Genomic DNA, 72,089 nt, shown 5'->3' with positions numbered 1-72,089 from the left:
AAGCTTTTAATCAGGAAAAAAATTCAATAGGTTGGTGACAGATTTTCCCTTATAGCTCCACTACATGGGCAAAAGTTCATTTCAGTCCTGGCACAATGGCACAAACTAATTTATGCTGGAGTACTGCAATCTTTCAGATGCTTCAATGTCAAATCTTGAATTTTCATGTTGGATTTGAATGAGGAACTTAGGGATCATTCAAGTTCATTATCATTTGACTACATATACATCTGATGAAATGTGCATGCACACACACACACACACACACACACACACACACACACACACACACACACACACACACACACACACACACACACACACACACACACACACACACACACACACACACACAAAATAATGACCTATATACATATAGTTTAAAATAAACTAATAAAAATATATTTTGGGATGATTTTTCTCAGTTACCAGATACTGTTTATCAATTTCTCGGCTTGCGGGAAGAAGTTATTTCCCAGCCTGGCAGTTTTGATTTTGATGTTCCTGTACCACCTTCTTCATGGTAATGGGTCAAAAATACTGTGTGCTGGATGGTAAAATGTCTTCCTTGAGGCCTATTTAAGGAACACTCTCCTGATAAATGTCATCAATAGGAGAAAGAGAAAACACCAGTGATCTTCTTGACTATTTTCATGATGTTCTGTTTTGACTTCCGGTCCAAGGCTTTGCAGCTTGTTGCAGCTAGTCAGGACCCTCAATTTGTGCTCCTGTAAAAAATTGTCAATATGGGGCCGGTAGCCTTGCCCTCCTCAACCTCCATAGGAAGTGTAGGCACTGCTGCCCCTTCCTGACTAATGAGCAGGTGTTTGTGGGACCAGGATAGATTGTCCTTTAAATGCACTCCAGGGAACTTGGTGGTCATCTCCCTCTCCATGACAGAGCCATCGATGTGATGGAGAATGGGGAATGGTATGCCTTCATCTCCTTTGTCTTGTCTACATTGAGACTCAGGTTGTTGTTCTCTGGCCACTTTGCGATCTTTCCAACTTCTTCTCTGTAAGCCGACTCATTATAGTTGACGACGAAGCCAATTTCTATTGTATCCTCTGTGAACCTGATGATTCTGTTAGAACTGAATCTGGACTACAGTCGTGGGCTGAGCACAGAGTACTGAGCTGCGCCAGAGCTCAGTGTGATGGGACTTGGGGTGTTGCTACCATCCTGGGCTGGCCGTGGACTTTCGGTCAAGAATTCCAGAATCCAGTTGCAAACAGTTCCCTCTATTGTTTGTGCTTTTACCATTGGCTGCCCGGGAGCTAGGCTAATGCTTCATGAGTCATGGCAGGTTTGATTCATTTGAAGTGTCATAGCCAGTCTCTAGCCAAAAGGAATTTAGGTTGAGCATGAAACAGACTTTCTCTTCTCCATCCCAAGGCCAAATTCACAACCAACATTTCTGTCAGAGGCAGTGCTCTTAGTTCATAAGTTCACCATAATTCTCTGGGATTCAATGCAATACAAAGATGGAGCTGAAATAGTAATGGTCTATGAATTTTAATAGAACCATAATTCATATGCAGAAACAATGAACAAAACAAGACAGTTAAGATATAACGATATAATTATAGTCACAGAAAGTTGTAAGCAAACTATACCACGTTCAGCTCTTCTTGTTCATCAAGAATAAGGGAGACTCCTATCAGAGTTATCTGTATACAACTTGTTCCATTAGGAAGACAGCAAGGATTCAGGAAGGGCAAGTCATGTTGAGATCGTTTACTCGTGTTATTTGACAATATGATAAGCACCATGGATAGACAGGTGAATGTGTTACTTCCAGAAGGTTCAAAGTTCAGATTTTTTGTCAGAGTACATATATGACATCACATACAGCCCTGAGATTTTTTTCCCATGGGTGAGCAAAATTACCACTTATTGGTAGTGAAAAAGCTATACCTAAGAAGATATGTACACATATAAACAAAAAAAGAAATGTAAACACACTGGCTGTGCAATACAGAGAGGAAAAAATCAATAGAGTGTCAAAGTAAGAATCCTTACATGAGTCCCTGATTATTGTTGAAGATTCTGATGGTGGAGGGGTGGCAGCTATTCTTGAACCTGGTGGTGTGAGTCTTGTGGCATCGATACCTCTCCTGATGGTAGCAGCAAGAACAGAGCATGTTCTGGGTGGTGTGGATCCTTGATGATTGTTGCTGCTCTCTGACGGCAACATTCCCTGTAGATGTTCTTGATGGTGGGGAGGGTTTTGCCTGTGATGTGTCCGCTTCTTTTTGCAGGGCTTTCTGTGTCTCCAGACCATATGCAGTCAGTCAGCCCTCTTTCCACCACACATCTGTAGAAATTTGCCAGGGTTTCCAATGTCACACCAAACCTCTGCAAACCCCTGAGAAAGTTGTTCAATAAGGTGTACAAAAGGCCTGCATAAAATAACAAGGTGTAGCAACCCACGCCCCACGCCTTGGGCCGGCACAGGAGATGGCTGTCGAATGCGGAGACTGGCAAAATATCGTGTGGGCTAAAATGCCCGTTTCCATAGGCTGTCAGCAGACCGGTGAAACTGACCAATAACCGCCGGTGGATCGCAAGGTGCCCAATCGGGGCCCGGGCATCTGAGGTAACCAATCGGCAGCCAGCCCGCTCAAGCCATGCCCCGGTGGAGATGTGGCCGAGATGACTATAAAACGCAGAGCAGCCACTGAATAAGCTCAGTGCCAAATACACTCAACTGCTGTGTATGTGTGTCTTGTGGATTCGAGCTATGGCCTTAGGGCTGTAACCGAGAGTTATAACCAAGTTGTAGCCCCAACTGGTCCAAGTGGTGTTTTGGACCCAAAGATGGAAGAGCAACCTGTGATCAACACCATAGAGTTGAAGCTGCCCAGTTTCTGGACATCGCAACCAGGGGTGCGGTTCCAGCAAGCCGAGACGCAGTTCGCCATTCGACAGATCTCCGCTGAAGACATGCACTACTACCATGTGGTCAGCACTCTCGATCAGGCCACCGCAGCCTGCATCATCGACTTCCTCCAGCAGCCCCTGGAGCAAGGTAGGTATGTGGTCATCTAAGAGCTGTTAACCCGCACTTTCGGGCTCTCAAAGCATGAGCGCGCTGCCGAACTGTTGCATATCGATGGTTTGGAGGACAGTGCCCCTTCCGAACCCATGGGTGACATGCTCGCTCTCAACAATAGCCACACCTCCTGCCCACTGTTCCAGCAGATCTTCCTGGAGAGGCTGCCCAAGGACCTCCGGCTGCTCATCGCAGAGGAAGACTTTGATGACCCCAGGAAGGTGGCTGTCTGAACAGACCTGTTATAGGCGGCGAAGAGGGATGCCTGCACTTTGCTTGAGCATGTGACAACACCGTGTCAACAGTGCCCAGCGCGGAAGCCCGACCGACTGATCACCCGACCAATCGATGCCCAACCAACCATCCAACTGACCGACCACCCAAATGCACGCCCCACCGGTGAGCAGTACTGTTTCTATCACCGATGGTGGGATTCCAAGACATGTCGGTACCTCTCCCACTGCGCGTTCCAGGGAAAAGCACAGGCCAACCGTCATTAATGGCTGTGATGAATGGCCAAGTGCATAACCTGCTACACATTCTACAACTGCTCACTATAGGCTGACATTTCTTGGTGGACACTGGGACACAATACAGCATTATTCCCCTGACCAGCCTGGAGGCCCACTGAGGCAAAATGGGCTGGGATCTCTGAGCAGCAAACAGCTCCAATATCCAAACATTTGGCACCTGCACCATTCCCCTACACTTCAGGGACAGACAATTCACTTGGAAGTTTATGGTGGCGGCCATGCAACAACCATTATTGGGTGCAGATTTCCTGCAGGCCAACTCGCTCCTGGTGGATATCAAGAGGCACCGGCTGGTTCATAAACTCTACAGTGCTATAATAGTTGCTGGTGATTTCAATCACGCCCCCCTGAAGATGGTCTTACCACTGTTTCAACAGCATGTCAACTTTGCCACCAGAGGAGAGAACACCCTGGATTGGGTGTACACCATCGTCCTTGGCTCTACTTTTCCTCCAACCTTGGTTACTCAGATCACATATCCATCCTGCTAACCCCAGCATAAAGACTGCTGGCAAAGCAAACAAGGACTGTTTGCATGGTGATCAGGACGTAGCCAAGAGGGCGGGGAGGGGGTGGTGGCGGTGGGGTGAGGAGGGCCACAGCAGTGCTGCAAGACTGCTTTGAGACCATGGATTGGAGCTGTTTCAGGGAGGCGGCCACCTACAATGGTCATGTACACATAGAGGAGTACATGATCACAGCGACTGACATCAGCAAATGCATTGAGGATGTCACTGAGATCAAATTCTTCACCACCAGGGCTAACCAGAAACCATAGTTGGATGCAGATGTCCAGGATCTTCTCAGAGCATATGATGCTGTCTTCAGGACAGGGGATAGAATAGCACTAAGATCTGCCAGAGTTGAACTCTCCCACATAATCCAGAAGGGAAAGCAGTATGCACCAAAGATCCACAGATAGCTGTGTGACACTGGTGACATGAGGCACATATGGCAAAGGATAAAGACTCAATGGATCACAAGTTAACCTTGTGAATCAAGGTCAATGACACCTCTCGTCTGGACAGACTGAACACCTTCTATGCACAGTTTGATGAGAAGAACAGGATGATGCCAAAGACAGCTCTATGTCCCCTGATGAAAGAGTCCCCTGCATGGCTGCAGCTATGGTGAGGAGAACTTTATCCAAGGTGAACCCACACAAGGTGGTGGGACCAGACAACAGACCTGGTCAGGTACTGAAGGACTGCATAGACCAATAGATGGAGGTCTTCATGGACATCTTCAAAACCTCACTGCAGCAGTTCATTGTTCCCCAGGGATCAAGACAGCCACCATCATCCTAGTACTCATGAGGCCAACAATAACAGGCCTCACTGACTACTGCCCTGTGGCACTGACCTCCACCATTATGAAATGCTTCAGCGTCTGGTGATAGAAAGCATCAAAGCGCACCTCCCAGGGACACTGGACCCATTTGTCTATGGAAGAAACAGTTCCACAAATGATGCTGTAGCCTTGTCCCTTCATTTCATCCTGACTCACTTGGAGAATGACACCTCATACACCAGGCTGCTGTTCAACTTACTATCAGAAAGACAACAGTGTGTCCGGGACAGAAGCAGAACGATGAGCGCCATCACACTGAGCAGAGGGCTGTTGTGCTCAGCCCACTCCTGTTCATGCCTCTGACCCACGAGTGCACCGCCAGATCCAACTTCAACAGTGTCATCAAGTTTGTAGATGACACAACCATAGTTGGCCTCATCAGCAACAACGATGAGTCGCACTAGAGAGGAGGTGGAAAATATCGTGAGATGATCCAAGAGGAACAACCTGAGTCTCAAAGTGGACAAGACAAAAGAGATGATCGTGGACTTCAGGAGGACCAGGAATGACCACCCTCCACTACACATCAACAACTCTGCAGTAGAGTGGAGAGCATCGAGTTCCTTGGTGTTCACTTATCCAGCGACCTATCCTGGATGCTAAACATCTCACTTGTCAGGAAACCACAACAGCGACTGCACTTCCTGAGAATACAGGAGCCGGCAAGGCTACTGACCACCATTATGTCAACCTATAGGAGCTCTATCGAGAGTGTCCTGGCCAGCTGCATCACAGTGTGATACTGTTACTGGAGAGAAATGGATCAAAGGTCAATCCACGTCCATAAGAGTGGCAGAGAGGATCACTGGAGTCTCCCCCCCCAACCCCCTCCCCATTGATGTGATCTACCAGGATCGTTGTCTGAAGAGTGTGTGCAAGTCATCGAGGATCCCTTCCACCCCTCACACAACATCCTTCAGCTGCTCCTATTGGGGAAGAGATACAGAAGTATCAGAGCCAGCACCACCAGGCCAAGGAACAACTTCTTCCCACGGACAGTGAGAATGCTGAACGACCAAAGGAACAGCTCACACTAATCATCCGAGATTCTCAAATTCATGAAACAATGTTTATTTATTTATTTGTATTTATGAATATATGACCCGTGTATGTATTGTTTGTCCATATGTCTGTTATATCTAGTTGTGTTTTTGCACCAAGGTCTGGTGTTTTGTCGGGTTGTATTTGTACAATCAGATGACAATATACTTGACCTGACCTGATGACCTGCTTTGAAGGAAGAATGTGGAATTAAACACGGGTGTTCTGATCATAACTTGTAAAATGCCTGTGCACACATTGCTTAGGCATTTTCCTGGTAATTCTGTGACTTAATCCCAAACTGAAGAAGAGAAGCCATGTTAGAATGTTAGAATTTCAGTCTTATCCAGGCTGAAAAATCTCTGGCCATTTCATGTAACCCTGACAGGCATTTCACATGTCCCTTTGTTTGTTTTTCTCTCTGATCTTCCTCATTAATCTATCAATTAGATTGTTTCCATCACTTCAAAGATCCTGGCCCTAAACCAATTGGAGTAATTGAGTTTGTCTCGTCCATCCTACTCTACGCAACTGAAATTAACTTTCTCTCTACTGAAGGATCTTTGGCATGAAACTCTCTTTCTCTTTCCACAGAGGCTGTTTAATCTGGTGTTTCCAAAATCTATTTGTCTCTCTGGAGAACTTGATATCTGGAATCTGTTTATCCTGCTCCTGGCAACAGGTGATGGAGGTAAATCCAGGCAGGTATTGAATGTTTAATTATACACATCAAACAGAAGTGATTGTCATTCTGAAGGCTTGATATTAGATGGAGAAGGTAGCTTTCTTTGGCTTTAAGTGTTCTGTGAAGAGGTATATTAATCTGTTGTCCATCTTATTCTTATATTGGGAAAATGAGGATAGTTGGCAACTATTTAAAATGTCCAATTTGCTACTAATTAATGTGATGCAGGAGCTTGGCTTCAGTTACTGTTTGTCTGTCTGAAATTAAATGATTTAGAGAGAGAGAGAGAGTTAGTGTTAGTTTTTAAACTTTGTCAGTCAAGGGACTTAGAGCACAGATTACTCCCAGTGTGAAGTCCCCCCACCACCACATCTCTGGGTCATGCACTTATTAGATCAATTGTATCAGTTGAGTGCTGCTCTTACCCAGTCTGTATTAAGTTTATTCACATATTTTAATATGTTAACCATACAACAGAATAGCAAGCCCTTTTTTTCCAATGCTGCCAAATTACACCTTATTAACCTACCAACTCTCTGTGTTTTAGAGGGTGGGAGGAAAGCAGAACACCAGGAAGAAACCAACACAGATCATGGAAAGAACATGCAAACTCCATTGACAGCACTGTTTCAAACCTGGGTCACTGGCGCCGTAATGGTGTTCCGCTAACTGTAGCATTATTAGAATGCACAATAGTTAGGGGTAGGTTGGGATTTTATAGAATTAATGTCATGCTGGGCGTAACTAATTCATCCACTGTAAAGTGCATTAGGTAACCTATTAATGTTGCTGTTTATACCTGAGCAGATGTTGTTTGCAATTTTGTGAAATAACAAGATACTTTCAATAATGTAATTGTGAATACAAGAACTCAAACGAGAAACATTGTGATAAAATTTAGACAAGGGTAGTGAGCTGCACACGGCAACTACGTTTCCTGAATTTCTGGTGCAGTTTTATATTCATGTCTCTCGTTGGATGCTTTTCTCCAAATTTAAGTCTTTCAGGACAGGTAGTGTGCTATCTGCAGTTAATTAATCCTTGGTGTGCACTGTTAATTAATTAATCCTTGGCATGCACTGTTAATTAGTCCCAGCTGATTGAGAATGAACTCTGAGTTTTAGGAAGGTCTTGTCTACCTCATTGGTGAGTGGTTTGGACATGGGCCACAGTGTGAGCTGATGGATTTTCTTTTCATCTTCCTGCATTCAGCAAGTTTCTATTTCACAATCGAGTTCTAATGCATCAGACTTGCCATAATAAATGATTAAACTGTACAATGGAGACACAAGATGCTGGAACGTGGAGCCATAAAAATACACGAGCTGCTGGAGAAATTCAGCGAGTCAGGCAGCAAACTGTGGAGGGAAATCGACAAGGTGCCCTTCCCAAATCATCCCACTTCCCTCCACAAATGTGGCCTGTCCAGCTCAGTTCCTGCAACAGCTTGCTACCCTACCCCACCCCACCACCCAAATCATCCCACTTCCCTCCACAAATGTGGCCTGTCCAGCTCAGTTCCTGCAACAGCTTGCTACCCTACCCCAGCCCACCCCCCCAAATCATCCCACTTCCCTCCACAAATGTGGCCTGTCCAGCTCAGTTCCTGCAACAGCTTGCTACCCTACCCCACCCCACCCCCCCAAATCATCCCAATTCCCTCCACAAATGTGGCCTGTCCAGCTCAGTTCCTGCAACAGCTTGCTACCCTACCCCACCCCACCCCCCAAATCATCCCACTTCCCTCCACAAATGCGGCCTGTCCAGCTCAGTTCCTGCAACAGCTTGCTTCCCTACCCCACCCCACCCCCCCAAATCATCCCACTTCCCTCCACAAATGTGGCCTGTCCAGATCAGTTCCTGCAACAGCTTGCTACCCTACCCCACCCCACCCCCCCGCCAAATCATCCCACTTCCCTCCACAAATGTGGCCTGTCCAGCTCAGTTCCTGCAACAGCTTGCTACCCTACCCCACCCCACCCCCTCAAATCATCCCACTTCCCTCCACAAATGTGGCCTGTCCAGCTCAGTTCCTGCAACAGCTTGCTTCCCTACCCCACCCCACCCCCCCAAATCATCCCACTTCCCTCCACAAATGTGGCCTGTCCAGATCAGTTCCTGCAACAGCTTGCTACCCTACCCCACCCCACCCCCCCGCCAAATCATCCCACTTCCCTCCACAAATGTGGCCTGTCCAGCTCAGTTCCTGCAACAGCTTGCTACCCCACCCGACCCCACCCCCCCAAATCATCCCACTTCCCTCCACAAATGTGGCCTGTCCAGCTCAGTTCCTGCAACAGCTTGCTTCCCTACCCCACCCCACCCCCCCAAATCATCCCACTTCCCTCCACAAATGTGGCTTGTCCAGCTCAGTTACTGCAACAGCTTGCTTCCCTACCCCACCCCACCCCCCCAAATCATCCCACTTCCCTCCACAAATGTGGCCTGTCCAGCTCAGTTCCTGCAACAGCTTGCTACCCTACCCCACCCCACCCACCCACCCACCCACCCACCCAAATCATCCCACTTCCCTCCACAAATGTGGCCTGTCCAGCTCAGTTCCTGCAACAGCTTGCTTCCCTACCCCACCCCACCCCCCCAAATCATCCCACTTCCCTCCACAAATGTGGCCTGTCCAGCTCAGTTCCTGCAACAGCTTGCTACCCCACCCCACCCCACCCCCCCAAATCATCCCACTTCCCTCCACAAATGTGGCCTGTCCAGCTCAGTTCCTGCAACAGCTTGCTACCCTACCCCACCCCACCCCCCCAAATCATCCCACTTCCCTCCACAAATGTGGCCTGTCCAGCTCAGTTCCTGCAACAGCTTGCTACCCTACCCCACCCCACCCCACCCAAATCATCCCACTTCCCTCCACAAATTTGGCCTGTCCAGCTCAGTTCGTGCAACAGCTTGCTACCCTACCCCACCCCACCCCCCCAAATCATCCCACTTCCCTCCACAAATGTGGCCTGTCCAGCTCAGTTCCTGCAACAGCTTGCTACCCTACCCCACCCCACCCCACCCCCCCAAATCATCCCACTTCCCTCCACAAATGTGGCCTGTCCAGCTCAGTTCCTGCAACAGCTTGCTACCCTACCCCACCCCACCCCCCCAAATCATCCCACTTCCCTCCACAAATGTGGCCTGTCCAGCTCAGTTCCTGCAACAGCTTGCTACCCCACCCCACCCCACCCCCCCAAATCATCCCACTTCCCTCCACAAATGTGGCCTGTCCAGCTCAGTTCCTGCAACAGCTTGCTACCCCACCCCACCCCACCCCCCCAAATCATCCCACTTCCCTCCACAAATGTGGCCTGTCCAGCTCAGTTCCTGCAACAGCTTGCTACCCTACCCCACCCCACCCCCCCAAATCATCCCACTTCCCTCCACAAATGTGGCCTGTCCAGCTCAGTTCCTGCAACAGCTTGCTACCCTACCCCACCCCACCCCCCCAAATCATCCCACTTCCCTCCACAAATGTGGCCTGTCCAGCTCAGTTCCTGCAACAGCTTGCTACCCTACCCCACCCCACCCCCCCAAATCATCCCACTTCCCTCCACAAATGTGGCCTGTCCAGCTCAGTTCCTGCAACAGCTTGCTACCCCACCCCACCCCACCCCCCCAAATCATCCCACTTCCCTCCACAAATGTGGCCTGTCCAGCTCAGTTCCTGCAACAGCTTGCTACCCCACCCCACCCCACCCCCCCCAAATCATCCCACTTCCCTCCACAAATGTGGCCTGTCCAGCTCAGTTCCTGCAACAGCTTGCTACCCTACCCCATCCCACCCCACCCCCCCAAATCATCCCACTTCCCTCCACAAATGTGGCCTGTCCAGCTCAGTTCCTGCAACAGCTTGCTACCCTACCCCACCCCACCCCCCCAAATCATCCCACTTCCCTCCACAAATGTGGCCTGTCCAGCTCAGTTCCTGCAACAGCTTGCTACCCTACCCCACCCCACCCCCCCAAATCATCCCACTTCCCTCCACAAATGTGGCCTGTCCAGCTCAGTTCCTGCAACAGCTTGCTACCCCACCCCACCCCACCCCCCCAAATCATCCCACTTCCCTCCACAAATGTGGCCTGTCCAGCTCAGTTCCTGCAACAGCTTGCTACCCTACCCCACCCCACCCCCCCAAATCATCCCACTTCCCTCCACAAATGTGGCCTGTCCAGCTCAGTTCCTGCAACAGCTTGCTACCCTACCCCACCCCACCCCCCCCAAATCATCCCACTTCCCTCCACAAATGTGGCCTGTCCAGCTCAGTTCCTGCAACAGCTTGCTACCCCACCCCATTAAACTGTACAACCAGCTTTAATGGGTTCAGCAAGGGTGTACATAAGACCAAGAGCTTCAAACAAGTGTTAAATGGTAATAAATAGCTATAACAAATTAAACAAACCAATGTAACCACAAGGTGTGACAAAAAGTTGTAATAACTAGGTGTAACAAAGAGATGTGATAATGAAGTGCAAAGGATGAAGATAACAGATGAGTCATGGTACCTGAAATGCTGGTTTCCCTTCAAAGAAAGAGAGCGGATAGTCACCTAATCACCTTGTAATTAGTTAATTATCAATTTGTGCTGTATTTCCATTAACACCAGGCTGAAATGCGAAGTGAGGAATTGGAGGGTGACAAGAAATTATCATTAGTATTTATTGCTGAGTTACCATCCCCTCTCTTGCACTCCAGCTGCCAGGGGAAGGAGGGATGAATACATCAGAGGAAAGTTGCGCATTTAATGGAATTATAGATGATAGAGCAACATAAAAAATAAACCAGGAGAAACAGCAGGACTGATGTTTTTAATAATATGATTCAGATTTATTGTCAGAGAACATACATGGCATCACATACCACCCTGAGATTCTTTATCCTGCAGGCGAGGCAGAATTACCACTTATTGGTAGTGCAAAAGATTCTAATCTACAAATGTATAAAGCAATAGCTTTTTCTTTCCTCTCTGTATTGCACAAAGCGCAAAAGTAACAGTGCATGAATGAGTCCCTGACCAAGTTTGTTGTTGAGAAATCTAATGGTGGAGGGGTAGTAACTATTCCTGGTGGTGCTGGTCTTGTGGCCGATATCTCGTTCCTGATGGCAACAGCGAGAACAGAAAGTGCACTAGGTGGTGTGGATTCTTAATGATTGTTACTGCTCTCCAACGGCAGCATTCTCTGTTGATGTTCTCAATGATGAGGAGGGTTTTGGCTGTGTTCACTACCTTTTGAAGGGCTTTATGTTCAGGGCTATTGGTGTCCTCATAATAGATGCATTCAGTCAGCACACTTTCCACCACGTGGCAGTAGAAATTTGTCAGGGTTTCCGAAGTCATAACAAACCTCTGCAAACTCCTGAGGAAGAAGAGACTGAAGTGCTTTCTTTTTGATGCCATTAGTGTGTTGGCTCCAGAAAAGATCCTTTGAGATAGTGACTCCCAATAACTTAAAAATTTAGTCACTCTCACCACCTCTGATCCTGCAAAGATCACTGGATCAAACACATCTGGAATACCAGGGGAAAGAGAGAGGGTGCAGAAAAGATTCACAAGGACATTGCTGGGACCAGAGAGCTTGAGTTAAGATGAGAAACTGAAGAGGCAGGGTCTGGTTTCCATGGAGAGAGGGGGGCTGAGGGGTGACCTCATAATTATGAGTGGCAGTGATGAGATGAATGGTCATAGTCCTTGTCCTAGTTGCAGCCATGGGACAGTAAAACTGCAGGGCAAATATTTAACTTGGAAGGAGCAAGCGGCAAAAAAATAATCTTAGTGGGTCGAGCAGCATCAGTGAGAAAAAAATAATGGTTTTGGCCTAGAACCCTTCAAATAGATGCTGCTTGACCCATTGTGTTCCTTCAGAGGATTTTATTTGCTCCAGATTCCAGCAGTTTCTCGTATGTTTCAGGGTTTAAAAGGGAATTGAGAGGTAAGTTATATACACAAGATAGTGGGTGTATGAACTGAACCTCTAGAGAAAGTGGAGGCCTCATGCACACGTAATCGGCTCGTTGACTTTATCTATTTTGCTGCCAACTTCCACCCTGTCTTTAAATTCACTTGGTCCATCCCGAACAACACGTTTCCTTTTCTCGATTTCTCTGTCTCCATTTCCGGAGATAAACTCTTCACAGATATTTTATGCAATCCCACCAATTCTCACAGCTAATTCCACTACACCTCTTCATACCCTGTCCCCTGTCAGGAATCCATTCTATTCTTTCAATTCTCCATCGTATCTGGGTCCCAGGATGAGGACTTCCATGCCAGATCACTATAGATGTCCTTCTTCAAACAATGTGGCTTCACCTCAACCACCATCAACTCGGCCCTCACCTGCATATCCTCCATTACCATGGACCCCTCTGCCTCTACGTGCAACAAAGACAGGATTCCCCTTGTCCTCACCTCCTACCCCACCAGCCGTATCCTCTGCCATTTCCGCCACCTACTACGTGATCCCACCACCAGACACACATTCCCTTCTCCTCCAATTTCCATTTTCTATTGAGACCACTGCTCCCTCATCCACTCCTCCCTCCCAACCAGTCACCTACTTGGCTCCTACACCTGTGACCACAAGAGATGGCCCACTTACCTCTTCCCTCACCATCATTCAGAACCCCAATGGTCCTTCCAAGGTGAATCTGGAGGGGTCATTTACAGCATCCAGTGCTCCCGGTGTGCATTTGAGGAGATTGGAAGCAGACTGGGAGATTGCTTCGTTGAGCACCTCAGGTCTATCCTCCACAATTTTGTGGATTCCATCAATGGCCATTCATTTAAATTCCCTACCCAATTTCCCTTGTTGACCTGCCTGTCCATGGTCTCTTGCAAATTGGAGGAACAATACCTCATCTTCCAACTTGACAACCTCCAACTGGATAGCATTAACACCAACTTCTTCAAGTGTCAGCCCGACACATTTTCTTCCCCTACCTCCTTTCCTCTAGCTCTCTCTCTCTCTCTATCTCCCTCCCCTTTTCCCTGTCTCCTTTCACAGATCCAAAATCAATTCTCACCTCTTATCATATCCAATTAGCACCTTTTGTCTGTTGGTCTGTACTCCCCCTGCCATTCTTTCCCCATTCAGATGCCTGTCTTTTTTCACTCGTACATTATGGGCACAGGCCTGAAACATCAGTTATATATCTTTACCAACTATGGACACTGCGAGACCAGCTGAGTTCCTCCAGCATTTCTGTGTTGTGACTACAAGCTAAGCGCGGGCAGATTTTCATGTCCAGAGGAAGTTGTAGAGGCTGGTAGAATTACGTTTAAAATGCATTTGATCAGGTACATGGATAGGAAAGGTTTAGGCCAATGGCAAACAAATAAGACTAGCTCTTGAAGACCCCTTAGTTGTCCTGAGTTGGGATGTAGGTTGTTTCTATGCTGTATAATTATGTGGCTCTTTTAAACACCTCCCCATCCTCTGCTTTATATTAAGTTCAATGAGTAGTGTATGTGAGGAGGAAGTTCCACTGAACGATTAACAAAATCCTTCCTTGCAGTAGTGTGGATCCTCAATGTTTCACCAAGAAATTACTGTATCTACTCCAAGAATGATTATTTCATATTTATGAGTCTCTCCAGCTCATTGAATCTGTGCTGAACCTCACAGCAATCTCCCACTTATATGAGTGGCATGGTTAGCGTACAATGCTGTTTAATCGCTAGAGACCGGGTTCGAATCCCACACTGTCTGTAAGGAGTTCGTACATTCTCCCCATGTCTGCGTGGGTTTTCCCCGGGGGTTTTGGTTTCCTCCCACTATTCAAAAATGTACTGGGGTTGTAGGTCAATTGGGTGGCAAGGGCTTGTGGGCTAAAAGGGCCTGTTACCGTGCTGTAGGTCTAAATAAAATAATGAATTATTCCCTATTCATGTATTCTCTCTCAAATGCCTATCAACGCTCACCTGATTTTCTTGCCACCTACCTTTATCCAGGATCAGATTCAGAATTTATTGTCATGAACATGTCACAAAATCCATTGTTTTGTGGCAGCATCACAGGAAAAACATTTATATAAACCACCTTACAAAATAAATAAAAATGGTGCAAGAAAAAGAAAGCAAGGCTGTGTTTGTAGTTCATTGTTCATTCAGAAATCTAATGGCAAAGGTGAAGAAACCATTCTTGTGCTGCAGAATGTACCTTTTTACTGATGGCGAGCTCTCCACTGGCCACCGTGACAGAGGTGCACCAAAGAAAAGGTACAAGGACTGCCTAAAGAAATCTCTTGGTGCCTGCCACATTGACCACCGCCAGTGGGCTGATAACGCCTCAAACCGTGCATCTTGGCGCCTCACAGTTTGGCGGGCAGCAGCCTCCTTTGAAGAAGACCGCAGAGCCCACCTCACTGACAAAAGGCAAAGGAGGAAAAACCCAACACCCAACCCCAACCAACCAATTTTCCCTTGCAACCGCTGCAATCGTGTCTGCCTGTCCCGCATCGGACTGGTCAGCCACAAACGAGCCTGCAGCTGACGTGGACTTTTTACCCCCTCCATAAATCTTCGTCCGCGAAGCCAAGCCAAAGAGAAGAGAAAGAGCAGAGAAGAGGGCATGGTCTGGGTTGTGGTGGGGGGGTGGGGTCATTTGAGGATAGACGCCGCTTTAGTAAGACACTGCCACTTGTAGATGTCCCCAATGGAGTGATGTCTGGTGCCTGTGGTGTCACATACCAAGTTAACAACCCTATGGAGATTTATTTTTGACCTGAGCGTACCAGACAGTGATGCAACCAGGCAGAATGTTCTCCACGGTGCATCTATGGAGGTTTTTGACAGTCTTTGGCAACATACTGAATCCCCTCAAACTTCTCTCTGGTGAGCCTTCTTTGTGATTCTTTGGGATCATTTACAGCAGCCAATCAACTTACCAACACATGGGAAGAATATCGAGAAGCTGTGGAAAGCTTATACAGTCACAGGGAGAAGGTGAATTCTGCACACAACAGACTGAGTCTGAATTGTTGCGTCTGTCATACCATGAAAGCAACCGGTGCCGAAAGTGTTGCGTGCAATGGTTCAGATTTCTCCTGGCTTTTATGATTTAACAGATCGGACTGATTTGACAAGCTGTTTTTGTTAGCAATGTTAGTTTTCCTTCACTGCAACTTGAATTTATTCGGCTACTTATGATAATAATATATCTTAAGACCTTTCATAGTATTTGTCAATACAAATTGACATAAGACATAAAGAGAGTAGACCAGAAACTTGGTAAGCTTCAAAGAGAGTACTCAAGAATGAGAAAACAAAGTGGAGAGATTCGAGAAGATAGTTTGAAGGGCTGTTGCCAACTATTGCCATGTTAGTAATTCATAGAGAGTTTAGTGTAAGAGATGGGTGTGCGCTGGATTTGGAGGGAATGGTCAGAGACAAGAGGCTCTAGGAAGAGATTCACAGAGTTAGAGAGAATGGAGAGAAGAGAATAGGAGATGCAGAGAGGATTGCTGTTGTGTGAGAGTGGGCAAGAAATGATAGCGGGATGGAGGGGGGATTTGTTTGTTTCTGAATGGGCTGGAGAGAGATAGGGAAAAGATTGACAGACAGATGGTGTTCAGTTTGGGAGATGAGAAGCTCAAAAAAAGATGTTGGGTGTGTTACAGAAGCTGACGGGGAGAGAGTTGGGGTAGGTGGGAGTGGCTAAACAGGCAGAAGACCAGGTGGGCATGAGGCTAAGAAAGGAGTGCTAGACAATGTGAGTAGGGGCCATTACTATAAAAGATACAAGGACAATCTACACTTTGGACCTTTGGCAGTAATCCATGCCTTGCAACATCACTTCAAACCTTCATTTAAGGGCAACTGCAACAAGTCCAACATTCATATGTCATACAACAAAAACAGGCTCTGTGCAGGGGAATTTGGGAGGCTCTCTAACATTCCCAGTTCTGTTGAAAGGGTATTAATCTGAAATACTAAATGTGTTTCTGCCTCAGATGATGTTGCCTTGTATGTGTCTGTGGGCGTGCGGGTCTGTGTGTGTGTGTGTGTGTGTGTGTGTGTGTGTGTGTGTGTGTGTGTGTGTGTGTGTGTGTGTGTGTGTGTGTGTGTGTGTGTGTGTGTGTGTGTGTGTGTGTGTGCGCGCGTGCACACACACGCACGTGTACACTTCTGAAACAGGAGATTGTTTTCAGAGTTGATAAAGCTTGCAGACTTTGAATCCCTATTATTCCTCTCTTCTGGTTAATCATCTTAACCATCTTAAGGAGTATTATAGCATGGGTTAAACATCACTTTAATCCTGCCCCAATAACCCTTAAAAGTTTCTCTGGAATGGAGTTCGATCCAGATTCCCTTGATAGCCACATGCCAGCTCTCTCTCTCTCAAATCAAAGAGCTGGTTACAGACTGGTGAGGTTCAGTCGCTATTCCACTAACAGAGAAGAGGTGGCAATAATAGATAGCTTTATGTTTTTTAGTTCACTTCCAGTGATTGGTCCTGGTCTACCTTAAATATCTCCAGTGATTGGTCCTGGTCTATCCTAAACACCTCCAGTGACTGGTCGTGGTCTACCCCGAACACCTCCAGTGACTGGTCATGGAATACCCCGAACACCTCCAGCAACTGGTCATGGACAACCCAGAACACCTCCAGCGACTGGTCATGGACTACCCCAAACACTTCCAACGACTGGTCGTGGACTACCCTAAACACCTCCAGCGATTTCTCCTCGTCCACCCATGTCAATGTCAGGAAAACACATCAGGGCTTCCACTTCCTCAGTAGCATGAGGAAATTGGTTATGTTACTTGTAACCCTTAACAATTTCTGTAGGTGTACTATTGAAAGTTTCCAGTCAGAGTGCATCACTGCTTCACTCAAGACAGGAAGAAAGAAGGTTGATCTTTCTATGTATCTCTGCTCTATTGTATGTTATACCATATCTTACTATAGATGTTCGAGATCATATACATACGAGTATGTATTGTACCTTATGTAGAATGCATGGCTTGTTCATGTATTGTTACCTTATCATAGTGGAGAAGCTTGTGTGGTCCTGAGATTCCAAAAGCAAAGCCACCTGGAGCTATGCTCCTGATGGTAAGGTCCCTGACAAAGAACAATCCAACCAAGACCTCAGCGGTGGCACAGGCGGATGAAGTTACTTTGAACTCAACAGCTGTGAAGGCGGACGAAGGCTGCAAATCCATCAGCTCCAATCGTCATAGTTTTCATGCCATTGGAGCTAGTTGGTTGATTTGTAAAGCATCGTGTGCTCCTTAGAGTGCAACATCAAATGCATGTTAAACAGATACAAGCACAGGCGTCTTCACTCTGGATCAACAGAATGAAGGCCATCATCCTCAACAACAATGAGTATGTATGAGTTGTCCACTGGTTTTCTCATCAAACATGTGACAGTAAACGTGGACTGGATAGTGGAGGGGCGTGACGGTCACTGATCACTTGAAATATAACTTGAATCTCAGCTGAAGGTTTACAGCCCTGTGGGGGCAGGTACCCAAGACTGAATGAGTAATGACAGGAAGAGGGGTTAAATAGCCTCAAACTTGGATTTTAAATCACCACAATGTGCTTGTGAATGGAAAGACTGAGAGGAAGTTCTACAATGTTATAAAGAATCAATGAGGATAAAAGATTACTCTGCGGTTTGTTAGAGTGGGTTACATACAAACACTTTAAAACAGATCTTATTTAAAATACTGGAGCTCTTCCCCATGCTAGACATATCGGGGCCAACAGTTTTTGCAAGAGTTTTGAAGAATGTCCAAGAGACTTCACTAATGGATTGTTGTTTACAAATACAACAGATGAAAGATCTTGTCGGACCCATCTTCAGTCTGGAGATGTTCTAAGAGGATCATGAGATTTTGCAAGCAGAGAGAGTCAAACAGGCTTTCTCTCTCTCTCTCTCTCTCTCACACACACACACACACACACACACACACACACACACACACACACACACACACACACACACACACACACACACACACACACACACACACACACACACACACACAAAGATCACTTTTACAGCCAGCAGAAGTAGCTGGGACTGGAACAGGACAAGCTGGCAAGCTTGTGGAAAGCCCATTTGGGAAGATGGCTTGGTCAAAGCTCTTGTGGTTCATGCAAGAGAAAAGGACTGACTGTCTAATGATTCACTTGGAATAAGAGAAACAAAAAGGAACTCGGTGATTATCTGAAAGAAATAGGTTATCATCTGGAGAACTCTGAAGGGGTGAGTTTCATCAGCAAGACACTGAAGTGGCTGATTAAAAAGGAACAACAAATTTCTCTCTGAAAACTGACAAGGACCTTCCTGAGTGGAAACCATTTACCTTTCAAGCACCAAGGCCTGGTGAACTTTATAAATGTTAAATTCTGTGCACAGTATAAGATAGGGCTGCAACTAGTGAACTTGGAGGAATAAGAAGTGAGATTGGACTGGGAACCAAAGAAATCTTCTGAACTTACACACAAATTACACACACGTGCTCTTAAAATTAGAAGGGGGCTAAGTTAGGTTAGTTAAGTTAAAGTGTGATTCTGTTTTCATGTTTAAAGATAATTAAAAGCAACTTTTGTTTAAGTAACCATTTATCTTTGTGAATATCTATTGCTACTGGATTTTGGGGTCCTCTGGGCATGTAACAATATCTTTCCTGTGGATAGGTGACCAAAACTACCCTAACCCTAACCTCTAACCCTAACCCCTAACCCTAACCCTAACTCATTACAATAACATCCCAACTCCTGTACTCAGTACTTTGATTTATGGAGGCCAATATGCCAAAATCTCTCTTTACAACCCTGCCTACCTGCGACGCCACTTTCAGGGAATTATGTATCTGTATTCCCAGATCCCTCTGTTCTACTGCACTCCTCAGTGCCCTACCATTTACTGTGTATGTCCTTTCTTGGTTTGTCCTTCCAAACTACAACACCTTACACTTGTCTGCATTAAATTACATCTAGACAACAAACAACAATGGTCCCAAAACCAATCCCTGAGGCACACCACTAGTCGCAGGCCTCCTGTCTGAGAAGCAATCATCCACCAATACTCTGTTAAAGCTTTGCTCTTAATTTGGAAGGAAAGAGACCAAGCCCTTCTCGAGCTAGTAATTGATCAGGCATGTCAACTCTCAGTGAAGATGTGAGATACTTTGGAAATGAGAATGAAACATGAAAGGCTGCAGATGCTGTGATTGTTGTGAAAACACAGAAATGCTGGAGCAACTCAGCCGGTCAGACAGTCTCTCTCACTGCTCCCTTTCAGCATTTCCTGCTGCTCTGAAGCTCTTCGACAAGACCTGCTGTTCCTCCAGCATTTCTGTGCTTTCTTTGGAAATGAGAATAGTTTACTCCTTTTTGCTGCATTTCCAAACTATCCTTTCATTCAAGGGGCATGTAAAGATGAGGTTTGTGGCCCATACAACCAATATGGTGGCCAAATTAACAGTTCCACACGCCACGGGGAACCAGGAGTCTGTAAGGGATGTCCAAAGACCGAACTGAGAGTTGAAAAAGTTAAACAGGGGGAGCTGAAGATGATGTGGGAAGGATTAATGGATATTTTTTAAATTGACTTTCTCATTTCTGTTACAAAAACTTCTCTTTTGAACATTTATAATATTCTGCAATTCACGAGAAAAAGTAGCAACCTTGGTGTCTAAAAGGCTGTAAAGTCGCAAAAGCCTTCAGACGTTGATGATCGGATCAGTGCCAGAGCTCTTCAAAAGGTGTAAACACAGGACCATTTTCATCAATGCATGTTATCTTCCAACCAAACATTGATGGAAATGGTCAAGCTTCCAACGGATTTACCATTCTTGAATGTCAATGGCGTGATTAAATCACGGGCTTACAAACAAAGTATAAACGGATGCAAATGTAGCAATCAAAAGATCAAGGTTATTTGTGAAATCTGTTGCACACACAGTCAGCCTTGCAGAATTACTGACATATTTTCATTGAACTGTAACTAATTGTAGGTTTGTGATTTTGTGGAGTCCTGATAAGGCAAATTTAAAGCTGATACAAGATGAATAAAGATGAGATTGCTCGAGTTGAATTCCAGCATTTGTAGGACTAAAGGGTCAGCACAAACCATGGTTAGAGATCAAAGAGGAAGTGCTATTAACAGCCAAGAGAATTTGTCCTTAAAGGCAAGGTCTCTGAGCTATACTGTCTCTTCAATCAGGATGGAACGCCTCACTGGCTTGTCAATGGATCCACCCCTACATTCAGAGCTCAGATTGTAAATTAGAGGTTTTATTCACCATGATGTTAAGATTTTAATCTGTCCTTGAATAAAGATACAGGTGGTCCCCAGGTTGCAAACAATTTCTATTCCTAAATCTGTCTTTAAGTCCAATTTGTAGGTAAGTTGGAACAGGTACATATGGTTCTTATTTAGAGTTCCTAGCATCAATTAGTCAAATGTTTATAGTATATATTTTAACTCTCTATGCAAAACAAAAAGAAAAAAGAACATGATTAAAAGTTAGCACTCTCATTCCATCGATGCCTTGCATTCTGGAAGGGGCATTTATGAGGAAACATTATGCGTGAATTGAGGAAACAGTTCATAGGTACGAGTTGTCTGCAAGTCGGATGTTCGTAACACAGGAACTGCCTGTAGATTATTATGGAGTAAATTATGCTGGCCTGTTGTCATTTACTAACACCTGACTCAGATTATTGAGTCATTCAGGGTGGAAACTGGCCCTTCATCCCAAATTGCTCACACCAACTAAAATACGCCACCCACACTAACACCTGCCTGCATTTGGCCCATCCCTGTAAACCTATCTATTTAAATGTTTCTTAAATGTTGCAATCAGTTTTCATAGTTTAGATTTATTGTCAGAGTAGACATGACGTCAAATACAGTCCTGAGATTCTTTTTCCTGTGGGTGAGGGAGAATTACCAATTATTATTGGTAGCGCAAAAAAACTGTACTCAACATACACGTGCAGACAAATAAGAATTCTACACAAACTGACTATGCAATACAGAGATAATTTTTAAAAAATCAATAAAGCGCAAAAGTGAGAGTCCCTCAGTGAGTCCCTGATTGAGTTTGTTGTTGAGTAGCCCGTTGGTGGAAGGGTAGCAGCTGTTCCTGAACCTGGTGGTGCACTCGTACCCACTTCACACCTTCCCCTATTTCTTCTTCCATACACCCACCACTCTCTGTGTAAAAATGATTGTTGAATGACTGTCCAGTCCAAACCTGTTGTATGCAAAAATGGGCAAGGGGAAGGATTCATCTCATAATAACAGCCCCCTCGCCCATGGTTCCATCTCCAGAAGCACAAATAATTCTCTCCAGAATCTGTTGGTAAATTCTCTTCGAGATTCTAGGTAGCAAGAAAATGTATTGCCATAACTTGGAAGTCTGGCATGGATCTGTGTTTAGAAAGATGGCATGCTGAAGTTTGGAGTTGTATACCACTTGAGAAAATTATTTATAATTTAAGAGGCAAATGTATTTTGGAAGATATGGAGCCCTTATTTATAAAATTTAGTGTTAATATTTAATTGAGGTTCTGACATTCCCTTTCTCCTTAAGGTCTCAGTATATAAGAAACTTTTACGTAACAGGTACCCCTGTTGAGGGTCTCTTGTCCCTCTCTTACTTTCTTATCTTTTCTTTTCTTGTAGGGGGATAGAAGGGAGGGGGTGGAATATAGTGAGGTTTTCTAATCTTCTTTTTATATGCCATATGTATTTGTACTGAATCGGATTATTTACCATTATGTGCTTTATTTGTGTGGTTTTAAATCTATAAATAAAATTTATTTTTAAAAAAAAGCTTCCAGAGAAGGATGGGCACCAAGCTCTGTGTAAGGCTGGTGTCCTCCAAGTCAGTTGACATTGACTGTGAGGTTTCTGGCAATCCACAAAATATAGCAAACATTTTCCTCTGGATGCCTCATATCCTTCTGGAGGCTGCCTCCAGCATCCTCATCTGCATTATCTGGATCTGAACTGCATGTAATCTTGCCCCGAAGCCATGCTTTCATTTTCTTTCCACCCTCATTGCAAACCACAGTATCAGACTAATAAACTGGCTGTAAGTGACACACTGTCAGTTTCTGAGCTCAGGCTGTTACGTTGAAGATGGGATAAACTTTCATCCTCACTCTTTCCTGCTTCTGCCAGATCAAAATACTTAGGTCCTTCTCAGGACGCCCCTAATGTACAAATGGGCTCAAAAATATCCATAGTGACTACAAGAAATGGGAAGTTTGCATGTTTCACACCGAAACCATCCAGGGCTAAGCAGCCCACTTTATCGGAATCTCAGACACCACCCTAAACTTCCTCCAACCTGTGTCATTTTTTCCACTTCCTGGTGGAAAATGTGTCCCAAACTTTCACGTGGCTCAATTCTTGGGATGCACAGGAATTGTGGAGCAGCCTAGTAGGGATCATGACCCCTTGGCTACCTATCCTGTTGCCCAGTCACCCACACTGCTCTTGGGTGGTCATTGTTAATAAAACCTATGATAACCAGAGACAAAGAAAAACATCAAAATTAATTTTTCAAAGAATTTTTAAAAAACATTTAAAAATATTAAAGCATTTAAACACAATGTACTGTTAATTACCAATAGTAATTACAAAAACCAATAGTCTAAACACTAAAAACTGTGAACTCCATTGCAGTTCTCTCCAGTCTTAAAAAAAATTTCTACTAGAACTTTTCTTTCTGATCCTCAAGCAATGCTGTATCCCCTTTACTCGGCCATGGCAGGAGTAAACGCACACAGGCCGATTCCAGGGCGCACCACTTCATAACTGGGGACAGCGGTTGTAGATCTCCAAAAATAGTTCGACCTAAAAGGGGAGGCAGGCCTCTTCAGCCCAGTTAAGCAACCTGCATAGGAGAAGGTCACTCCGATATAAAACCTACGACCCAAGGACCTCGCTGCCACGTCCCAGCTGGCTTGGCCACGGCACACGAACCATGGGTGTGAAGGGTGGGGCCAGTACTGCGCACACTGCACTCCACCTAAAACCTCCTTTGTGCAGGCCCGAGGACAGTTCCACGTCCTCCCCCTCAAAAGATGCACACAAACTCAAGCTAGCATGTTGGAACATCAGAACCATGCTAGACAAGGCTGACAGCCACCGACCTGAATGTCGGTCTGCCCTCATCGCACATGAACTCCTCAGACTCGACATCGACATAGCCGCTCTCAGCGAAGTCCACCTTGCAGATGTAAGCAGCCTCCAAGAACACGGCACGGGCTACACACTCTACTGGTCTGGCAAGCCTCAGGCTGAACGACGCCTATCTGGTGTAGGCTTCATGGTCAAGAACTCCATTGCCTCCAAACTTGAAAACCTCCCGTCAGGCCACTCTGACCGGATCATGTCCATGCAACTACCCCTTCAAAACAAGCGATGCATCACTCTCATCCGTGTCTATGCTCCAACCCTTCAGGCGGAACCAGCAGAAAAGGACAAGTTCTACACTGATCTGCGCAACCTCATCCAACGCACCCCTACAGCTGACAAGGTTGTCATCCTTGGCGACTTCAATGCTCGCGTCGGCAAAGACTTAGAAACTTGGCCAGGAATCCTTGGGAAGCATGGTGTCGGCAAGTGCAATGACAACGGGCACCTCCTGTTGGAACTCTGCGCAGAACAGCAGCTTGTCATTACTAACACCCTTTTCCAGCAGAGAGACAGCCTGAAGACTACCTGGATGCATCCCCGATCCAAACACTAGCACCTCCTGGACTACGTTCTGGTGCAAGGAAGAGACAAACAAGATGTGCTACACACCAGGGTCATGCCCAGTGCGGAATGCCACCCTGACAAGCCAAAGTTCAAGAACAGTGAAGCCCCCAGAAAGAGGTTCAATTTTGGAAACTTGCAGTCAGACGTAGTGAGAGGAAACTTCCAGGCAAACCTCCAAGCAAAGCTCGAGGATGCAAACTGCCTCACGGACACGTCTCCTAAAACCCTCTGGGATCAGCTGAAAATGGCCATACTGCAATCCACTGACTATTACATATTTCAAAGAGGTACTGGGCTTCTCTTCCAGGAAAAAACAAGGACTGGTTTGACGAAAACAACCAGGATATCCAGGAGCTTCTGGCAAAGAAGCGATCTGCCCACCAGGCTCACCTTGCAAAGCCTTCTTGGCCAGATAAAAAACGAGCCTTCCATCTCGCATGCAGCCACCTTCAGCGCAAGCTCTGGGAGATCCAAAATGAGTGGTGGACTCGCCTCGCCAAACGAACCCAGCTTAGCGCCGACATTGGCAACTTCAGGGGTTTTTATGAGACACTAAGGGCGGTGTACGGCCCCTCACCCCAAGTCCAAAGTCCTCTGCGCAGCTCAGATGGCGAAATCATCCTCAGCAACAAAATCTCCATCCTCAATCGATGGTCAGAACACTTCCAATCCCTTTTCAGTGCCAACCGTTCAGTCCAAGAATCAGCCCTGCTCCAGCTCCCTAAACAACCCTTGAGGCTAGAGCTGGATAAGGTCCTTACCCGGGAAGAGACATATAAGGCAATTGAATAACTGAAAAGTGGCAAAGCAGCAGGTATGGATGGAATCCCCCCCAGAGGTCTGGAAGGCTGGCGGCAAAGCTCTGCATACCAAACTGCATGAGTTTTTCATGCTCTGCTGGGACCAAGGAAAGCTGCATCAGAACCTTCGTGATGCCATCATCATCACCCTGTACAAAAACAAAGGTGAGAAATCAGACTGCTCAAACTACAGGGGAATTACGCTGCTCTCCATTGCAGGCAAAATCTTCGCTAGGATTCTCCTTAATAGACTAATACCTAGTGTCGCCGAAAATGTCCTCCCAAAATCACAGTGTGGCTTTCGCGCAAACAGAGGAACTACTGACATGGTCTTTGCCCTCAGACAGCTCCAAGAAAAGTGCAGAGAACAAAACAAAAGACTCTACATCACCTTTGTTGACCTCACCAAAGCCTTTGACACCATGAGAACTTGAGGTGCAAATCGGTACCCATGCCTATGATTTGGTAGCCATCATGGAAACATGGCTACAAGGTGACCCTAAATGGGAATTAAACTTTCAAGGGTATCAGGTGGTTCAAAGAGATAGACAGGATGGTAAGGGAGGTGGAGTTGCACTCTTAATCAAAGGTAAGTTCCTGGCAGTAGTGAGGAATGATATAAGATCTAAAGAGCATAATGTTGAGTCCATTTGGGTAGAGATAAAGAATAACAAAGGGAAAAAATTATTGGTGGGTGTTATCTATTGCCCACCATATAACAATAGTTTAGTGGCACAGGAAATAAATAGAGATATAAGTGAGGCATGTAATAATGATACGGCAGTAGTCATGGGGGACTTTAACTTCCACGTAGATTGGGAAAATCAAGTTGGTCGTGGGAGTCTGAAAGAGGACTTCATAGAATGCATCCGCGATAGCTTTCTTGAGCAGCTCTCCTGGATCTAGTGTTGTGCAATGAGATAGGTAGAGTAAATGATGTAATAGTCAGAGACCATCTGGGAAATAGTGATCATAGTATGATTGAATTTCTCATTCAGATGGAAGGGGAAATAGTTAGATCTAAAACTAATATATTATGCTTAAACAGGGGTGACTACCATAGGATGAGGGAGGAATTGGGCAGAGTGGACTGGGAGCACAGGCTAATTGATGAAACAGTTGAGGAACAGTGGAAGATTTTCAAAGAAATATTTTGTAATGCTCAACAAAAATATTCCGGTCAGGAAAAAGGGCAGCAAGGGAGGAAAAAAATCAACCGTGGTTAACAAAGGAAATAAAGGAGAGTATAAAATTGAAGGCGCAGGTGTACAAAGCTGCAAAGAGCAGTGGGAAACTGGAAGATTGGGAAAACTTTAAGAGACAACAAGGGGTTACAAAGCAGGTAATAAGAAATGGGAAAAAGGATTATGAAAGTAAATTGGCACAAAATATAAAAGCAGAAAGCAAAAAATTTTATAAATATATAAAACGGAAGAGGGTGGCCAGAGTTAACATAGGACCCTTGGAGGATGAGAAAGGAAAACTGGTAGCAAAAAATGAGGAAATGGCCGAGGCATAAAACAAATATTTTGTGTCAGTCTTCACGGTGGAAGACATGTCCAGCATGCCCAAGTGCGGAGTTAAGGATACGAATGTTGGGGAGGGCCTTGATAAAATAGTTGTTACAAAGGAAGTAGTGATGGAGAAACTAATGGGACTAAAGCCAGACAAATCACCTGGTCCTGATGATATGCATCCAAGGGTTCTGAAGGAAATGGCAGAAGTTATAGTTGATGCATTGGTGGTCATATACCAAAATTCCTTGGATTCTGGGCAGGTCCCGGCAGACTGGAAGACAGCAAATGTCACACCACTTTTTAAGAAGGGATGTAGATAGAAGACTGGAAATTATTGGCCAATTAGCTTGACGTCTGTGGTTGGAAAAATGCTTGAAGCCATCATTAAAGATGAAATAGTGAAACTTTTGGAACGTAAGGGTTCAATCAGGCAGACGCAGCATGGTTTTAGAAAGGGAAGATCTTGTTTGACAAATTTGTTAGGATTCTTTGAGGATATAGTGGGTGCGGTGGATAGAGGGGAACAGGTTGATGTTGTATATTTGGATTTCCAGAAAGCGTTTGATAAGGTGCCGCACAAGAGACTTCTCAGTAAGTTACAGGAAAGTGGAGTCCGGGGAAATATATTGGCCTGGATTGAAAATTGGTTGTCTGACAGGAGGCAGAGAGTTGGGATAAATGGGAGTTTTTCAGGTTGGCAGAGAGTGGTAAGTGGGGTGCCGCAGGGGTCAGTGTTAGGCCCACAACTGTTCATCATTTACATTGATGACTTGGAGGAGGGGACAAAATGTGGTGTAGCCAAGTTTGCGGATGACACCAAATTGAGTGGAAGAGCAAATTGTAATGAGGATGTGGAGAGTCTGCAGAGGGATATAGTTAAGCTGGATGAGTGGGCAAAGGTCTGGCAGATGGAGTACAATGTTAGTAAGTGTGAGGTTATCCACTTTGGCAAGAAATATTATTTAAAGGCTGAAAAACTACAGCATGCTGTTGTGCAGAGGGACTTGGGAGTGCTTGTGCATGAATTGCAAAAAGTTAGGTTGCAGGTGCAGCAGGTTATTAAGAAGGCAAATGGAATGTTGGCCTTCATCGAGAGAGAAATTGAATTCAGGAGTAGGGAGGTAATGTTGCAACTGTATAAGGTACTGGTGAGACCACACCTGGAGTACTGTGCCCAGTTCTGGTCTCCATATTTGAGGAAGGATATACTGGCTTTGGAGACAGTCCAGAGGAGGTTTACTCGGTTGATCCCTGGGTTGAAGGGGTTGACTTATGATGAAAGATTAAATCGTCCAGGATTGTATTCGCTCGAGTTCAGAAGAATGAGAGGAGATCTTATAGAAACATATAGGATTATGAAGGGTATGGATAGGATAGATGTAGGAAGGTTTTTGAGCTTGCCGGGGAAACTAAAATGAGAGGACACAGTCTCAAGATTTGGGGGAATAGATTGAGGACAGAGATGAGGAAAAATAGTTTTTCCCAGAGAGTAGTGAATGTTTGGAATTCTCTAACCAGGGAAGTGGTTGAGGCTGCCTCATTAAACATATTTAAAATTCAGTTAGATAAATTTTTACATGATAGAGGAATTAGAGGATATGGGGAGAAGGCAGGTAGGTGGAGTTAGGTCATAAATTAGATCAGCCATGATCGCATTGAATGGCGGAGCAGGCTCGATGGGTCATTTTTGGCCTACTCCTGTTCCTACTTCCTATGTTCCTATGTTCCTATGAGCAAGAATTGGCTTTGGCAAATACTAGAGCGCCTCGGATGCCCCCCCAAGTTCCTCAACATGGTTATCCAACTGCACGAAAACCAACAAGGTCGGGTCAGATACAGCAATGAGCTCTCCAAACCCTTCTCCATTAACCTCGGCGTGAAGTAAGGCTGCGTCCTCGCACCAACCCTCTTTACTATCTTCTTCAGCATGATGCTGAAACAAGACATGAAAGACCTCAACAATGAAGACGGTGTTTACATCCAGTACCGCACGGATGGCAGTCTCTTCAATCTGAGGCACCTGCAAGCTCACACCAAGACACAAGAGCAACTTGTCCGTGAACTACTCTTTGCAGACGATGCCACTTTAGTTGCCCATTCAGAGCCAGCTCTCCAGTGCATGATGTCCTGTTTTGCGGAAACTGCCAAAATGTTTGACCTGGAAGTCAGCCTGAAGAAAACTGAGGTCCTCCATCAGCCAGCTCCCCACCATGACCACCAGCCCCCCCACATCTCCATCGGGCACACAGAACTCAAAACGGTCAACCAGTTTACCTACCTCGGCTGCACCATTTCATCTGATGCAAGGATCGACAACGAGATAGACAACAGACTCGCCAAGGTAAATAGCGTCTTTGGAAGACTACACAAAAGAGTCTGGAAAAACAACCACCTGAAGAAACACACAAAGATCAGCATGTACAAAGCCGTTGTCATACCCACGCTCCTGTTCGGCTCCAAATCATGGGTCCTCTACCAGCATCACCTACGGCTCCTAGAACGCTTCCATCAGTGCTGTCTCCGCTCCATCCTCAACATTCATTGGAATGACTTCATCACCAACATCGAAGTACTCAAGCTGGCAGAGTCTGCAAGCATCAAATCCATGCTGCTGAAGACCCAACTGCGCTGGGTAGGTCACGTCTCCAGAATGGAAGACCATCGCCTTCCCAAGATCGTGTTCTATGGTGAGCTCTCCACTGGCCACCGAGACAGAGGTGCACCAAAGAAGAGGTACAAGAACTGCTTAGAGAAATCTCTTGGTGCCTGCCATATTGACCACCGCCAGTGGGTTGATATCACCTCCAACCATGCATCTTGGCGCCTCACAGTTCGGCGGGCAGCAATCTCCTTTGAAGAAGACTGCAGAGCCCACCTCACTGACAAAAGACAAAGGAGGTAAAACCCAACACCCAACCCCAACCAACCAATTTTCCCTTGCAACCGCTGCAACCGTGCCTGCCTGACCCGCTTCGGACTTGTCAGTCACCAACGAGCCTGCAGCAGACGTGGACATACCTCTCCATAAATCTTCGTCCGCGAAGCCAAGCCAAAGAAGAAAAAGACTTAATTAAAAAAAAATGTGAAATGAAGAAAATACATTTTGAAACCTAAAGCACCAGCTATACCTGGCCTAATGCTAAGGGGGAAAGCTCTGAAGTGCATCCATCTCCTCAGTGGAGAGAGCAGGGACTGAGGGAGAAGTCAGGTGAACCCACACATGGCCTTCGACAAGCCTGTACTTCCACAAGGCAGTGACCAAGAAGGGAATTCTCAAACACACTGCCAAAGACCATCGGTCCAGTCATTCCCAAAAGCAAGCTTGGAGTATATGAAGACTGATATTGGGACATTATCCAAGGCAAGCATGATTCTCTTTAAGCCCTTCAGTAGATGAATGCACAAGGTCAGAATGTTTGGTTCTATCCAATTTCAAATGTTAGAATTAATAAAGCATGTGTGTTGATTTTACTCAATGATTGAACTCATCATGAAATGTTGTTGTGGAATTGGAAAGTCAAGTGGGAAAAGTGTGTTTAACTAATACTTTTCTTGAGAAAGTTGGTAAACATTCAGGGAAGTTACTGATGAGGAATCATGACAGAGGTTAAACTGACTCCTGGTGTTCCTTGATTGCAAACCATTCCATGGGACGCTATTTGCCAGAATCCTGCTCCATAAGATAGAGATTGAGTACCTCAATTGTCTGAATTTCTCCCAATAAATGAATGGGAGAGGAGACTTCAACGGCCCAATAATCAGCCCACGTCTGTCGAGTGGGGAAGGGCTGCTAATGAGGTCAACAACAGGATGTGGAAGCAGAGTTATAAAACAGTTTAATGGATTCATCAGTATGGTCATGCAAACTACATTTTCAGTCTTCAAAGATAATGAACCAAAATCCGCAGAGCCAAAGTGTAATGGATCTGTGTTAATATTAATACTTAGGTTAATGTTAAGCTATATTTCATATAAAAATATCTTAGTAAAGTAAGTTATAGAGTTAAGTGTATTTCTAGTGAGGGAATTGTTGGCTTGTCCAGGGTTACACACACTTATACAAGAGTTGCAGCATCTAGAAGACAGATCTAATGGAAGTGAAGTGGACTTTAAATGATTCAAGAACAAAGAAGTGTTTGCATTATTAAAAAAAAACCTGAAGTATTCAAGTACTCAAGAAAATCTGCTGGGGAGGCCATCTGTTTAAATAAACACAGGTTTTGGCTTGTGGACATTCGACTTCTCAGTGTCATAAAAACCACTTGGAACAGAGGTGAGATCGGTGGTCATTATGGATATGGAGTGGTTTTGGAAAAGGCAAGATGGTTTTGCAGAAATTAAACTAAAATTGTTAGGGATTCTGGTACCTGGTCACATTTTTTTTTACAAGAATTGAGATTATCTTATTGATTATGTAAAATGTCACATGATTTGGAGAAACATATTATCAAATTCGGACATTTTTGGATCAGAGTACAGAAGTCAAGACCCTATGATGCACAGGGGTTGGAACCTTCTGGAAAACAGGGTTGAATTACAATAGCCAGCTGTTTTGTGCTACTCCGAACAAAAGGGAAACCCAGAATAAGTAGAATTCAAAAAAGCCTACTTTTGACTGTCTTTTTAATATAAAGAGGACAGTCTCATTGTTTGGAAAACAGATTCCAAAGTCTTCATTCAAGAGAAGAAAAAAGAGACAACCTAGAAAGATGGGACTTATATTATCCTTTTTCACAGGAGATACATAGGTGGCCAGAAGATTATCACTTCTGCTTAAAGAATATCTCTCAAGACATCTTGGAAAGACAGGAAGCTTATTATCCTTTTCACAGGAGAGGCATTTATGGCTCAGAAGATGGTTACTTCTGCTTGAAGAATATCCCTCAAGGAAAACTCATCAAAAGAATTGTTAGTTTAAAGAGGCCTGAAGATATGATGTTTAAAGGAGTTTTATAATTATTTCTGAACTGAAAATTTAAGACCTTCAAGCAAGACTAAAATTATGCTGAAATTTTAAAATTGACTTTTCAAAGTGGGACTTTAATTACAGACATACATTTACATTTCCGCACAGTGGGGTTAAATTTAGAGTTAAGTTTAGAGATGAGTAAGAAATGTTATGTTATTAATTGTTTATTTTGAATTTAATTCTGACGGGGTTGACCGAGTCACACCCTTTCTTACTGCTGTGTAACTGGGATGTAACTGGAAGGCAGCGGCGGCCCCGGCCCCAGTCTGGGCAGAGGGTAGGCGGCGGCGGCCCCGGCCCCAATCCGAGCAAAAGGTAGGCGGCGGCGGCCCCGATCCGGGCAAAAGCGAGGGGGAGGCGGTGGCCCCGGCCTCGGTAGAGTGAGGCAGGCGGAGGCCCCGGTCCAGGCAGAAGCGAGGGGGAGGCGGTGGCCCCGGCCTCAGCAGAGCGAAGCAGGCAGAGGCCCCGGTCCAGGCAGAAAGAAAGAGGCAGCAGCCCTGGTCCGGGCACAGGGAAGGCAGCGGCGGCCCCGGCCCCGGTCCAGGCAGAGGGTAGGCGGCGGCGGCCCCGGCCCCAGTCCGAGCAGAAGGTAGGCGGCGGTGGCCCCAATCCGGGCAAAAGCCATCTCCAACATCGAAGTACTCGAGATGGCAGAGGCCGACAGCATCGAATCCACGCTGCTGAAGATCCAACTGCGCTGGGTATGTCACCTCTCCAGAATGGAGGACGATCGCCTTCCCAAGATCGTGTTATATGGCGAGCTCTCCACTGGCCACCGAGACAGAGGTGCACCAAAGAAGAGGTACAAGAACTGCTTAGAGAAATCTCTTGGTGCCTGCCACATTGACCACTGCCAGTGGGCTGATAGCGCCTCAAACAGTGCATCTTGGCGCCTCACAGTTCAGCGGGCAGCAACCTCCTTTGAAGAAGACCGCAGAGCCCACCTCACTAACAAAAGACAAAGGAGAAAAAACCCAACACCCAACCCACCAATTTTCCCTTGTATCCGCTGCAACCGTATCTGCCTGTCCCGCATCGGAGATGTCAGCCACAAACGAGCCTGCAGCTGACATTACCCCTCCATAAATCTTCGTCCGCGAAGCCAAACCAAAGAAGAAAAGAAGAATTTTGAATTTACCATTGTTTGCTGAACTTTCTATTGCTGTTCCTGTGTTAGTGTTAATAAAGTACCTTTAGTCCCAAACAGAATTGAAAGGGTTGTTAGTTCGTAACACAAAGATAAACAGTGACAGAGTAAAGGGTAAATGCTAACACAGCTATTGGAAAACAGTGACCGAAGCAAACAAGTCAGGCAATGGATTAGCATTGGGAAAACTTCTGAGATCTTTCACCAAGTCAAAGACCATTATGAATGCTGAGCAATGCATACAGATCATCCTGTTTGGTCATCTGAACAGTTTCCTGATATAGCAAAGTATGGCAGGATTTTCCTTTCAATTAGCACACACATTGGGAGAATGAAGTGTTCAACCTACTGTGAAAGCAAGCAGCATTCATCTCCTTACTTGGCTTGGAATGATGAAACTGGAGATTGCACCTTTCAGAGATTTGTGTAGCAGATTAAGGTCATCAGTCAGTACAAAAGTTTGGACTTTAAGATTTGCTGTAGTACAAGCTGTTGCCAGTTAGATCAGGTTAGCTCCAGTCAACTGAACAATAACTGTTTAGACCATTTTGAATCCAATTCTCTGAAAGAACTGCTCTTCAGTATTGTATGATAGTGTGCTGAGTGCACCAGTTCACCGTGACTAATCCTTTGCACTATGACATCCCCAATGAAAACAATGGTCTACAGTCATTGTACCGATTCCTAAAATAACAATCACAATACAGCCCACCCTGACTGCCACATCACCTGTCTCCAGTGACCATTGAACTGACCCCTAGCCCATCTATCCAAAACCAGTGAACCGACCCCTAACTCATCTATCCATGACCAGTGAACTAACCCCTATCCCACCTAGACAAGTGACTAGTGAACTGATCCTGAGCTCATCTATCCAAGACCAGTGAACTGCCCGCTAACTGTGTGGCTGTGGAGGCTGCTGGAGAATCCATTGACATTTAGTGACTTTTTTGCTTCTCTTTCTCTGACTCTAAGAGGTGTTTCCGGCATTTTCTGAGCAAATTCCATGTAATATTGCACTGTTTTTATTACATGAAAATAAAGAAATCTTGAACAGTCCATCAATCCCGAATCTCTAAGAAACCTGCCTCCTCCCCAACCCGAGGACCAGTGTCGAATTGGCCGTTTTTCTTTGCTGGTTCTCCTGACTTGCACCAATGATGTGGTATTCCAAGCATTCCAAGAGTGTGCTGGCATCTGCTGGACATTTGACAGGACAGCCAGCTAGCAGAGATTTGAAATGTTTCTGGGCATTTTATTGTCCCAGTTTACCCACCACAGGGAAATGATGTCATCATTAGTTCTGTCAGGCATTCATCTCGACAATTGAATTATGTCCTTCTCTCTGCTATTTTTTCTGAAGCTGTATCTGTGGTAAATAATACTGTGAAGAATTCCATAAATGATGTTTTATTAAATCATATGAGCATTCACATGCACCGGTTCCAGTAACCTTTCCTACTATTATCCATCATTTGGAGCACTGATATCCAATTACATGATCAACTCATGGTTTACTCTTGGATAGAATTTCTATTTAGAAATAATTCTTAACTTTGAAAGTAAACATGACAAAAACTTGGAAGAATTAGTTTGATTACAAAATTAGGGAGGTGTAGGAGATGCTGTGTGTGTGTGTGTGTGTGTGTGTGTGTGTGTGTGTGTGTGTGTGTGTGTGTGTGTGTGTGTGTGTGTGTGTGTGTGTGTGTGTGTGTGTGTGTGTGTGTGTGTGTGATGTAGGAGATATGTGTGTGTGTATACTTTTGCATGTATGTTTCTACATGTCTGGAAATTGAATTTCACTCATTTTTGTAGGAGGGAGAATTTTTCATGTTTGAATGGGGCTTTCTGCTGTGACCACGGGCTAAATTTTATTGCAATCAATTGTTTTCCTATGTGCTTGCTCCTTGAATGACTTTCTGGTGATGGGTTTCCACCACAGCAGGTAGTGGAGAAGTTCAGGAACATTGGCCTATTGACACTGGAGGTAGGCTGGTGTGTGACTTGGAAGGGCATTTGTCATTGATTATCTTCCCATGGCAATGCTTTACTGAGGTCAAAAGAGAGGAGGACAATGTTAAAGAAACATTGTTGCTTTGTTCCCTGGAGATAGTATCTGCCTTAGCTACAGGACACAGTGGACAGGAATGTACAATTGAAAAGGATCGCTGGCTGCTATATTGGCTATTTGGTTCACCCAGCAATATTAACAAGCTGAGTAGTTTATTAATCAGAAGGCACTTTGTATAATTCCAGAATAAGTGAATTGAGTGAAAGTAAGGATCTCTGGCAATTGAAACTTTCAACCTGACTCCAAAAGGCTGTTCTTTGATTAGTTTTCCTTTGCTCAAGGTGTGGATTTTGTAGAACACATCTGCTTCATAGACTCTAACCCACTTTCAATGCCCACTTCCATGGGCAACCTTTAGACACAAACATAACCCCAATAATCCTGATCCTGTTCTCAACCAACATCCACTGCTTAGAATTTCTTAATAACAGACAGTGGCCATTCAGTCCTTCAAATTGATGTCGACTCACAGGGCAATCACATCAATGCATAGTCCCATCTATTTCCCAATAACTGCTTTCTCATCCACAACAGTGGGGATAACTAGTGGCCAATTAACCAACTATCTATCCCACATGTCTTTGGGATGTGGGAACAAAATGTAACACCTGAAGGAAACCCACGCAGCCACAGTAAGCGTGAAAACTCTACAGCACCAGGTTATGATTGAACGCAGGTTTCTGGAATTATAGGACAGCACTGTGTAACTTTGCTACTCCACTCTATCCAGGATCAGCAATACTATGGGGGCACCATCATCTCCAGGTTTCCTTCCAGGTCACATGTCACACTGACCTGGACAATGTCCCAGATCATCATTCTGACTCGCATCATCTCTCTTGGATCAGTTGACTCTGCCAAAGTGAGATGTTGAAGCTGAAATCTGTGAATCAATACAACTCCGTGTGATATCAAGAAAGGTACAATCATTTAATTTTCATGCAAAGCCATGGAAATAAAATGTGATAATGGTCGTTAGATTATTTTGCACATAAACTAAAAACAAATAGTTAATGAATGCTTCTGATCGAAATGAATGAATATTGCATGAATATACTTACACAGCAAATAGAATGAGTGAAGTCCACATTACTGAAGAGCCCCTTGATCTACGTCTGGTTTTTAAAAAAATTTTGTCGTTGGTAACATACCTCATATCTCTATTGCTTTTGAGATATGTTGTTCTCCTACCTTTTAAAGGACATTAAAGTTTTCAAACCCTAATCCTTTCAATTTCCATCAGTCCTTGTGTTAATTTTGAATCATCCTTCATTTCTCCTGGACTCCATGGACAGTGGGGTGGTGCAAGGTGGAATGGGGGTGGGAGCAGCAGCTCTCACAGTGACTGGGAAAGAAAGAATTGTGTAATACAGTTTCTTGCACCAAAATGGAGTTTTACACATGCAAGAAAAATAAACACTGATCTTCTAAGCTCACCTTAGCAAAAATAGCTGCTTCATAGAGTAGCTCCATTTTGTATTTCCTCACTTCCAGTCTGTAGTGAAGGTTTTCCAAATTCCCCACCACCCCCTCAAATAGAGAGGGTGATGCACCATCAATGACTCAAAAGACTGAGGATGAGTAAACTGACAGGCTTTTATTTACTAAAGAACAAAGGCACATCCATGCTGGTCGACTGTCCTGCACTGAGGAGGGGTTGAGGGACAGTCACCTTTATTCAGGAGCCTGTAGGAGAGGGCACAGGTACAACCAGATAGATAGATATATATACATATATATATTATACACATACACATATATATACACACACACATACATATACATATACATATTACAGTGGTTTACCACAGAGGGTGTCCATTGGTCCAATTTAGTGAGTTAATTTACTATAATTTTCTTCTGACAGAGGGAAAGGTCTCCAACCCTTGGACTGTGGTTCCTGCTCTGTTAAAGGCTTGGTTTTCCATGCGTACAGGTCTAGACAGATTTAACCAAACCCCTCACAAAGGTCAATGAGTTTCAGAACAAATAATGATCAATGGGATTAACCTGAATGGGATTAAAAAAAAAGGGCACTTGGCTGTGAGATGGAGCCACTGATCATTCTTTTAGCATTTTTGGGGAGTTTCAAATTGCACGTGGTTGGGATTCTCCAAGCTCTGAAGCAATGCATCAGTTTAAAGCTAAAGCAAACCCAGACTGAGCCAGCCCAACAGTGTTGTCCTTTAGGGGCACATATTTCCCATTTTATTTGGTAACACTAAAACCTGAATGCAAATTCTTGGAGACAAATATATTGTTGGTTTTATGGAGAATATCTCAGTTGAGATCAATAACATTCAACAGAAGAGTTTCTGTCTGCAACCCTCAACTCTACACGGACTATTATCCCAGAGCAAAACAAACCAACTTCATTGCAAGTTTACTACTTTTCTTTTCTTTGGCTTGGCTTCGCGGACGAAGATTTATGGAGGGGGTAAAAAGTCCACATCAGCTGCAGTTTACTACTAAAGAATGACAATATGACATGCCATTTTCTTCTTCTCTTTAGATCAGTCGTGAACAATGTTCTAGCAGTTCCTGAACAGTAGCAATGTCTCTACTACCCTCACCCTACTCACCAACATATTACCTGCTGCCTACTGACCCCTCACTCCACTGCCCCACCCTTCTTGACCAAATTACTCAACACCCCCCATCCCTCACACCATTGCCCCACACCCCCACCAACACATTTCTTGCCCCTCCACTGATCCCTCACCCATTGCCCCTCCCTCCTTAGCAACACATTAACTGCCCTCACTGACCTTTTGCTCTACCCCTGCTCACCAACACATTACCTTCCCCCCCATCCCTCACTCCACTTCCCCACCCCTCCTCACCTGCACATCACACAAACTTGAAGGGCTTGCACTCTAACTCTCCGCCCCCTCCTATTACCTCACCCTCTAGGTGCAACAAAACATCACAAGCTCCTTCCACTGGTCCCTCATCCTATTGTGCACCCTCCAATTTCTGTGCCGAGACATTGCCAGGCACTCTCCACTGATTCCTCACCAGGTTCACCCCACTTCACCTTCGTCCCTTGCTCTGGTCCCCACTGGAACCCTTGCATTACCACGTGATTTGCCTATCACCCTTTCTCCTCGGCCAATCACTGAAGACCAGAGGTAGACATGACAGGTACCATCTATAGGAAAAGCAGGGCCCAGGGCTCTCACCAGAGTGGCAGCCTACCCCCCCCACCCTCCCCCGGTTCCTGGGATCCAGGTTCAATCCTGACCTTGGACGCTGGCTGTGTAGACTTTGCAGGTTCTCTCCCTGACCTCAGGATGGTCCGGTTTCTTCCTACCTCCCAAAAACATACAGTTGAGTAGGTACTTGATAGGAATGTGGGGGGGAAAGAAAATGGATTCATTTTGACTTAATGTAAAATGGTGGTTGATGCAACACAAACCCAGTAGTCTGAAGGGCCTGTTTCCATGATATGTCTCTCGATCATTCTCCTCTATCCCTTCTGTGCAGATGTGGTGGAGGTTTTAATTCCCATTAAGACTGAGTGGAATGAAGGGAAATGTTGTGATAGAAAGGGACTACTCTGAGACCATTTGGGACCAAATGGCCTCCTTCATATGTTGTAAGGACCTATAGAAATATTGTCAAAAATGTATCCAGCAGCTACCTGTGTTTGATTTCAGATTTATTGTCAGAGTACATACATGATAATACATACAACCCTGAGATTCTACATCCTGCAGGTGAGGCAGAATTACCACTTATTGGTAGCACAAGAAAACCCAAACTGCAATACAGGGAGGGAAAAAAAATCAAGTGCAAAAGTAAGAGTTAATAAATGAACCCTTAATTAAGTTTGTCGTTGAGGAATCTGATGGTGGAGGGGGAGCAGCTGTTCCTGAACCTGGTGGTGCAAGTCTTATGGCACCGATACCTCTTTCCTGATGCCAGCAGCGAGAACAGTGCGTGTGATGGGCGGTGTAGGTCTTTGATGATTGCTGCTGTTCTCAGACAGCAGTGTTCTCTGTAGATGTCCTCGATGGTGGGGAGGCTTTAACCTGGGCTGTGTCCACTGCCTTTTGCAGGGCTTTAAGCTCAGGGGTACTGGTATCTCCATAGCAGGCTGTGATGCAGCTGATCAGCACATTTTCCACCACACATCTGTTGAAATTTGCCAGAGTTTCCATTGTCAGTCCAAACCGCTGCAAACTCCTGAGGACATAGAGGCATTGATGTGCTTTCTTCACGATGCCGTTAGTGTGGTCCAGGAAAGATCCTCTGAGATAGTGACTTAAATTTGCTCACTCAATGATTACTGGACCATACACCCCTGGTCTTCCCTTCCTAAAATCAACGATCAGCTCCTTGGTTTTGGTGACATTGAGCACGAGGTTGTTGATCGTGCACCATTCAGCCATTGGTATCAATTCATTTCCTTGATTAGGTAAACATAGTGGCATAGCTAATAGAGGTGCTACCTGACCCACTCCAAAGACTCTGTGACTTCAGTGTTGTCTGGGTGGAGTTTGCCTCTTCTCCCTGTGACCATGTGTAATTTTGCTAGGTGCTCTGGTTTTTTCCCACGTGCCTTTTGCATGTGGTTGCATATAGGTTGGTAAGCAAATAGGCCACTGCAGGTTGCACCTCGTGAGAAGGCGAAAGGTTGAACCTCAGAGGAATTGATGTGATTGAAGGAAGAACTCAAATGGGATTAGTTCAGATGGGTACAATATGAACTCAATTGCATTGTGTCAATGTTGTATGACTATTTGACCCTATTTATTTCTCATTCCATTCAATGAAAGACAGCTTCTGAAAACTGCTGTGAACAACTTTGATCCTGCATTTCTGACATTGTATAAATAACCAAACGTCTGGTATATTTCCACACTGAAATCCATTTTGGGAAAAACTGAAATGATTAGATTCTTTAGTCAGGAGGAGGTAGCAATTCTGTGTTTAAGTGAACTGTGAACCACAACCAGGTTTACTGATTACGGGCTTTGGATTGGTACTGCTGCATCACTGATTTTCATTGTTGTCTGTGTTTTGGATGACTCCTAACTGGATAGTCTTGAACCCCACAACAAAAACAAAGAGTTTAAGTGTTAACCTGGGGCAAGCTCTTATTCTAATTTTGGACCGATTCCCTCCAAAAATTTAGAGCACGTGGCCTCTCATCTCCCTGCCCAAGATTTGAACCTAGCTCATAATATAAAATTCCCCTTCAAGCCTTTCCATCCTGACCCCGTGCATTTGCTGCAACTGTACCTCTTATGCACACCCTCAATCCCTCCACTGAATTAGGAGGTTCATCTACTTTTTTGCCAGCCAGCCATGTGCTGATGAAGAAGAATGTCTTTGGACACTGTAGAATATTGTAAAAGAATCCACTGCCACAAAAATGGCAATCTGAGGGCTGAACAATTCTGTCATGTTCTTGATTTAATTGTCCCTTCTTTCCATTGTGAGTGGATAATATCACGGTTTAATAACATCTGACACATAAATATTCTGCTGTCATTTTTTAAGACTCTTACTGGGTAAAATTTGGAGCAACAGTCATTGAGAGCGAGGAAAAAACAAAGAGAAGTCATTACCAATCAGTGCTCCATTAGTCCTTCCCTTTCTCACTTATCTGCCAAGGACATTATTAAAATGTCAACAAGAGCATCACGACAATGTTGATTAATGTCAGTATTCTCTAAGCTGACAGACTTGCTGGTCCTAAGTAGCAGGTCCTCAAACAGTTTGTCAGTCTGATCATGATAGCAGTTGCCCTGGCGGTCTTGCTCTGTAACCCTTTCATCTAGCGCGCTGTCTCCAGTCAGCAGGAAATTGGAAAAAAAGGATAGATTAACATTTTGTTGATGCAGCCAGTTTCAGATTTCTTTTTTTCCTTTGGCACTGTCATGTGCTGCTTGTGCAGTTGTTGTCTATTGAGGTTTTTGTGTTTGCACGTTGTCTTTTAATTTAATTTTGTATTTAACCCAAAACTCCCTCCCCCAACTTTATCTATTGCTGAACTGATCTCAGTCCCATTCAGCACTGTCAAGTTACATTAGCAGAATCATTTATCAAAGCTGTTAAATTGGAAAAAGCATCACTGCATTCTGTGTCAATGCACTATGAGGTTAATTTGTGGAGCTGAGATGGGATGAATGGTTTTGGAATCATGTAATCTCCATGCATCTAAGGCTTAATAAGTGGGAATAGAAGTGGAGGTGCTGTGAAGGATCAGGGGTGCATTTGCAGGAAAGGTAGGGGATTGGCATGCAAAGTATGGGCCAAGATGGAGTTGAGGAGAATTCTATTCTAGCATTACAAGCCAGGTTTAAATCTTGGGAATGGAGATGACAGGCCACTTTCTAATTACCTGCATTTTTAACCATGGCAGCTCTCAACCTTAGATTAAAATTAAACCAACAACCTAGAAAGTTACAGTCAGCAATGTCATTCAAGCCTTACGGATGGTTCATGTCCATCTTATGCTTGGATTAACTCTATTGTTGAAAAATGAACTGAGAGATTTTATATGAGGTTTGAAAGGCTCATAAACTGTTTTTATGGATAGTAATTTCCAGCTGTTTATTTTCTTCATTTGATGGCTTGTATCACAGGCTGAAATTTTGTCAGAGAAGCAAGAATACCTTCAATCAGTGCTCGACTCTGGGTGAGGCATGGATATTTATCTAAGGTACAAAACAACATTGGATGAGAATTTTTTTAAATAATGTTGAGCAAATGTAGCATCATTTGGAAAGTTCATCTGGATGTGCTTTGTGGATTTGCAACATTTTCCTTGAGACCTCGGTTTCCTCTGAATGGTCCTGTTTCCTCTCCCATCCCAATGATGTGGGATGGGATGGGGGTGGGGGAGTGGTGTTAACTGTAACTTGCCTCAGGTGTGCTTTTGGGGGAAATGGGTTAGGGTAAGATTAATGTTAAAAATTGGTGCTCGATGGTCAGTGCAGGCTTGATGAACTGAAGGAGTTGGATAAAATAGGATTTTAAAAAGTATATGTGGAATTTTCAGACTTAGGTAACTGATTGATTGAGTAATACAGACGTCCTGGTCAGCATAAGCGACAATGTTTCCTGGTCTCCAAGGTCAGCTACATCATTTCCTGGTTTGCAAGTTCAAGTTTGTTTTGGAAATTAAGTTCATTTGTAAATTCAAAATTATTCAACTTGAGTACTAAATGTTGACTGGTATACTTCATTAACTCATTACATAATAAATTTACATTGCAACCATTTTCAAGCATCTTAGAAATTCATTGGATGCTGATGTCTCAATACACAATGGGAGCACTTCCCTGCCAACAGAGTGTCCTCATTCATTCACAATTTTCTGCCTTTTTGGAGAGGCAAGGATTGAGGAGTCAAGTCAAGTTTATTGTCATCTGATTGTACAAGTACAACCCGACGAAACAGCATTCTCCAGTCCTCGATGCAAAACATGGAGACACACAACCAATCATAGCACACATACAAGCAATCCATATGGAGGTAAGTATTATATATAAAAATAAATAAATATTGTTTCATGAAAATGAGAGTCTCAGATGTTTAGTGTGGGCAGTTTCTTTGGTTGTTCAGTATTCTCACTGCCCATGGGAAGCTGTTCCTCGGCCTGGTGGGGCTGGCTCTGATCCTCCTGTATCTCTTCCCCGATGGGAGCAGCTGAAAGATGCTGTGTGCAGGGTGGAAGGGGTCCACAATGATTTTGTGCACTTTCTTCAGACAATGATCCCAGTAAGGCCACTTCAGTGAGGGGGGGGGGGATCACCACTCTTAAGGTCTTGTGGATTTACTTCCAATCCATTTCTTCAGCAGCTGTACCACACTGTGATGCAGCCAGCCAGGACGCTCTTGTTAGAATTCCTGCAGAAGATTGCTGGTAGCCTTGCCCGCTTCATTCTTCTGAGGAAATGCAGTCGCTGCTGCGCCTTCCTGGCAAGTGAGGAGATGTGTGTAAACGACAGATCACTAGTTGTGAACTTCAAGGAACTTGGTGCTCTTCACTCTAGAGTTCTTGATGTTGATGTCAAGTGAAGTCACCTTTATTTATCATTCACACCATGCTATGCTCACATGGTAAAGATGAGGGCATATTTACATAAATATATTAGAATAGAAGTTAAACACATTACAATAGTGAAAAATTTAGATGTATACAGTAAAAGTCCACGGTATCTTATCCACATATGTTCTGGAATTCAGGAGCCTGATGGCTTGGTGGAGAAAACTGCTGCCCAAACTATACATAAGGACCCAGTGCTATGGTGCCTCCTACCAGATGGCAAAAGGGAGAACAGTTTACATGAGGGGTGTGTGGAGTTCTTCACAACGTTTATTGCTTTCCATGTGCATCGAGGGTGGTAGATGTTCATCATGGTAGGAAGACAGTCCCCAATTATCTTTTCTGCTGATTTCACTATCCTCTGCAGGGCCTTGCAGTCCGAGATGGCTCAGCTTCCTAACCAGGCAGTGATGCAGTTGCGCAGGATTCTCTCAATACATCCTCTGTAGAATGTAGTGAGGATGGAGGGTGGGAGATGAACTTTTCTCAGCCTTCCAAGGAAGTGGAGGTGGTGCTGGCCTTTCTTGGCTGTGGAGCTGGTTTTAAGGGACTAGGTGAGATTCTCCACCAAGTGCATTTCAAGGAACTTGGTTCTCTTGGCAACCTCAACAGTCGAGCCATCGATGATAAGCGGAACATGGTGCCCCCGGGATCTTGTGAAGTTGACAACCATCTCTTTTGTTTTATTAACATTCAGATACAGCTTGTTGGCTCTGCACCAGTCCGTTAGTGACTGCACCTCATCTCTGTACGCTGACTCATCATTCTTACTGATCAGGCCCACCAAGGTCATGTCGTCAGCAAACTTGATGACATGGTTCGAGCTGTGTTTAGCTGCACAGTCATGGCTCAGCAGAGTGAATAGCAGTGGACTAAGCATGCAGCCCAGTGGGGTGGGGGTGGCCCCCATGCTCAGTGTAATGGTCTTGGAGATGCTACTTCGGGTCTCCCCAACAGGAAGTCATGAATCCAATTGCAGAGAAAGGTGTTTAGACCCAGCAGGCTCAACTTCCCTAACAGGTATGGTTGTGTTAAATGCCGAACTGAAGTTAATAAACAGCATTTGAACATGTGAATCCTTGCTTTCCATGATGTGTAGAGGAGGGTGGTCATTCTTGGTCCTCCTGAAGACCACAATCATCTCCTTCATCTTGTCCTCATTGAGACTCAGGATGTTACTCTCACACCATCCCTTCTGCAGTGAAACTGAATCATCGTTGTTGCAGATGAGGCAAAATCTAAATGCAGTGGGACCTCTGTCTTGTTCAGTACCCAAGGAACTCTTGATGGAAAGTGTCCATGAGCTGAGGTTGGTTGGGTTGATGGTTAAATAGTCTCATGGCATTCAGTGTCAAACCCAAAACTGCAGCACGGCATTCTTGTGTGAAATGCACAGAGCAAGCACCATTCAGGATGTTGTCTTTATAAAACTCTTTTGTGACACCAGCAACATGAGGCACATGTAGCAGGGAATTCATACCATAACTGACTACAAGTCAGTGAAAATGATGCCTCCCTTCCTGACAGATTGAATACTTTCTACGCATGATTTGTTGAGAAAAGCAAGTGACATCAAAAAAAGCCTCATCTCCTCGAACAACAAAACACCCTACATTGTCATGGATAAGGTGACGAGGGGCCAGGATGAACCCACACAAAGCAGAAGGACCAGACAACATACCTGGTTGGGCACTGAAGGACTGTGTGGCCCAGCTGACAGAGGTCCTAATAGACATCTATTAGCTGAGTTCCACAAAGTCTTAGACTTACACAGCGCAGAAGCAGAACTTTCAGTCTGCACGTCTGTATCCACCTTTTTGCCCATCTACACTAATCCTGTTTGCCTGTATTAGGACCATATCCTTCTATGCCATGCCCATTTAAGTGTTTGTTTAAATGCCTTAATTGTATCTGGTTCCACACATCCATAGACAATACATCCAGATATAAATCACTCCCTGTTTAAAAAAAAACCTAACTCTCAGATCTCTTTTAAAACTCTTCCCTCTCACCTTAAACCTATGCGTCCTTGTTTAAGAAACAAAATCAGAATCAGGATTTATTGTCATGAATAAGTCATGTAATTCGGTGGTTGACAGCAGCGTCATCGTGTAAACGTCTTATAATCAGCTTATGACATTTTACTATGAAGAAAGTAAACCTTACAGTGCACGAAAAGTAGGGCATCGATCATTCGGGAATCTGGTGGCAGCCGGGAAGAAGCTGTCCTTGTGCCGCTGAGGGCTCGTCTTTAGGCTCCTGTACCTTTTCCCCGCTGGTAGCAGTGAAGAGGGCGTGGCCTGGGTGGTGGGGGTCTTTGAGAATAGAGGCTGCTTTTTTAAGACCGCCTCATGTAGATGTCCTCGATGGAGTGGTCTGGTGCCTGTGATGTCACAGGCCAAGTTAACAACCCTCTGGAGTTTATTCTTGAACTGAGAGTCAGCACCTCCATACCAGGCAGTGATACAACCAGCCAGAATGCTCTCCTTATGCGCATCTTTGGTGACATACTGAATCTCCTCAGCCACCTCACAAAGTACAGCTGCTGGTGAGCTTCCGTTGTGATTGCATCAACGTGGAGCCTCCAGAATAGATCCTCAGAGATGTTGGCACCAAGGAATTTAAAGTTTCTGACCTTCTCCACTACTGAGTCCTCAATGAGGACTGGGTCGTGTACCCCTGACTTCCTCCTGAAGTCTACAATCATCTCCTTGGTTTTGCTGATGTTGAGTGCAAGGATCTCTCCCCAATGCAGACCTCCAATCCAGCCAAAATCCTGATGAATCTCTTCTGCAGAGGACTCAAATATCAGATGGTTGGATTACATCTTGTCTTTACATGGCTTTCATTCACTCCAAGAAAAAAGAACCTCACTTTTGATTCCACCAAGTCTCCATCAAGTAAATTACCCAAGTTTGACACATTTATTTCTTCTCTCCCAGAGTTGAAGGCTGATGATACAGATGTTACATCTCCACCCTGCTTCTTAATGACAAGCTCCAATCCAACCATGTAATTTCGTCCAGCTTGCAAAGTGTTACCAGAAATCCAAGAATAAGAATTCATCCATACAAAATTTTACCCGGCCTGGGCAAATTTTAAAGATTTAAGAAACTTAAAAATGGGGAAGGTACACATAAATTTCCAGTGATCATTTAAGGATCAGAGGAGGAGAGAGCAAGCAAATTTAAATTCCGTGGAGTCACTATATCTGCTGACCTTTCCTTGACCCATGTCATCATGAAGAAAGCACATCAATTCCTCTACTTCTTCACAAGTTTGTGACTGTTTGGAATGACATCAAAAACTTTGGCAAACTTCTAGATATGTGCAGTGGAAAATGTGCTGACCAGCTGCATCGTGGTGCGGGGGCACTAATACCTTGGAGCAAAAAACCCTGTAAAAGGTAGTGGACACAGCCCAGTACATCATAGCCCCACCATTGACAAAATCGACAGGGAACATTGCCATCAGAGAGCGGCAGCAATCATCAAGGATTCGCAACACCCAGCACATGGTCTGTTCACGCTGCTGCCATCAGGAAAGAGGTATCGGTGGCAAATGACTCTCACCACCAGGTTCAGGAACAGCTGCTCCCCCTCCACCATCAGCCTCCTCAACTACAAACTCAATCAAGGACTCATTGAAGGAAACTTTGCAGATTATTTATTATTGAGCATTTATACTTTTTTCTGTATTGCAGTTTGTTTACATTTTTATTTTTGTTTTCATTTCTCCCTTTTGTATATGTATCTTTTCTTCAGTACAGTTTTGTTTCACGACCGAGAAGTAGAAATTCTGCCTCGCCCGCAGGAAAAGAATCTCCGGGTTCTATAGGATGTCATGTATGTACTCTGACAATAAAACTGAACTTTGAACTTTTGATCTTTGATTTATTCCTTGTGATTAATAGCCAATTGTCAGTTGAGAAATAATCTAAGGCATTGTTCAGGGCAAGCCATTTATGTCTGAGATATCAGCTCTACTTTTCCTCTATACATCTTTCTCCAAAGAAAGAAACTTCATAATTATTAATAATTTATCCAGTCCACACAGAACATAGCCTGGGTTAAAATCACTCAATGAGAGTGGCAGGGCAGGTTCTGACAATCTACTTGACTGATGAGATCCAGGACTTGAAACTCAATAGGTTTGAGCAAGAATTTGGATGTGGTATAATCTGAACCTCACATTTTAGTAAGGTTCAGATTATACCACATCCAAATTCTTGTGTTCATACCAAAGAAATGCTGATTATTGAGAGACTTTTGTATGAAGTAAAATAAAATGCAACAAATGGCATTAAAGGTAAAGGTTCCATTATTGTCATTTAATACTGCATTTAGAATGTAACGTACGTGAAATTCTTTAACTTTATCTACCGTAGGGAAGACAGAGAGATGCCACTTTGTCCAGAAATGAGGCCCCAGCAAGGAATGAACTCATGACCCCTGGTTTACAAGACCAGGGCTCTATATTATGAACCATCAACTAATTCAGCTCCTTGATGAAAAGCTACACTTAAGCCACAATGATATTTTGCCAGAATTGGTTCCTTTTTCTCCAGCCAAAACAAAGAACTGAAATCCTACATGAAAGCTTGACTACATGGTATTTACTCTGCATGAAAGTAGACATCACTCACCAATATATTTAGGAATTAAAGGAAGATGTTTCCAAGCAACAACTTTCTGGGCAGGCAGCAGATCTGGCCCAGGAATTTAACGGTGAGGGGACAAAGTGGAAACTCTGCAGCAATATCTCAGAAAAAGAATTGGGAAAACCCTCAGGGTTAATATAATCCTAACCCATAACATTCCAGTGTTTATGTGAATTTTTTAAAAAAAATACAACTGACCTCTTTCTACAACTCCAAGCACCAATTCTCCTCCCACCAATTTTTCTACTTCTCTCCTACCAGCTGTTTCCAAACAGCAATTGGTGATTGTGATTGAAGGGGTTCAGAATGAGGTTTTGTAATTGCAGTAAATGGGACTAGGGTTATTTCTGTAATCACATCATAAACATGTAGCACATTGAAGCAACCCATTTGGAACACCATGCTCATTCCAGCCAAAAAAAAGATGTAAATGGCAGCCATTTCCAAAGGCTTGTAGAATACGATGTCCTAAGCTTGAGAGCCACCTGTTAGCAAAGGCAGATATCAATGATGAAATTTTCCAAAACCTTGGTGTGTCTCACAGAGATACCACCAATGCTATCTCAGAAAATTGGGCTAAGTCCATCAGAATGATAAGTGAACCAGTAATATGTCCTCTCCCAAGCTAAAATCCCTAACACTGAGGCTCTAGTTTATATTGGGCCTCCTTATGACTGTCCAGTGGTCCCTATTGGACCATGAAAGGTGTGGGTATATGCTGTGTAAATAATGCATCATACTGAACTGTATGTGCAATGAGCCACACTATGGAGTCCTGCCTTACTTACAAACAACATAGAGGAACAGAAACAATGCATTTAGTGGCTTGATTTACATCAGCTGATTACAATTATAAATTAAGCTGCATCATTTCCCCCCCCCCCCCCCCCAGCCTTATATAGGAAACAGGCCTGCAAAGAATCAACCATTCATGGAAATAGGTTCAATAGGACAGGGTGCTTATCCCTTTTACTGACATAATGATAATTTCTTGCAGGTTCATTTCCTTGAGGAGCACCAATTTGTGGACCAGATCAATTCAACAACTGGAATTAATCGTCAAATTCAGTTCCTTTGCCTAGGTGCACAGGCACTCACACATACACACATCATGTGTGAGGTTCAAGCTAGAAAGGGCATTGCTGCAAATTATAATGTTTTTCTGTTGTTGGAGCTTGGATCAACACTCAGCTCAGATTAAGGAAGTATTTTTTTCCCTGATAAATAAATTAATGAAATATTATATTGTAATTCTCTAAGCCAAGAGGCTGGATTAGAATAAGCCTTTGAGGGAATCCAGATCTCTCTCTCTAATGCTTGATGAGACAGTGCGTTTGATTGTTGCTATTTTAACACCTTTGAGATGTGGATACGATTCCTTGCCTATATATGAAGAGTAATGAAACTTCTCTCCCTTGTGACTGCTGTCACGCTACCTGAATTATTTTACTTTAGCCCCTCTCAATCCAGCTCCCAATGGATTGTTGCCAACAGCACCACAAAATTGCACAGAGTTCAGCAGCGGAACAGTTATAAATCCACAGCGCTGCAAACTTTGAGCCAGCATATAAACAGGCTTGGGTCTATATATCACCAAACCAATCAAGCTACCATTCCAGTCTATCTCTGAGGCAGCTCCCTGATAAAGAAACTACTATCCCCCAATGACACTGTGCACAAATTCTATGCCTTGTCAAACTGATGAGGATCTGATGTCTTTTGAGATCCAGGGGGACTGAGTACAGTGAAATAAATTTGGCCCAGTGTAATTTCTTCCTGTAATAGATTTCACAACATGTCTCAGCATTGTATTTGAGCTAGATTTCATAGTGTTCCTTGATTGCTGTGTTCATTAGCTTCCATCCAATTGGTAATATCTTTATAGGGTCTGACACTCCCATGTCTTGCTAATACGAGAAAATTGGAGAGAAAATTGAACAAACCACATTAGATTTTGATAACATCAATCTGCTCTGTCGCCTCCCTGTACTCCTCTATCCTCCCAGAAACATATACTGTCTGCATGGGATCAATAGTGACTGTGCAATTCGATCCAGATACTTCTGCTTTCTGACGATTTATGAAACAATAAACACATTTCCCTTGTCCAAGAAAAGTTAGCACCTTCAGACATTGATGAAATTCAACACCATAATTAAAAGTTTGAGAAATAATATTTGACTAAGCTACAAGATCTCAAAGGAACATGAGGGTGTTTTATTGAGAAAGTGTCAGGTTTGGTGGGTTCATAGAGAGACGAGTCCGGACACAAGAATTTGCAATCAAACATAACTTTATTAACACAATTAAAAGAAGAGTGTGGGAAAATAGTAGCGGAATAAGACACAGACAAATTAATAAGAGCGCGGAAAAATCATAGTGGAAAAGAAACCGGAAAATGTTAAACAGTACACAATTATTAATTCACACAGGTGATGTCGCCATTCGCACACATAAGCAGGGGTTATACACCCCTCCCGGACTCCTGATTGAGAAGAGGTGGATCTGGTGTCACTGCACCCACAGGGGTATACACAAGCTCTCAGACCCTTGATCAGTTGGGACTGGTGGCTCTACTGTCAGTATTGATCTATAGCAATTTGACCTTTTGCAATACCATGGCTCAGCTTCAGTGCAGTCCGCACCTTACCCACAACCCTTCCAAGCGACTTCTGCAGTAGCAACCTGGCAATGGAGCGGTGTACGGGCAAAGAAAGCAAATGTCTTCTCTGCTGGCACTAAATACATGGCTCTAGCCAATAAAGATGCTAGGTGATTTAAACCAGCCAATGGCAAGCTGTGCACTGACCAGAAGCCGGAGCCAATCTTAACTGACACTCCACCTGCAAACCGTAACTATGTCAGCAACTTGTAAGTTTGAATTACAGGTGACATGGCTTCTGAATGAGTTTCAGATTGGAAGGCCACGCGTCTGCCACACACAACAAAGGTGAGTAAGTGAATTGGGTTGATAGTAGGAAACAAAGGGTGGTAGTGGAGGGTTGTATTTAAATTTTAAACTTAAATTTTTAATTATATTATTTTAAATTTTAGACATATAGTGCAGTAACAGGCCATTTCGGCCCTCAAGCCCATGCCACCCAATTACACCAATTGACCTACACTCTCAGTACGTTTCAAACAGTGGAAGGAAACTGAAGCGCCCAGGGAAATCCCACACAGACACAAGGAGAATGTACAACCTCCTTACAGATAGCGTGGGATTCAAACTTCAGTCCCGATCGCTAGCACTGTAAGAGCCTTGTCCTAACCACCATGCTAAGTGTGCACCCCTTTTCCGATGAAGGCCTGTGATCAGTGGAGTGTGCAGGAATCGGTGCTGGCTCCACTGTTCTGTGTCACCTATGTTGAATGAAAACATTTTGATGATAATACAGTTAACATAGTTCGTAAATTTGTAATGACATCAAAATTGGTGGTATTGTGCATAGTGTATCTCAGATTATATGACACATGCAATTTAACTGCAAGATACTACATTTCGGAAAGTTAAACCTGGGCAGGACTGACACAGTAAACAGCCTGGCTGTGGAGAGTTTTGTAGAACAGAGAGATCTAGGGGAAAAGTGCATAGTTCCTTGAAAGCGGCAACAGAGCTAAATGAGGTGGTGAAGAAGGCATTTTAGACCTTTGCCTTAATCAAAACATTGTACAGGAGTTGAGACATCAAGTTATAAGTGAAAATGGCATTGGTGATAAACACACGCTGCTAGTGGAACTCTGTTAGCAGATCAAGTAGTGTCAGTGGGAGAAAAGATCTTCCTCAGGTCTCGAAGGGTTTTGGCTCAAAAGAGTGGCCATTTTTCTCTCACTGATGTTGATCAACCCACTGATTGCCTTGAGCAGTGTGTGGTTAGTTTAAGATTAGCATTGGTGATGTTGCCCTTTATTGTGTGTTGTTCAGCTTACTTGGTTCCAGGAAGGATTTTTATTAAGTTATAAAGTATGCATTAAAGATTCACGAGGGTGATACCAGGAATGGAGGGCTTGAATTATAAGGAGATTGGATATACTAGGACTTTTTCCCTGGCTGATAAGTGAGTAATAGAAGTGTAGTGAATGTTGTGGTCTTTTCTCCAGGATAGGATGCTCTACCACTAAGGTCAGATGGGAAAGATTGAAAGGAGAGCTGAAGGACAACATTTTTCACCTCAAAGAGGGAACTGGGCATATGTAGTGAACTAATTATAATTTAAAAGCAATTAGAAAAGTTTTGAGAGATATAGGCCAATTGCAAGCAGATGAGTGGGCAACTTGTTTGGCAAGGGTGAATTGGCCCAAAGAGCCTGTTTTAAAGGATGCCAGATTTAGCTCCTTTGGTTCCAAACAGCAGAAATTTGGTGCTTTCTTGAAACAGTTAATGACAGAAAGTGCCGATTGGCAGGTTTTTGGCTTTAGAAGATTTTTAGGTTCTTTTTGGTTCTGTTGGCGCTTTTTACAACTTTTTTAATTTAATTTTTTTTTAATCTGACGCCAGATATGGCAACCTGTAAAACTCCATGACTGTGTGACTCCAAGATCTTGGTCTTGGCTTTTGAATGCTGAACAAGTGTGCAACAAAGTTTCCTCGTGTTCTTAACTAAAAAATGTTCCTTCTAGTTTTGATTTGATGTTGAAGTGTCCAGGGTGATGCTCGAACCCATAAGCATCACCTTCAGTGATGCAAGTACTCAAGTTATTAATGGTCTTAATTGAAGTAGTCCCAGTCCCTGCTCAATCTCTGACCACAGTTCTGCGATCACTCCCTGTGTGATTCACTACACTTCTGTGATCACTCCCAGCGAGACTGACTCCACTTCTGTGGTCACTACCAGTTTGACTCACTCCAGTTCTGTGACCACTCCCAGTGTGATTCACTCCACTTCCGTGATCACTCCCAGTGAGACTCACGTCAATTCTATGATCACTCCCAGTGTGACTAACTCCAGTTCTGTGGCCATTCCCAGTGTGAATCACTCCAACTCTATGATCACTCCCAGTGTGACTAACTCCAGTTCTGTGGCCATTCCCAGTGTGAATCACTCCAACTCTATGATCACTCCCAGTGTGACTAACTCCAGTTCTGTGGCCATTCCCAGTGTGAATCACTCCAACTCTATGATCACTCCCAGTGTGTCTGACTCCAGTTTTCTGATTACTCCTCATAGTACTCACTGTGAGTAGGTTTTCTGTCAACAGAAAGGAGTCCTGAAGATTCTTGTTGGACAGTTTTCCCCGACACCCATCCTCCAGTACGAGGGAAGGGGGAGGTCACTCAGTTCTCTCCAAGCTTCACCAGATAAACCACCTGAATAGAACTTGCACTCTTGGGCTCCTTAGGACCACGTGTTCCCATTTTCATATCCCATATTTAGTTCCACATCTTTGTCTCTTCCTCCCTGAACAATGGAAGCAATTTTTCCCACCAATGACCACGTTCTTTTGGAACTCAGTTTTTATCCTCCCATCTTGTAGAAAAGTTAACACTGAGCCTGAGATGGAATCCACCATCTAAATCAATGATAAGACTTCATAATTTTTAAAGAAAAAGGCTGCAGAAAATGACAAAGTTATCCAAATCCATCAAGGGCATCAAAGTACCATACATTAAAATTACAGTCCAACTCCGATTATCTGAAATGGTCGGGACTGGACCCATTTTGGATCAACGTATTTTTCGGATAACCAGTCATTTTTTATAGTGCATAGAGACTCCTTACAGAGAGCGCGGGATATGAATCCCGATCGATGGTGTTGGAACAGCTAACCACTACACCAATCAATCAGTAGTGTTACTACTGGGTCAGAGATATCTGGTCTCATTGACCCTCTCCAGTAAAGTGAACCCTAGATTTAAATAGCCTGCACTGCAGGATGAGAAGATTTAGATTTTTTGGGATGCTAAAATAAAGTCTCATTATCCAGTCCAGTATCTTACCACATGGTCACCTCTCACCAAACATATCTGATCAGCTTGCTATATGCAAAGAGGCTTCTTACATCATAAGAAACAAAGACATTCAAGTTATCGTTAACAAGGAAGTCTGCGTATGCTATGATTGTAGTTTACTACACAAAAGTGCTGGAGAAACTCAGCAGGTCATGCAGCGTTCATTAAGAAGCAAAGATATATTATCAAAGTTTTGGGCCTGAAATGTTGGAAGTATTTTTGTTGACTGCAGTGATCTTCAAGAAGCCCTGATGTCAGGAATCTATGGCCATATATTCTGTCATTAAACTTCAGAATCAGATTCAGAATTTATGTGTCACAAAACTTGCTGTTTTACAACAGCATTATAGGTGCAAAAGTTGCTATAATTAATATTTTTAAATAGATAAATCAGTGGAAAATAAGAGGACTGAGGTTGTAAGGTCTGTGGTTCATTGTCCATTCAGAAATTTGAAGGCAGAAGGGAAGAGTTGTTTTTGTACTGGTGGGTGTTCATCTTCAGGCTCCTGTTCCTCCCTCCTGATGGTGGCAGTGAGAAGAGGACATGGCCTGGGTGATGAGGGTCCTTGATGATAGAGCCTACTTTCTTGAGATACTACCTCTTGTAGATATCCTTAATGGAGTGGAAGACTAATGCTGACAATGGGACTGGCCGAGTTCACATCTCTCTGTAGCCTCTTCCTGTCCTGTGCACTGGCACTTCCATACCAGAGTGAAGCTTCTGGGCAGAATGCTCTCCTAGGTAAACCTGTAGAAATTGGCGTCTTTGGAGACCTACCAAATCCCCTCAAACCCCTAACAAAGTATTGCCGCTGGTGAGCCTTCTTCATGATTGCATCAACGTGAAGGCCCCAGTTGGCACCCAAGAATTTTAAGTTCTTTACCCTTTCCACTGTTGACCCTTCGATGAGGGTTGTTTTGTGTTCTCCTGTTTTCCCCTACAATCAGTTCCTTAGCTTTCCTAACGTTGAGTGCAAGGTTGTTGTTGTGGCACCACTGAACTAGCCGATCTATCTCAGTCCTGTACATTTCCTCATTGTTGTCTGTGACTTTGCCAATCACTGTGGTGCCATTGGCATATTGGTGGATATTATTTGAATTGTGCCGAGCCACATCATGGGTGTACAGAGAGAGGAGTGGTGGTCTATGCACGCATCCTTGAGGTGAGCCTGTGTTGATTGTCAGTGAGGTGTTGCAACCAATTCGCATTGACTGTGGTATTCTGATGAGGACGTCAAGGAGGGAGGTGCAGAGGCCCAAGTTTTGAACCTTGCTGACCAGTACTGAGGGTATGATGGTGTTTAAAGCTGAGCTGTAATCAATGAAAAATAGTACATGTTGATGTTGTCTCCGTGATCCTGGGCTGAGTGGGGAGCCAGTGAGATTGCATCTGGTGTGGAGCGATTGTGCAGGTAGGTGAATTGTAGTGGGTCCAGGTCTTTACTTAGGTATGATTTGATTCTGGCCATGACTAAAGCATTTCATCACAGTAGATGTGAGTGCTACTGAGCGATAGTCATTGAGGCAGCTTACTTTTGGACACCAGGATGACTGGTGTAACAGGGGTGTGGGAAAAAGGATTAGGGAGCCATGCATGTAATACCACTGGGCTCCCTGTAAGCATTCCAATGTGCAGCCCACAACACTGTACCAAACACCTAAAACAGGACTGCTTCTTTTTTCTAGCACTAACTCTGCTTTGTGAGCTGGACAATTCACAACAAAGTTTAAAGAAATTCATGCCAGCAGTTTTTATCCACACTGCAATTAGTTATTAAAGCAATAAAAGAAAATGGATGAGCCTGCTAAAAGCTGCCTGCAGACATGAGGGAACCATGCCCTGTGTATTTGGTGACACTTTGAGTGAGAAATCTTTATTGGGCCATTATTTCTTAAATTAATTTGGTCCATTTTTCTTTCTTTCCCCTTGAACCTGCTACGGGATTAATTTCAATCACCTGCCAAGGTAAGTGTTAATAATAACATTTAAACAACTGCTTATAGATTGCACAATTTTATCAAATGAGAAAAGTTAAATTGCATTTCACCACAGTGCAAAATTCCACAGCGGCATCACTCCTCACACAGTTTCTCTTATTTCCCATTGCTGCAACATTCAAGGAATAAATTGGAACAATACTTTCTTGGACTTGGTAAGAGGAGGTGCGAGAGAAATGGTTTGCTCTGTGTTATGTGGTATTTGCAGAGAAGATGGATTGGTACAATAAACACAAATTCTTCAAGTTGGAAGGATGAGATTGGCAGAGTATCCACAGAATCAGTATGATTTACATCAATGTTTTGGAGGAAGAGCAGAACATAAAGCTGAGGTAACCAAGAGGCTGGAGAGGCTGCAAAACTAGAACAACTCACAAGGTGTTGGGGGAACTCAGCAGGTCAGGCATGATCCATAGTAAACGATAAGTAGATGATGTTTCAAGCTGATTCCCAAAGAGGGGTTTTTGGCCTTCGTCATTTCTATTCTACGGATGCTGCCTGACCTGTTGAGTTCCTCCAGCATTTTGTGTGTTGCGATCCATTTGCCAATGGCAAAACATTGGAGGGAGGCTTGTTAAAATGGTGAGATTAGGGCCCCTGTAACTGGGCATGAGCAAGCGGGAAAATCTTGCCAAGTGGAATTTAAGGTGGGAGAATATGAGGTCCTGCACTTCAGTGAGAGGAATCTAAAGGCAGACATAGTTAAAGGGATCCTGATGAACAAAGTGGAGAGGAATCCAGGAGGTCTTATTAGCAGGCAGGTGAAACAAGTCAAGAGGAAAGCAAAATGTACATTGGCCTTAATGACAAATGGATTGGACTTTAGAAATAGAGACATTTGGTTTTAATTGTACAGGGTGTTGATGAGGCCACACCTAAAGTTCTGTTTTTTTCTAAAGAAACAGTACATTGGCATTTAAGACTGTCCAAAAGAGATTCACTGGACGAAGTCCTGGGATGAGAGGTTTGTTTCCTTGTAAATGGCAAAAGCAATTAGATGTACATACCATGGAATTTAGAGGAATGAGGGGGTCATCCAACTAAAATGTATATAATAACAAGAGGGCATGACAAGGTAGATGTCAAGATGTTTCCACTACAGGGAGAACCTCAAATGAGAGGATATAATTACAAGTTGGGGGTGGTCACTTAAAATTACTTCTGGCTGAAGGTGGGAATCTGTGAAATTGAGCAATGCCAGTTGAGGCTAGACCCAGCACCCTCACATCTGGCAATTATGATATTTCCTTTATTAAAACAACAATACTTTATTTGCTAAAGTACACACACTACCATATGGAGACATCGATCTTAAACCCAACCAAACTGCAACAAATCAGTTTCTGACTCCCTCTCATGGTCAGGGGTGTCACCAGTTTAATCTTACATGACACACTTATATAGTATTGATTTCAATTTAAAGTTCAACACAAATGTAAACAAAAAACATCAGCAGCACAAACTTTTTTAAGCAAGTAGTTCCTTTTCTTTTAAACATTCAGTCTGTCAGGTGCTTTGATAGCACATGTGATATCTTAATACAGGTGCCTGTGTCGGCCCTGTTGGTCCTGTACTGTCTAGCACTGGTGATGTTTTTTTTCTGTTGCTGTTCAGGCTGGATTTTCTGCATTTGCCTTTTCAGCAGGCTCTTTTGATTCATTCTCAGAATTTGACAATCCTCTGTTCTGACAGTGTAGGATCTTGGATTTACTGCCTCCAGAACAGTGGCCTTTTATCCCTCGTGTTGAAATCTCTGAGTCTCGCTACATCATGTTGCGCCAGTGGCCCTAAGCTTCTTGCTGACTTGTCATAGTTTGATTTTTGTCTCCATTCCCGACACTTTGGTTTCTGTTCTTTAACATCTCTGTTCTTGTTTGGATCTGCAGAGTAGGGAAGTGTGGTGCATAGTCTAAATCCTATTAGAAGCTCATTGGGTGACATATCATGTTCAAATGGTGGAGCTCTGTAACTCAATAGAACTAGATACGGATCCGAGCCAGTGATTAACGATTCTGGATTCTGCTCTCTCTGAGTAGAAACCCATTGACAACACTCTGCTCAACTCTGATGTTGTAGTATGGCTGACATTCACCTCTGGGCCATGCTTCAATCAGATTCTTGATGACCTTCTGTAGAACTGTGTCCTTTTCTGTTTCAGCTGTGATCTGCTTGAATTTCATGTCAGATATGGGAAGAGATTCAGTGATCAGGTTCACGTGGAGATTCACATCTGTCTCTGAGGAACTCTCATTGTGTGCTTCACTCTGCATTGTTGCCCTGGATAATGCATCAGCTAACACAATAAGTTTCCTTGGCGTGTACACCAATTCAAAGACAATGTCATAGCATCATCATCAGTCTTTCGATTCGTGCTGACATTTCATTGAGATTTTTCATGATTATCACTATTATCAGGGCAATGAGGATAAAGTCATACATCCATCTTGAATCCAACTGAGCTGCAACAAACTGGTGTCCAACTCCCTCTAGTGGCCAGGAGTGTCGCTCGCACTGTATCATAAAAGCAACAACTAGGCATAAGACTGGATAGCAAAGATTTTGCCTCCTGAACACTTTTGAGCGTATCTTATAAATGTTGTGCTGCTCATCATGAAAATCACCTTAAAATTTTCTTACCACATACTGTTTTCTAGTTATAACCTATTTTGATGATTTCCTGTCATGTTTTAAAGTTTACTTCAAGTATAAAACCACGAAGTACAACATGTCAATGTAAATTCATTCTCTGCGTTCGCACTTGGACGGCTTCCCCTGCTGATTTTGGTGCAGTCAGTGCCGAACATGGTGAAAAGGTTCAGTAGGATATTGCGATCATGGAAAAGCGGTCTCAAGGCACCTGGAATCCATCAGTGCTGGCCGACTAGTGTTGGACACTGACACGAGAGGCATCAGATGCTGAGTACAAACGAATATCCGCAGCAAATCATTTTTAGGTCAGTTGAACTCCCGCATTGTGTCAGCGTCATTATGCAATTAAATATGATAAATTCAATAAAAGTTCATTTAATATTTCTCCAACTGCCTATGTGAGACAGCAAATCTGAAATATCTATGTGTTCAGTTTAAAGTTACCTATTAAAATCCCCATTTTCAGGAAGCAAACCTCCTGAAAAAAAGATTGTTGTCCAGTATTGCTCGAGTGGCAACTTTGTAATGAAACAATAAAGAGATTATGAAAATCAAAATTGTTGTTTTACTGAATCTGGAGAGGGATGTTATGTTTTTATGGTGCATTGGTACATTTCACTTCTTAAAACAAAAGGTATATTTCTCTATTAAGAATACTGTTCTGAGAATATCCAGTATCTTGGACGTGCACTGAGCTCACAGATTAAAGGAACTAAAAGTCAAACATCACAAAATATATCTATACTCTGAAGAAGCACAAATGTCTCCAATATTCAAAATGCCCTTCAACTCCATATTAACAATCTCCTTATATTTCATTAACAAATCTCAACAGAGAGTTTTCACTTCAACGCATGCTTCAGTTAACACTAATAAACTCCATAAAACTACAGATGGTGCTACAGTAATTATAGCTGGCAGAATTTTCTGACGAAGAACGTTATTAATTTTCTAACTGAATTTTTCACTGACGTGTGAATTATTTGACAGTGCCCCTATGAGATCTACACCCAACAATGCAGTTTTCCCAGTTTGTAATGTGGAATTATGACAGTGTTTGTCAGTGCACCTCTGCAGGTATCAGAGCAGTGAAAAGTTAAATAGCAACATGACAATGTTTGGACAACTCCACATTGGAAACAGGATGATCTGACATTGACACGTTCTAACTTACATTGTCAGAGCAGGTTTCAAGTTCATGTTCAAGTTTATTTGTCATCCAATTGTTCCAGTATAACCCAACAAAACAGCATTGTCCGGTCCATGGTGCAGAACCATGCAAACACACGTGCAGACATAACACACGTACAAACAATGCATATACATAGTACATAAATACAACTATTAAAATAAATATTATTAATAAATAGTAGAGTCACAGAGAGTTGTTTTAGTAATTCACCAGCCAGTCAGCAGTTTCACTGTGCTCTGATCCTTCTGTATCTGGAAGATGCTGTGTGTGGGGTGGTAGGGGGACTCCCTGATTTTGCAAGCCCTTTTCAAACAATAATCTCAGTTAATCACATCATTGGGGGAGAGGGAGACTCCAGTGATCCTCTTTTATGGTCCTGCAGATTGACCTCCAACCTGACGCAGCAGGCAAAACAACTCTCGATTGAGCTTCTGCAGAATGGTGGCCGGTAGCCTTGCCCGCATCAATCTTCCAAGGAAGTGCAGATGCAGTTGTGCCTCTCTTGATGAGTGAGGTGATGTGTATCAACAATAAGTCACTTCTTAAGTAGACTCTCTCCACTACTGAGCTATGAATGTGTGGTGGACGGTGGTTGTCTCTGGTCCTCCTGAAGTCCACAGTCATCTGTTTTGTCACGACAAAGTTCAGGCAGATTGCTACTCTTGCATCATTTCACCAGATTTTCCACCCCTTCTCTGCAGTGCGACTCATCATTGTGGCTGATGAGGCCGACGACTGTTGTGTCATCTGCAAACTCCATGACTCTGTTGGAGCTGGATCTGGTGATGTAGTCATGAGTCAGTGGCGTGAACACAGCCCTGAGGTGCACCAGTGCTCAGTGTGATGGCGCTCGACACTCTGCTGCCAACCCGGACATACTGTGGTCCTTCCATTAGGAGGTTCAGAGTCCAGTTACAGAGAGGGGTGTTGAGTCCCAGCGAGGATAGCTTCTCCATGAGCTTCTGGTAGATGACGGTATCACACGCTGAGCTGAAATCAATGAATAGCAACCTGACATATGATGTGTTGTTCTCCAGGTTTAATGTATTGTATAATCTTTAGGATGAATGTCATTTCTTCTTTTGAGGTAGAATTTCTTTCTAAGTATGAGAGGACTTTCTCTATCATTCTTCTCATGAAGTGAGATACTTTATACAGCAGGATATTCAGTAATATTCTGACAAGTTCAGAGCCTCCATTTACCCAACACCTGACCCTGCTAGTTGCTTATGGTTGCCAGCCCTGCTCATGGATACTGTTGGAGGATGAGAGCTTTCTGGGGAGCTTTAGGGTCAATGGGCTGGTGACTACAATAATTCAACATATGCCTGTTTGATGTTCCCATGCAAAGATGTCTGTAGTAGAACAAGCAATGCCTGCAGTGACACCAGAGAAAGCATTGCATTCATCACCAATCCTGCAGTCAGGATATGATGCAACACTCGGCATTGGAACCCCAAAGTGGCAGAGCCCCCAGCACTCTGAAAAACCATTTAAATCTGTTTCAGGCCCAGGAGTGCTGAGTAAATACATGGGCAAAACCAGGATGCAAGAGTGCTGCCCTCTTTCCCTCTGTCGAATCGCAATATAAGGACTCAGGAAGGCTACAAGATAGATCTGAATGTTTCTCTGCCTCTCCTCCAGAGTTTCCAAGATAAAATCACTTTAGTGACAGATGTGGAAAAAGTTCACTCTCTGTATTTTTTTACAGATTTTTTACTCAACAACAGCAATGTCTGATAATGAGAAATTGAAGCAAATTCTCTCGCTGGAAAGTGAGACACGCATGCTAGGAGATCACACCTTTGATGAGCAGTCTGTTTTGTGAGCAAGAAATGCACAGAGGGAGCGGGAGGGGGGGAACAAAGGGACAGAATGGACAAGGAGTGACTGCAACAAAAAACTGTTTTGTCAGGTTGTACTTATACAATCAGATGGCAATAAACTTGCCTTCATTCTACGCTAAATAATTTTTCCACATTCTCATCAACTTGTCCCAGATGCTAACGCTAACCTATACTGGGGGAAAAAAATTACATATAACCTACCAATACCTACTTTTTGGAGTCATGGGTGAAACTGGAATACCCAGAGGAAACCCACGTGGTCACAGGAATGACATGGAAACTCCACATAGAAAGCACTGGGTCCCAGAGCTGTGGAGCTGAAGTTCTACAAACTGTAGAATGTAATGTAAGGAATACAACTACATACCCCCACACAAGAAAGTCCTGCAAGCCACATGGAGGAAGAGAATGGGTTACCCTGCCGTTTACAGGACTCTCACCATAGCCACAGTGAAGGGAGGTCGAGAGAATGGCTCTTTACAGCCAGCAGCAGCTGGGCAGTAGGCTCAGTCTCCCCACTTCGCAGCCAAGAAGAATGTCTTTTGTTGAGCTGTGAATTCATTATGAAGCTGCTAGTCAGGGCAGATGACACTAATTTTACTGTAGGTGGTCTTCGGCTGCTGCATTTCAGCTGTCACCGCAAAGCTTTGCTGACAAGAAGGAAAGCAAGAGAGATTGATGAGCTGGAAGTAATTAAACATGTCTTTACAGATGAGTTAAGATTTATTACTGGAAGTAAGTTTGTAGAAGAAACATACTTAAAAATGTACAGTTGATTCATTCTGATTCTCTGTGAAAATTAGCTGTATGTCTCTGAATAAAGCAATTGTTTTTGCCTTAATTTCAATTCTGGTTTATTGAATTTGTACTTCTGAGCTGTGATTCTCTTTGGGTTCATTTGGCAGGTTACATATTCTAGCCTCGTAGACGAAGTACCATCCTGGAGCATAGACAATGCTCATTCCCACTTAGAGTGCTGCCACAAATCTCAGAACTGCCGATGCAGGGAAAGAGGGGATTGTCAGTAAAGGTCACATCTCCTAATGACTCTATGCAGGTGACATAGCCAATACTGAATAAAAGAAAATGTTGAGAAAACTCCCTTTTTCAGAACATGACAAATACCAAGTTGGATTCAGCTGCGATTCTCCCCATTATTGAATGGTCTGGCAATGATCACTCTCCATACAAACACATGGAGAGGGCTCATTCAGGCATACAATAATAGGTTCTCGCATGTTACTGTTAACAAGAAGGGAGTGGGGACTGTTTATAGAGGGAGATTCCTTTCCTTATTCTCACTTTGCTTGTTCCAATCCAGGTCTGAGCTTTCATCTCAGAAAGTCGAGATCCATCAAACTTGAAAGTTTGCTGCGACAGGATCGCTCAGCTGACAAGGAAATGGAGGAGGCCTCGCTGAGAATGGGCTGTGAGGTGGCATGAGGGAAAATGTGGTGGAAAAATTATTTCCAAAGTTATAATTGCACTCTGTATTTTATCACTCTTTCCCTCTCTTCTTTCCTGAACCTGTATTGATTAATAACTGTATTATCAAGGTGTCAGCAATCAAAGGAATCCCAGTAACAGGCCTTTACCAATGCAAGGCATTGTCAACGGCCAAAGAAAGACTGTTGATATCATGAAATTCTCATGGAGCATCAGTCAAGTACTAACATATTAATTATAGACCATTCTTTGTCCTCTGGTGACTGATCTCCAACTTGGAAACTTCCTTGCAACAGAGGGGAATAATCAGATTGTTTAAGATATCAATACTTTTAGGTTTCAGTTAGATCTCCACAATGACTCACCTCTGGACATCACTATCAATTGGCTGCTTCTCAGTCCGATTGGCTTCATGAAAGAGAATGAGCACAATGGGGGTGGACAGCGGTTCAAGAGCTGATTGCCCCATGGCTCGTTCATTTGCAGATACCACACATATGAGTAGGCGATGCAGGACAATTGCAAGTGCATCACCCTCTCTTACTGGTATTCCTATTTACTTCATATTTTCTCATGACAAGGAAGGAAGCTATTCAGCCCATTCATCTATGTCAGTTATCAGATCAATTTCATTTCCCTCTCGCTTTACTTCTATGTAACCTACTCTCTCCCACATGCCATTTAACTCCTCCTCATTCTCCCTCTTGCTATAGGCACCAGGAGTAATTTATAGTGGCCAAGAAGCATGTATTTCAGATGTAAATGAGTACAATACACAAAAGTGCTGGTGGAACTCACCAGGTTACGCAGCATCCACGGAAAGCAACAGGCAAATCAACATTTTGGCCTAAGTCATCTTTTAGAACATGGGAGGAAACTTGCACAAAGCAAAAGAACAGGCAAACTCCACACAGACAGCACCAAAGGAAGCTGAAGCTGTGAGCTGGCAGTCCAACCTCCTCACCACTATACCACAATGAAGAATACTGGAGAAGATGTTGGTTCTTTAGGATAGAACAGTTAGTCCACAGTGCAACAGTTGACTCAGCTGTATAGGATGGGTTGATGGGATCAAGGATTCAAGAGACTGGAGAGTAGATAGTGTTTCCAGGGCAACAGATATGATTCTAGATGGTATGTTGTCTTGCTGGTGCCAGGGCTAAAATGAAGCTGTAAAACATGGTGAGAGAGAAGGATGAAGAGTCCCTGGGCTTGTAGAGTTTGGGTTAGAGAGCAAAAATAAAGTAGAAATGCAATTAAGGTCGGAATTGATACAAGAGTGGAGGTGCTTTACTCACAGAAATAGAAGAGGGAAGAGGCCAATTGGCCCCTTGCATCTACCCCACTGTTCACTAAAATCACAGCCGACCCTTTACCTCAGCATCTGCACTAACCCCATATTCCTTGGTTTCCTTAACATCCATAGATTTATCAATGTCACCATTTCTTGACTGAAGAAATTTCTTTCCATTTCAGTCCCAAATGTCGAACCCTTAATTGGAAATATGGCCCCTGGTTCTCGGTATTCAGTCTGGGAGAAACATCATCCAGTGTCATTCTAATGCTGATTACAGGGGTGGGGCATTCTGCTTGAAAGTCAAACTTCATGGGAGCTCTGGAAGGATTACCAGAATCAATAAAGGATAGGCATGGTAAACCCACTAGCGGCAGATGACTATCAAAATTTTCAGTGTCATCCACCCACCCCAGCCAGATACATATTTATTATTTAATCAAACACAATAAAATATAGTACATATATTCAGCCCAAAGATTCCAAGCCCAATGACTGCTCCGGATCTTCAAATTCAAGAAGACTTTGTGTCAACTCTTCCTTCTTTCCATTCTTTCCATACTTTCTTTCCATTCCCATGTCCATTTCCATTTCCATTTGCCCTCCTCTTAGGAGACAATGGAGGAGAATGCCCATTTTTTCGCAATTCTCCAAAGAATTAGCAAAAACCAAAGCATCATGATCATTCTCAAAGAACTGCGATTGAAAATTTCCATAAAAAAACATCAAAATTGTAAGATAACGAAAAGCAAACTTGTAGCCTTTTCACCACAAAACATCTTTGGCCGTATTAAATTCTCGTCGTCTTCTAATAACCTCTTGGCTCAAATCGGCATAAAAGAATACTCTGTTATTTTGAACCATTAATGGAGACTGATTCTGCCATGCTTTCTGTACTGCCATACGTAAAATCATTTCTCTATCTTGGTATTTTAAACAACGAACCAAGACTGCTCTCGGTGTTTGTCCTGGAAGTGGTTTTCTTCTCAGAGCTCTGTGAGCCCTATCCAGTTCCAAGCCGTCAGGAAAAAGCTCTTTACCCAGCACCTCTGGGATCCAGTGCTTACAAAACTTTATAGGATCAGCACCTTCAATGTCCTCTGGAAAACCAACATTATTCCTTTGGTTTTGATTTTCCAACGAATCGATCTTCTTCATTAAATCTCTTTTTTGAATCTCCCAATCTACAAACGAACCTTCCACTTGTTCCATTTTTTCTCTATTACGTTCTACCTGATTTTGACACTCAGAAAAGGCTGCTTCAATTTTCTTAAAATTATCTTGCACAGTATCAACTGATTTTATGCATCTATTAATATCACTCTAAACTACAGTCATTTCCTGTTTCACAGTTGAAATTTCATCACACAGAGTATTCATTTTTATTTTCATCTCCATAAATCCTTGATTCACTTGAGTTGATGTTTGTTTTGACATATATTATGCATTTGACAAGCAATCCCTTCCAAAACAGTAAACACTGAATCCATTCCAGATCCCACCTCCACTTTTTGAGATCGACCTCCTTTAACTACAGGCTCCTCTTCCTGGACAAATTCAATAAGGTGAGTTCCTCTTCTTCCTCAATCATCGTAGTTCCTTTAGAAGAATGGCTGCGGGTCTGGACACCCAACGCCGGCACCCCCACCTCTTCAGGATGCCGGCGTTTGAGCTCCCCCACAGCCCATACTTTATCCAGCAATTCTTGGACCCGGGATGCCCTGCAAAGGCAAACCCTTCGGACGCACAGGAGCGTCCTCCGACGCTACACTGCGCGCCACCGGGCCACCCAGCGAGGTTGTGGGTTTGCAGGTCCCTTTGTCGGCCATGCCGCCCGCACGTACAGCTTTACATGAACATGGGTCGGCAATGGCCGAGCTCACCAAGGTGTTGGCGCCATCTTGTGGAGGCAGGATCGGCGCCAGAGTCAAACTCAGACAGGCTGGAGTCCTCTGAGGCTTGGAGACTCCCAGCGACAACTCCATGGATTCAGCTATGCAGGTAGGCCTCAATTCTTCCGCACTATGGTAATTTTTTCTGAAGTTGATGTTTAAATTTTTTCACATTAGATGCTATCATAAATCACTGTTATTTAAACAACTCTAAATATTATTTTTAACCATTTCTATGCTTTTTAAAAACTGGGTATTTAGTGATCCAGCTGGGGAAAGGTGGAATACACATCTTTCTTCTACGCCACCTTTCCACGCCCCCCACCCCCCCCCCCCCCACTAAAGGTTAGGCATTTGGCTGAGCTGCTGACTGACTGACACTCCAGGAGTAAATGGAAGTCATAATCTCTATGGAATTTGTCAACTCAAATCCAAATAATTTGCCTGGTACCATTGGCAGCACCGTCGTGCAGGTTGTAGAGCTGCAACTTTACATCTTCGGTGGCCTAGTTCGATCCTGACCTGCAGTGTTGTCTGTGTGAAGTTTGCATGTTCTCCCTATGACTTCACGAGTTTCTGGTTTCCTCCTGCCTTTGCAGGTTGGTTTGTTAATCAACAAATTATATGTGTGTGAATCTGGGAGGTACTTTCATGAGAATAAGAGCAGGGATAAGTGATTCTATGGGATTGCTCTGTTAGCCAACATGGACTGAGTGGACCAAAGTGACTCACTGTAAACACTTTAAGTCTAGTGATATTGTTTATTCATTTCCACTCATAATTTATGTATGCTTTTAGTGTCTTTTATTATAAGGACAAATAGAAGATATTAATTTAACAGATCTTCCATTCCTGTCACTAAAAATCCACAATCCATATCATTGGAAATCCACTCCCAAAGTTAGTTCAAATCTCCATCCAATGTCATTCATAATCCACAACTTGCACCAATAACATTCCACATTCATCAGTAAAATTCAAACATTCGAAACCAATTCAATGTTTATAATAAACCATAAATAATCCTACTCAATGTTGTAATCCAGACCTAATATCAGTAAGATTCCACAATGTCGTTATTGTCAATAATACTCCATACGTGTCTGCCTGTCCCGCATCGGACTTGTCAGCCACAAACGAGCCTGCAGCTGACGTGGACTTTTTACCCCCTCCATAAATATTCGTCCGCGAAGCCAAGCCAAAGACTCCATACACTACCACAGTAATAATCACATGCTTATCAGTAATAATTCACACCAAAGATCAGTAGCAACTGAGAGCCAATGTCCATGTGGTGATATAACCACCAGCCTGCTGCAGGGGCGACTTCTGTACCTGCAGGAAGACCACCTAAGGGTCTGACTCCACCTGGCTGGCTGTCAATCAGCCAACCTGAACACAAACCTGAGCAAGCCCCTCTTGGGCCAGTCATTCGTGGAGCCATAAGGACAGACCTGGTGTATAGTCTTTGATGAGTTTTGTGTTTGCTTGCTGCACCACAGTGCACCACAATGAGTAATAATCCATACACAATATTGTGATCAAAGTGGTAATAAAACCCTCAATATTAGATCTAATTCACACCACTGTCGGTAACGAGGTCCATTTTCGATGTCAGTAATCTACATTTAAATTTAAACATACAGCATGGTAACAGCACCCTTCCATCCCACGACCCCATGCTGCTCATATACCCCAATTAACCTATAACTCCTGTACATTTTAAGGAAACCGGAGCGCACTGAGGAAACCCATGCAGACATGGGGAGAGTGTCCTTACAGACAGCGCTGGGTCACTGGTGCTATAAAAGCATGGAGCTAACCGCGCCACTCACCCAACATTGATAATGATCTGCATCCTTCAACCCCAATTTCAGTTTTGTTCATAAAAGAATGTTTTCTTTGATGAGGAAACTGAGAGGGTGTTTTGAGCACAAAGCAGTCCCATCACATAAACAGATGAGGAGGACACTAAGCACAAAGCTCTGCCCAACCATGTTTCTTCACCCATCCTAATACCTTCACCTCAGTCATTGGCAAATATTTCCGACAGGTCAATTTGTATAACCTCTCTTAATAAACAATTGAGTGTATAATTATGTGTTTGCAATAAAGGGTCACATGATCCACTTAAACTCCATTTTTTTTAAAGTTCCTGTTCCAGTGCTTCGTCTGACACTGTGAGCTGGGTTCAAAGAGGGGACAAATGTAGGATGTTTTATGTAAGCACTGAAAGCTTTAACTATATGGCTCACCCACTGGTGTGAACAATTTCTTTAATGTCTCCTCTCAGTAGATTGTGCATAGTAATACAATTCAAACTATACTGAATCAGGACCAAAGTATAATTAATATGGATTAAATAGAAGTTAATTACTGGGTTACAACGCAAAAGACTCTCCATTAAATAAAAGCAATGCAGAAGAATTTAGAACTAATGCTATTTAACAAATGTGAAGATGTGCTTTATTGATCATTTTAGAGTGTGGTGCACTTGAAGATGCACTAGAATGTACAAAAACTAAACTGGGAGATTAATGTCCACACACTGACTGGCAAATGATATTAAAGAAAATGGCTCTGTGAAATGTCTGGGTTAAAGTTGGTTGTTATCACGATGTTTACTGTAAGTCTGTTTCGTGCTGTTGTTCGTCACTCATTCTTGGGTGAGACGTGACATTTAGTCTCTAGCAACATGCAGAGAGGTGGCTGATTAAATCAATCGGGGCTTGAACGTTCCTTACACAATGATAGAGGTGTGGGGATGGTGGAGAGTCAGTGGTTCGTGATTCTCTTTTCCTTTTTGCGTCCTCCTTCCCAGCTTCCTCGGATGACGGAGCATCGCCTTTTATGTGGGTACGTAAGATGGGGCGATACAGTGCTTGTGCTCCCAGTGGTACACGTCCGTGTTGAAACTCGTTAGGGATGTTCCAAGAGAATCTTTGAATACGGACAGAGTTCTATTTCATAATAATGCTGCGATCTTCCATTACTGGGGCTTTTATTTTCCAGCGCACCACTGTTTGTTAACTCTGTGAATCACTGTGCTGAGGGGATCAGGGCAATAGAACATAGAACAGCACAGTACAGGCCATTCAGCCCTCAATGTTGTGCTAACCCATATATTCCTTCCAAAAAAGTGCTAAACCCTCCCTACCCTATAATTCTCTATTTTTCTTTCATCCATGTGTTTGTCTAGGAGTCTCTTCAATGCCCCAGTGTTTCAGCCTCCATCACCATCCCCGGCAAGACATTCCAAGCCCCCACATCTCTCTGTGTACAGCATTTACCCCTGATGTCTCCCCTAAACTTCCCTCCCTTCACTTTGTACAGACATCCTCTGGTGTTTGTTGATCCTACCCTGGGAAACAGGTGCTGACTGTCCACCCTATTGATCTCATAATCTTGTAGACCTCTATCAAGTCTCCACTCACCCTTCTACGCTCCAAAGAGAAAAGTCCCAGCTCTGCTAACCTTGCCTCATCAGACTCATTTCCCAATCCAGACAACATCCTGGTAAATCTCCTCTGCACCCTCTTCATAGCTTCCACATCCTTCCTATAATGAAGTGACAAGAACTGACCACAATGCTCTACGTGTGATATGGTTTGGCATCTCACATGTTGACATCCCTGGTCATTGATGCTGTGCCAAAGCCCATTAATGTGGTGTCATCTTTGAGCCAATGCTGACACAATAAGTGTACAATATTGTAGAAAAAAGAGCAAGTGGTTAGTCTGGGCGGGTATTATGACATATTACATCACAGTCACTATGGTAACACTACAAACAATAGTTCTCTTAAAGAGACAGGAACAAAATTAACTAAGAATCAAAAACACAAGGTTCTAACCTTTACATTCATTTATAACAGACCATCCTAAAAATGCATAACAGCCAGTGAAGCATCTTCAGTGTTGTACCATTCTGTACACAGCAATGTATCACCAGGAACACAGGAGTGACTAGGTTTACCTTATCCAACAAACTGCTAAATTTTTAAATTTAGACATACAGAATGGTTACAGGCCATTTTGGTCCATTAGTTCATGCCGTCAATTTACACCCCATCAACCTATACCCCTGGTCTATTTTGAACAGTGGAAGGAAACTGGAATACCAAAAAAAACCCATAAGGACACAGGGAGAATGTACAAACAACTTAGAGACAGCATGGGATTCGAACCCATATCCCATCCGAATCGCTGGTACTAGAAAGGCCTTGTGCCTACCGCTATGGCAACTGTGCTGCCCTCATCAATCGTGCCACCCTTTGATCATTGAATAATGCTAATAAAATAAGGATTATTTCAACTAGTCATATAGCCATGTGTAGTTTGAAGGAAATATGAATCTGTGTTCTAGTTGAGCAATTAAACTTTAAAGTTTAAGATAACTGATCATTCCATAAATTAAAATGTCAGAAATAAATTGGAACAAGAATGCTTGCGGAGAAAAGTGAAGAGTACAATATTTTAAGGCTATAAAGAGATAAGAAGTATAAATACATAAATGAATCAGTCATTTCAAACCATTGGATTTTTGATTTTTGCATGTACAGTTAAACATGCAAATGTTATCAATCTAAGAACAGTTGGCGGGGTTAGCATAGAGGTTAGAACAACGCTGTTATAGCACCAGCATTCAAATCTGGTGCTGTCTGTAAGGAGTTTGTATGTTCTTCCCGTGTCTGCACGCGTTTCCTCTGGGCACTCCGATGTCCTCCCTCCCACCCTTCAAAAATGCATGGGGGTTGTAGTTCAATTAGGTGTGATTGGGTGGCACAGGCTCGTGGGCTGTTACCATGCTGAATGTCTAAAAAAAAGGCACATAAAGTAAGAGCAGAACTGAAAGACCCTTGAGCCTGCTCTGTCATCCAGTAACATTTTGACTCATTCCATCTCAGGATCTTTCTCTTTTTGTTGTACTTTATTCTTGGGAACTGGTTAATGCCTCAGTGATATTAAATCTGTTTGAGAGAAATCATATTCTCACATTTCCTGAAGCACAGAGATCAGGCAAGTGTGGATCAATCTGTTGGACTGTGATAACCTGACCCAGGGAGGAGATGGTTCTGGGAGCCTTAATTCCGCCATTCTATTTACTGATATTGATCTGTATCCATTTTATTAATGTATTAGGCAGCCCCTTGGCGAACAGATTGCAATGGACTGCACAAACTGTTTTCTATTGTGTCACCTTTGTTAATGTAACCAGTCTCACGGCATTGACTCCATTAAATGAGAAGATTATCCCTTGCATCTACACGCTCTATAACCTCTGCGGTTGGCTACTGGAGTCTCTCAGTTTAGTTAATTCACAGGTGACTAAATATATGTTCCAATTGGCTAATGACAGTAGAGGAAGGGAAGGGGAAAAATAAGATTCCATTCTTAGGGGGCCTTTCTTCAGAGCACTTGTGATATTCTGGAGAACTGTTGAAGTGCCATTGCTACTGGGGTGCAGCAAGTACATAGCCAGCTTTTGCAGTGAAAGAGATGACCAGAAAATATATTTAATCATGATGAAGTACACTTGAGGAATTCTCTTCCTAACCTATAGCACATGATTCTTTATATTAATGATAGTTTGCTAAATATCTAAAGAATGCAGAAGCAGAATCAAGAAAGCAAAGGTATCAACTTACATATACTGCAAGAATCTGCACTGTTCCCTACCAAGCAATTTTTGATGGGTCGTTTAGAAGTTAATACAAGCTACCTTTAAAGAAAAGAGCACCGTGTTACACTATTAGAATTGCACAACCTAGATGTCCAGCAAAGATGATGCTGGAAAATGTCTTGAAACAGGGAGGTAAATATCCAGTATCAGTGAAAAAAAACAGTTAGTGGTTAAGGAAGATCATTTTTGCAGACCCATTCATTTTTAACTGAATATATGCAGGTTGATTCTACCCAAGCAGACACCAAATTCAACAGAATGATTTCCACCACCATTGAGAGTCCACCACCATATGCCTCTTTCCCTCCTCTCAGTACAGTACTCCAAAAGGACCATTCTGCTCTTCCATTCCAACTAACATCTCACTCTTCTCATGCAACCTCAGAAGATGCAATTCCTGCTCTTTTACTTCATCCTCTCCCACCATCCCACCATTTAGAGTCCAATTAGCCCTTCAACATGAAACACCAATTTTCTTTGACTTCCTGTTACCTGACACAT

General features: G+C 43.6%; 1 long non-coding RNA gene across 2 annotated transcripts; it reads left to right on the top strand.

Annotated features, from left to right (window-relative positions):
- The first annotated feature begins 12,383 nt into the window (after positions 1-12,383).
- On the top strand, positions 12,384-62,753 carry LOC138749935 (uncharacterized). Of its 2 annotated transcripts, none has more exons than XR_011348954.1 (3): positions 12,384-12,600; positions 41,513-41,589; positions 62,596-62,753. It is a non-coding gene; the product is annotated as an uncharacterized lncRNA (long non-coding RNA). The 2 variants fall into 2 exon arrangements; XR_011348953.1 differs by lacking the exon at positions 62,596-62,753 and adding an exon at positions 48,636-48,836.
- The last annotated feature ends 9,336 nt before the right edge of the window (positions 62,754-72,089 follow it).

This window comes from Narcine bancroftii, chromosome 14 (genome assembly GCF_036971445.1).
Source record: "Narcine bancroftii isolate sNarBan1 chromosome 14, sNarBan1.hap1, whole genome shotgun sequence".
NCBI lineage: Eukaryota > Metazoa > Chordata > Chondrichthyes > Torpediniformes > Narcinidae > Narcine > Narcine bancroftii.
Note: the sequence above shows the minus strand (reverse complement) of the source record. Positions and strands in the feature narration are given on the sequence as shown.